Raw genomic sequence first — 72,089 nt, forward strand, 5'->3', positions numbered from 1 at the left:
GAACCTGGGAGGTGGAGGTTGCAGTGAGTTGAGATCACCCCGCTGCACTCTAGCCTGGAAGATGGAGCGAGACTCCATCTCAAAAAAAAAAAAATATATATATATATATATATATATATATATATGAGATATATATATATGAGATATATATATACACACATACAGAGAGAGAGAGGGAGAGAGAGATGTATATATTTATATGTGTGTGTATATATGTGCGTGTGTGTGTGTGTGTATATATATATATTTGGAAAAGAAAGTGACACCAAGTTGGAACCTCCTGGGCATGCAAGCTTTGTTGGAAGATGTGGTCAGCCTCCTTGGGTGAAAGATTCGAAAGGGCCTCCCCTCATGTGCACACATCAGTTGGGGATGTCCGCCAGAGCCCAAGCTGTGTGGCCTTCTCTCTCCATGGGAGCCTCCTTGAGAAGAAGCCACAGGTGTGCATCTGTCCCTGTTCTGGTACCGTGTCAGAGGATGCAGTCTGAAAAAGCAGAACTCAATCTCAGATGCAACACCATCCTTGGGTGAGGGAGGAACTCCAGGGAACAGTGGGCATCAGGACCTTGAAGGAGAAGGACAAAAACGCCACATCCTCAGAAGGAAAGAAGCAAAGATGTATTAAGTGCCTGATTTGTGTCTCGGTCTTTTTAGATACAACATCATATCTCATTTTTCCAACAACCCTATAGAATACATGTTCATATCCCCATTCTACAGATGAGAAAACTGAGGCTCAGAAAGGTGAAGCAATTTACAAAAAGGCATTTAACTACTACAAAAAAGAATAGATAGTAAAACCTACTCACTCAACAAATGCATGCATACTTTGGACATATTGCAGGTTCAGTTCCAGACTACCACAATAAGATGAATATCGCAATAAACCAAGGTACACTCATTTTTTGGCTTCCCAGTGCATAAAAGTTATGCTTACACCATATTCTATCAAGTGTGCAATAACATTATGTTTTAAAAAGCAATGTACATATCTTTATTTAAAAATACTTCATTGCTTCAAAATGCTAATAACCATCTGAGCCTTTAGCAAGTCATAATCTTCTGGCAGCGAAAGATCTTTTCTTGATGTTGAAGACTGCAGAGCCATCAGAGTAGCGGTTTTTGAAGGTTGGGGAAGCTTCTTAAAATGAGATCACAGTGAAGTTCGTTGCATCAATTATTTCTATCATAAAAGATTCTGTAAAATGCAATGCTGTTTGTTAGCATTTCACCCAAGTAGAACTTCTTTCCAAATTGAAGTTGATCCTCTCAAACCCTGCCACATCTTCATTGACTAAGTTTATGTAATATTCAAAATCCTTTGTTGTCCTTTCAACAATGTTCCTAGCATCTTCACCAAGAATATAGATTTCACCTCAAGAAATCACTTTATTTGCTCCTTCATAAAGAAACAAGTCCTCATCAACTCAAGTTCCATCGTGAGACTGTAGCAACTCAGTGCCATCTTCAGGCTCTACTTCTGATTCTAGTTTTCTTGCTATTTCCAACACACCGGAAGTTACTTCCTCCACTAGAGCCTTGAACCTCTCAAAGCTGGCCATGAGGGTTGGAATCAACTTCTTCAAAACTCCTGCTAATATTGATATTTTGACCTCCTCCCATGAATCATGGATATTGCTAATAGCATCTAGAACGGTGAATCCTTTCCTGAGATTTTCAATTTACTATGCCCCGATCCATCAGAGGAATCACTATCTATGGCTTTATGGAATGTACTTCTTAAATAATAAGACTTGAAAGTCAAAATTATTCCTTGATCCATAGACTGCAGAATGCATGTTGTATTTATAGACATGGAAACATTAACCTCCTGGTACATCTGCATCAGAGTTCTTGAGTGACCAGGTGCATTGTCTATGAGCAGTAATATTTTGAAAGAAACCTTTTTCTGAGCTATAGGTCTTAACACTGGGCTTAAAATAGTCAGTAAACCACGCTGTAGACAAATGTGCTATCATCCAGGCTTTGAGGTTCCTTTTATAAAGCACAGGCAGAGTAGATTTAGCATAATCTTTAAGGGCCTTAGGATTTTCAGAATGGTAAATGGAACATTAGCCTCTAACAAGAGAATCAGCTTGTCCTTCAAAGTTTGAAGCTGGACATTGACTTCTCCTCTCTAGCTATGGGAGTCCTTGTTGACATCTTCCAATAGAAGGTTGTTTGTCTATATTGCAAACCTGTTGTTGAGTGTAGCTACCTTCATCATTGATCTTAGCTAGATTTTCTGGAGAACTTGCTGCAGCTTCTCCATCAGCACTTGCTGCTTCACCTTGTACTTTTATGTCATGGAGATGGCTTATTTCCTTAAACCTCGTAAACCACCCTCTGCTAGCTTCAAACTTTTCTTCTTCAGCTTCTTCAACTCTCTGAATCTTCATGGAATTAAAGAGAGTTAGGGCCTTACTCTGAATTAGGTTTTGGCTTAAGGGAATGTTGTGGCTGGTTTGATCTTCCATACAGACCACTCAAACTTTCTCCATACCAGCATATGGCTGTTTCACTCTCTTATCATTCATATGGTCACTGAAGTAGTACTTCTAAATTGCTTTAAGAACTTTTTCTTTGCATTCACAGCTTGTTTAACTGGTGCAAGAGGCCCAGCCTTCAACCTATCTCAGTTTTCAACATACCTTCCCCACAAAGCTTCATAATTTCTAACCTTTGATTTAAAATGAGAGACAAATGACTCTTCCTTTCACTTAAACATTTACAGACCACTGTACGATTATTAATTGATCTAATTTCAATACTGTTGTATTTCAGGGAATAGGGATGCTGGAGGAAAAGGAGAGAGATGGAGGAACTGCTGGTTGGGGACGTCAGAACACACACAACATTTGTCAATTAAGTTCATCATCTCATACGGGCACGGTTCGTGGCACCCAAAACAATTACAATAGTAACTTCAAAGATCACTAAGCACAAATCACCATAATGGATATAATAATAATGAAAACATTGGAAACATTGTGAGAATTACCAAAGTGTGACACAGACACACATGCTGTTGGAAAAATGGCACCAATAGACTTGCTTGATGCAGGGTTGCCACAGACCTTCAATCTGTGAAAAACACAATATCTGCGAAGTGTAATGACATGTGGTATGACTGCATTTATTGGAGGCTTTTGATGTGTCAGGCATTGGGTAAACTGGAATAACAAAAAGACAAAGTTCCTGCTCATGTTGAATTTACATTCCATCTAATTCCATAGATGAAGCTTCTTCCTATAGCATCACTTGGGTAGGAGTTATGTCGTAGAAGGACAAAGATGAATATAAAGTCCTGGCAGGTCTAGAACTCCCTCCCTGACCTCCCCTACTAAAGAGAAGTGTTCCAATTTTTTACCTCTGAAATAGTCCCAGGAAGAACCATACAATATCTTACATATATCAGATCAGAAAACACAGCTTCCCAAGGCAAATGATCTTGGAAAGTTGAGGATGAATTTGTAGCAAATCTAAAGGGGAGGTCACATTGCCAATTGGGTTTTGTATATAGTGGAGCTCAGAGACACCAAAAATAAAATCCCTCGGACTCCAGAAAGAGGATGCTCCATGGGAGCTGTCCATGGTGGACCCCCAGGCCACCTTCCTCCACCTCTACTAGCTCTGATCTCCTGGCTGTGTTCACATTCCCCTACCCCTGACCTAAACAGTGCCCTGATGGGTCTCAACCAACACCTAAGACAGCCACCTGCATTGACCATTGCTTCAACTTTCAGACATTTGTCAGACTCCCTACCACAGTGCTTCGGTCACTCAGTGCTGTAAGCTGAGTATGATCTTCAGGTCTGGGTAATGGTAACTTAAGGGAAGTTTCCAGTCTTATGGAGTGCAGGGCTAAAGACATGGATCAAGGACAATTTTTTCACCCCCTATCCTCTTAATCTTACCTTCCTCTGAACATGCTTTGTGTTGCTCTTTCTCTCTTAAAGTGAGAAATGTAATGAAGGAAGTAAAGTGTAAGCTGGTGTTTTTTCAATATTTGACCCAGCAATCCCATTACTGGGTATATACCCAAAGGATTATAAATCATTCTACTATAAAGACACATGCACACGTATGTTTATTGTGGCACTGTTCACAATAGCAAAGATTTGGAACCAACCCAAATGCCCATCAATATTAGACTGGATAAAGAAAATGTGGCACATATACACTACGGAATACTATGCTGCCATAAAAAAGGATAAGTTCATGTCCTTTGCAGGGACGTGGATGACACTGGAAACCATTATTCTCAGCAAACTAACGGAAGAACAGAAAACCAAACACCGCATATTCTCACTCATGAGTGGGAGTTGAACTATGAGAACACAAGGACACAGGGAGGGGAATATCACACACCAGGGCCTGTCAGGGAGTGGGGGGCTAGGGGAGGGATAGCATTAGGAGAAATACCTAATGTAGGTGACGGGTTGATGGGTACAGGAAACCACCATAGCATGTATATACCTATGTAACAAACATGCACATTCTGCACATACATCCCAGAACTTAAAGTATAACAAAAAACTTATAGTGAGAAAACATTTTACATCACAATCCAATACACACAAACACATGTGTGTACATACACACCCACAAAACTCGCATTACTGGAACAGAAGTTTTACACAGCAACTCTTTACTACTTGCAAGGCACTCTGATATTTTCTGATATCTGGCTATGACTCATGAAGTTGATTCCATGACTCACAGGGTAGCATGGCCCTCGGACTGAATAACATTTTGTCCATGGTAAGGACTTTAACTTACTTCTTAGGGGATGCTGAGCAAATGACTTATGTAAGCCCCGATTTCCTCCTCAGTACAATTCAAAAGTATTATTGCAGGTAGCATAGGGTTTTGTGAAACTGAAAGTAGATATTTCATATAAAACACTTAGCTCAATGCCTGTCATAACATAAGTGGTCAATAAAAATAATCTCCCATCGTTATTATTTTCTTTTCCAACTGGAATCTCACCAATCTAGAGGAGAATGAGACCATGCATTCTCTACTTCTCTTAAGGCAAGTGAGAATTATATTTATGTTTGTACAAGCACCATGGCATCGTCATTATTGACTGACATTGATTTTGCTGTCAATCAAAGACCCTTAAATCTTTTTAAAGCATGGATTGTTCTTTCACCAACCCTCTCACATCCAGTAAGTGTGTCATGAATGTTTTGAACCTAAAGGTTTGCCCCTACATTTATACTAGTCAGATCTCATTCTGTCAGTTTCAGGGTAGCAATTTATTTTGAAAAACAAGGGATTCACCAGGTGACCAAAGCCCTCAGCTTGTATGCTGGGAGTTATACAAATGAACCTGCACACTCTTCTCACCCAGAAAACCCAACAATGATAATTCCTTTCCGAGAGCAACTTGTAGTTTTTCAAGCACTTACGATAATTTTAGAGAGGCCAAGGGAGATGTCATTTTCTCTTTTACAGATGAGAAAACTGTGCTATTTAGTATGACCTGAAAACGTGCAAAGGAAACCTTGTTAATGAGTGGCGGGACCTAGACAAATATTTATGTCTTCTGGACCCTAGACAGTTGTTCTCTTGACACACTGCATACCTCTGCACAGACGGCATCTGAGGCCAAGTCTAGAACAGGTGCTAGTGAATATGGGAGGGACTTACAAGTGGTCGGGGGAATCTTGGCTACATCCAAAATCTAATGGTAGGCTGGGTATGGTGACTGATGCCTGTAATCCCAGCACTTTGGGAGGCCGAGGCGGGGGATCACGAGTTCAGGAGATCGAGACCATCCTGGCCAACATGGTGAAACCCTATCTCTACTAAAATACAAAAAATTAGCTGTGCATGGCAGTGGGTGCCTGTAGTCCCAGCTACTCAGGAGGCTGAGGCAGGGGAATCGCTTGAACCCGGGAGGCGGAGGTTGCAGTGAGCCAAGATTGCGCCACTGCACTCCAGCCTGATGACAGAGCGAGACTCTGGGGGAAAAAAAAAACTATTGGGAGTGGTTTTTGGATTTTCCAAGAATATCTACTTATTCTGGTTAGTACAACATAGCTGCATTTATTGAGTAATCACTTTTTTTGCTTTCCCAAGGGCCCAGGTAATCCCTTTTCCGTGGTCGCCACAGGTAGCTGGTCCCTAGCCCTCCAGTCAACACTGCTTTAATAAGTCCACCTTTGAACTCCAAAGAAGACAAAAGAAGAAAATATCTGTGATTCAAAATACCTGAGATCAACCCTGTGGAAAGGCAAAGTACCATACTGTTAGGAGCATCTGCTTTGGATCAAATGTTGGATCCAATCCTAGCTCTTGTACATATCCAGGCATGGGACCCTAGGTTAGTCACTAACCTTTCTGAGTCTTTGCATCCACGTCTGCAGAGAAGAAACAATCATACTATGTCAGAGGGTCGCTGAGAGTGCTACATGTTATGAAATGTACCAAACACTTATCTTAAGCCCAATGCCCTAGAAACAGAGCCTCAGATGGGATTCTGAGATGGAGGGAGCTCTCAGGAGGAGGGGAGTGAGGGAAGCAGAATAGGACGAAAGAAGGATGAAAAACAAGAAAGTAGTCTCAACCCAAGACTGCCTTCGGTCTGATCCTACAGAAAGCTCTGGAGCCCAAATTGAGCCAGAGATAGTCCCCGGTGGAGGAAAGGGGCCAGCCTATGTCACTCAGTCTCTGGCTGCTGGCTGCCCTCTGTGGCAAGAGTAGAGGAGGTGGTGCCTATTCATCCAAGTGAGGTGTTTCCTATTCAGCCAGGTGAGATTTCCTATTCAACTAGGTGAACTATTTCCCATTCAGCCAGGTGAGGTGTTTCCTATTCAGTCAGGTGGGGTATTTCATATTCTTCCAGGTGAAGCGTTACCTATTCAGCCAGCAAAGGTGACTCCTATATGACCAGATGAGGTGGATCCTATTCAGCCAAGAAAGCAGGGGTGAGCTGTAGCAGCCAACACCCACAGCCACTGGACGACGACGTACAGCCAATGAAGGGGTTCTTGGTGGGGCACCAGTAGCATCCACTACTAAACAGACTCTGGCAAATACAAGAGTCCTTTTGATGGTAGTTATCAATATTATTTGAAATTGTCTTTACAATTCTCAGGCTGAGCCAGTTTCATGTCTTATAGCAAAACCATTACATGTCTTAGGCATCTGTTTTTGGCCCCAAGACCTGAAGCAATAGAGACCCGGTCTGCAGTGCTAACATAATAACAAGAAGAAATTTCCGTCCTCTGATGTGAAAACCAAATGCCCTGAATTGTCCAACATCAGAAAGCCCTAACAGGATGTTTTGACACGTATGGTTCAGGCTTCAGACAACTGCTTCCCGGTGGAAATTGAACTGAGCAAAGAAAAAGGCGAAGTTTAGGAAGTTGAAATGACAGGGCAGATCAGTTTGAAAAGCTTAATGTGTAAAGCTTGCTATGCAGGGTGATTTTGCTGAAATGAAATTTTTTCAAAGCAAATCTTCTTTGCACTTCTGGATCCACACAAAACCGGGGTGTTTTCCCAGAGTCACTAGGAAAACAGCTTTGTGCCATCTGCACCTGTCATGTTGAGGACCAAGACTCTAAAAACCGGCCCAGCAGCTACAAATGCCGCAGACAGGCAAAAGGAGGAGACCCAAGCTCTGTGCTCTCTGCTATCCCAGGTTCACTCAGCCAGCACCTTCTATATGCTGATGATTCCTGTATTTAAGTCCTCAATTAAGACCCCTCCCCTGAATTTCAACCTCAGATATCCAAGGCACACTTCACATCTTCACTCAGATGCCTAAACCCGTGTATTCAAAGTCAGCACAACCAAATGGAAATGGAACTTCTCACCTGTTCCTCCCAGAATTTCCCTCATCTTTGTTTTGGGTAAAGTAGTCAAAGGTCATGAACAGACACTTCTTAGAAGAAGACATACAAGCTGCCAACAAGCTTATGAAAAAAATGCTCAGCATCACTAATCATTAGGGAAACACGAATCAAAACCACAATGAGATACCTCTCACACCAGTCAGAAGGGCTATTATTAAAAAGTCAAGGCCAGGTGCAGTGGCTCACACCCATAATCCTAACGCTTTGGGAGGCCAAGGCAGGCGGATCGCCTGAGGTCAGGAGTTCGAGACCAGCTTGACTAACATGGTGAAACCCCATTTCTACTAAAATTACAAAAACTTAGTGCCTATAATGCCAGCTACTTGGGAGGCTGAGGCAGGAAAATTACTTGAACCTGGGAGGCAGAGGTTGCAGTGAGCTGAGATCGTGCCATTGCACTCCAGCTTGGGCAACAAGAGTGAAACTCTCCAAAAAAAAAAAAAAAAAAAAAGACAGATGCCAGCAAGGTTGCAGAGAAAAGGGAACGCTTACACACTCCTTGTGACAGCATAAATTTGTTCAGCTATTGTGAGAAGCAGTGTGATGTTTTCCCAAAGAACTTAAAACAGGGCTACCATTCACCCTAGTAATCCTGTTACTGGGTATATACCCAAAGGAATATAAAATGTTCTACCATACAGACACATGCACACATATGTTCATCACTGCACTATTCACAATAGCAAAGGCATGGAATAAACCTAAATGCCCATCAACCATACACTGGATAAAGAAAATATGGTACATATACACCATGGAATACTATGCAGCCATAAAAAAGAACAAGATTACATCCTTTGCAGCAACATGGATGGAGTTGGAAGCCATTATTCTAAGCAAACTAACTCAGGAACAGAAAACAAAATACTGCATGTTCTCACTTATAAGTGGGAGCTAAACATTGGGAACACATGAACACAGAGAGGGGAACAGGCCAGGCACGGTGACTCATGCCTGTAATCCTAACACTTTGGGAGGCTGAGATGGGTGGATCACCTGAGGTCAGGGGTTCAAGACCAACCTGACCAACATGGCAAAACCCTTTGTCTTCTAAAAATACAAAAATTAGCCAGGTGTGGTGGTGCATGCCTGTAATCCCAGCTACTCAGGCGGCTGAGGTAGGAGAATCGCTTGAACCTAGGAGTTGGAGGTTGCAGTGAGCCAAGATCATGCCACTGCATTCCAGCCTGGGCAACACAGCAAGACACTGTCTCAAAAAAAAAAACAGACACTGGGGCCTACTTGAGGGTGGAGGGTAGGAGAAGGAAGAGGACTGAAAAACTACCTATAGGGTACTATGCTTATTACTTGGGTAACTAAGTAATCTGTACACCAGACCCCCATGACATGCAATTTACCCATGTAACAAACTTGCACATGTACCCCGAACCTAAAATAGAAGTTTTAAAATGAGTAAATAAACTTTCTGGCTCAGGATTTCTTGGATATAGGTGAAATCTGAGTCCTGTTGGTTCTGAGGTCCAGGGCTTGTTCCTCACCCTAGACCCTTACCTTTGGTAGGGAGCTGAAAACAGAATGGCTAATTTCTTTTCCTTCCTTCCTTCCTTCCTTCTTTCCTTCCTTCCTTCCTTCCTTCCTTCCTTCCTTCCTTCCTTCCTTCCTTCCTTCCTTCCTTCCTTCCTCCCTCCCTCCCTCCCTTCCTTCCCTACCTTCCTTTTTTTTTTTTTTTTGAGACAGAGTCTAGCTCTGTCACCCAGGCTGGAGTGCAGTGGCACAATCTCAGCTCAGTGCAAGCTCCGCCTCCTGGATTCACGCCATTCTCCTGCCTCAGCCTCCCAAGTAGCTGGGACTATAGGCACCTACCACTATGCCTGGCTAATTATTTTTATTATTATTATTTTTTTTTTTTTAGTAGAGACGGGGTTTCACCACATTAGCCAGGATGGTCTCCATCTCTTGACTTCGTGATCTGCCCACTTTGGTCTCCCAATGTGCAGGTGTGAGCCACTGTGCCCGGCCCAGAATGGCTAATTTCTGAATGTTATTTGGCATTGTACTTGATCATAAATAAACATGAAGTGGGAAAAAAAAAAAAAAAAAAACAAAGAACAACAGCATCATCTCCCTCCCTCTCTTGCATAGCACAGACCCAATCTATCAGCCAATTCTGCTTGCTCTACCTTCAAGATATATCCAGAACTGGACCACATCTTGCTGTCCCCTAGACCCACACCATCAGCATCTCTCACCTGGACTTCTGCAACTGCCTTCCCCTCAGGAATTCCTGATACTGCCCCTGCTTCCTTGAGTCTGTTCTCGACACAACCACAGTGATGCTTTTAAACTGTAAGACAGATTATGCCATTAATTCCCTGGCTCAAGACCCCCCAGTGACTTCCCACCTCACCTGGGTGGCAGCCACATTTGTAACAGTGTCGCACAGGGCTCTACCTGATCTTGCCACCTTCTTACCTCTTGGATACCATCATCCACTACTCTCTCCCTTGCTCCCTCTATTCCACACACACTGGGATCCCTGCCCTTCTTTGTCTGTGCCAGGCATGTTCTAGTCACGGAGCTTTCATCCTTGCTGTTCCCTCTGCCAAGGAACGTTCTTTCTCATAGACCAGTGTGGCTAGTTCCCTGAGGTCTTTTCCCAAATGTTGTCTTCCCCACCAGGCATTCCCCTGGCCACTCCACTTAAATTGCAACTCCTGTGCCCCACTGCCAATTCCCCTTTTCTGTTTTATTTATTCTATAGGACTTTTCATCATCTAAAATATTTGTGGACCAGGTGCAATGGCTCGTGCCTGTCATCCCAGCACTTTGGGAGGCCGAGGCGGAATGATCACTTGAGCTCAGGAGTTTGAGGCCAGCCTGAGCAACATAGGGAGACCTTGTCTCTACAGATAAATTGAGCCAGACATGGTGGGGTGTGCCCCTAATCCCAGCTACTTGGGAGGCTGGGGTGGGAGAATAGCTTTAACCAAGAGGTTGAGGCTTCAGTGAGCTGTGATCATGTCAGCCTGGGCTACAGAGCAACACTCTGTCTCAAAAAAAGAAAAAAATCACTTGCTACTCTACCCATTTATTTCAACTGTGGTACTGTCATCCACCTTCCCCACCAGCCTGCAGACTTCATGAAAGCTGAGCTTCACTCTATTTTTGTCCGCTGCTGTATTCCCAGCACCTAAAACAATATCCTGTACGTAGTTGACACTCAATAAATATTTTCTAAATAAATGGACGGATAAATTTACTTAAACAGTTCTTTGTAAATTGATTCCCTTTTTAACATAAGTAAATCCATTTTTAAAGGAAATGTATATCTTGGTTGTAAATGAACCAGCATCAACAGTCATAAAGAGAAGTTATCCAGAAAAAGAAATACAATGAAATGAAAATGCTGTTATTAAATCTAGCTAGATACTGCTGCCAGCCCAATTCTCTAAGCCTGCAGTGTAATCTCTCTTCTCTAAAAGAGGAAATCAGCCAGTGTTTAAAGATGTCCTAACACCAAACTGAGACTGTTCTTAACTAATCAAAAGAGTCGATAAAGAATTGAAAGATAAATAGCTTTCTATGTCTCGGATTCAATGTTAACTGTTCTTGGATCTGTGTATCACCTAAACATTTCCTCTGCCACCCATAAATATTGAGCATCCCACACTTCTGAAAGCAATGAAATAGATATTAATGACTTTCCATTTTCTGAGCATCAGTTCCTCCCACAATATCCCCCATACCTATACAGGGCAACTTAATTTTCTCAATTGCCCAGGTCAAAAACATCATCATCTCCCTCCTTCGCTTACATAGTACGTCTCCAATGTGTCAGCAATTTCTGCTTGCCCTACCTTCAAAATACGCCCCCGAGTCTGACCACATATTATTATGTGCAATATCCCTTTTCTAAGTTAATTGGTGGGGAGGTACTGAGAATGGTTGTACATGGATTCTGCCCTGAAGAAATTCAGTGTGGTTGGGAGATAAAGCGTGCATGTAATTGACATGCACATAATGGAGGGTAGAAAGTTGTAAATTCCACAAGGAAAGCATAGATCATGTGCTGTGGGGCCTGATATGAGATTAATGTTTAGCAAGTATTCATTTACACACATATCTGCACATTTCTCATAAGGAGAGTATGCTTCCTTGCACCCTGATATCAGGGGCTTGGACACAGGTCTTGTTTTATCCAATGAGATGTGAGTGGAAGTGACAGTTTGTGAATTCAGAGCCAAAGCTTTAAGACACATTGCACATTTCTGCTCACCCCTGGGGACCGCCGTCTAACCTCTTTCTCAAGAAGAATGTGGCTCACTTAGCCATTGCCCTTCCAGCCAAAGCCCAAAACATGTGAACTAGAGGTGCTGTCACCAATCTGCAGATGCATGAGCAAAAAATAAATGCTTATTTGCAGATACCAGAGTTTCAGGGCTGTTTGCTATGCAGCATTATTGTACAGAGAGCTGATTAAGATAGAAACTGACAACACCTAGAAGAGAGGATTTGAATGTTTCCAACAGAAAGAAATGATACGTTTGAAGTGACTGATATCCCAAATACCCTGACTTGATCACCACATATCATATACATGTATCAAGATGTAGCATATATCTGATGGATATGTGCAATTATTATGTATCAATTAAAAATAAGATAAAATTCTATACTTTAAAAAGATTGAAAGTGACAGGAAGAAGAGGTGACTTTTACTGGGTATCAGTCAGTGATACTTTCTGATCAGGGAGGTATTGCAGTGGATTTCATGCCACATATACCATGCTTCAAGCAATCTTAGCAGATTGCAAATCTTATCTCAGATAGGGCTATGCCAGGGATGTGAAAGCTCCTCTGAAAACTACTTATGACCTCACAGCTCATAGAGGACAGGAGAATAGAAAGAAGATGAGAAGGCTGAGGGGGACTTTGTCTACATATTTGGTTGTTCGTGTTTGCTGTTTGTGTACTTTTAAAAGAATGTGCTCTTCTTCCTCTGCCTGCCCTTTAAGCATTGGTGTGCCCTGAGGTCCTGGTCTCAGTCATCCTCTGCTCTCGTGCCTCTAATTCTTCCTGGGCAATCTGCCACTGCCCTGATCAGCACCATGATGAACATTCTCATGTGTGTTCCCTGATGGAGCTGGTGTCTGTCTGTCTTAATTCCGGTATCCCCCAAAACAGCTCCTGAGACAGAGATGCAAGTACAGGGAGTTCGAGAGGTTTATTTGAGAAAGCAGAAGGGTGGGCCTGAGGAGAGCAAGGAAGAAACCAAGTCACATGCACACGGATGAGCAGATCAAAGGGCAACTGAGGCTCAATAGACTCTTGAAGGAACCACACAGAATGCTCCTTGGAACTGTCCCACTAGAGAGTGGGAAGGCTGGGGCATTTACCCACTGCCTCGCGTCTGCCTGTGGTTGAGGGTTTCTCCGGGGATGTTAACTTCGCTTCCTGGTTGCACCCGCACTGTGCTGAGGGCCCTCCAACTGAGGCAGGAGAGAGACACAGCAACACGTGCTTGATGCAGAACACTGGCCACAGGTGTGGAACTGTCCACCTTCGTGTGATGAAATCAGATGTCCAAGGGGATGTGAATGGCTCAGTGCACCAAAAGGCTGTGCTACAGATGTGGAAAAAATACATTTCAGCACAGGCCTTTTTTCTGAGCAACTAGAGGTACGGCATACACCTCTGACTCGGCACGTTCCAAACTATGTCATCCCAGCCTCCCCGCTTTCTCCACTTTTTCCAGAATCCCTGAAGGAAGGGAATGGCCCACTCTCCACTCCATTTTTGAAACTTCAAAGATATTATTGATTTCTCCCAGTCCATCATCTATCAGATCAAAATATAAATTCTGAGTCAAAAGCAGGATTTTGCTTGCTCCCAACTCTGACAGTCATCCCTGCCTCATCACCCTGCTCTCTGTTCCCAGCAATCACTCTGAAATGTGCTTGCTTAACTAATTAATGACTGATGCCATGTAATGACTGCCTCCCATACCTAGGTGGTGAGTTCCACAGGGCAGCACCTGCTCTTCCTGGCTCGCTCACCTCTCCAGTACCTGGAACAGTCCCTGGTACAGAGTAGGTACTCTATAGGTGACTGTGGAACAAGCAAGTAGCTCACAGGAAGAGGGTCCCACAAGCTCCTACGGTGATCACCAAGGCAGGGGCTGGTCAGACATGTCTCCGCTCATCGTCTCTGTGTCTGCCCCTTTCTAACTGGCCTCCCCTGAGATAAAGGCATAGATGAAATGTGAAGTCTGAAGAAGCCCCCAGCACAGGGAGGAAGGCTGTGGGGAAGCGAGGTAATCAATTCCGTATAGAACATCCACATTGGACGAGTCTTTTGTGACTCGTCCAGTGTGGATGGGGGAAACTATTATTGTATTTTCTTTAGCTGTAAAACTGTGCGTTTAGGTAAACTGGCAAAGAAGTGACCAACCTGACAGCAACCCTAACTCCCAGCCCTGCCCTGGGGTCCCCACCCACTCCTGAGTCCTCTCTGAAGTTACCGCCTCCCTGCCTCACCCACCAGCTCCTCAAGGACACTCACCATCAATACTGGCCCTGGGGGAATATTTCTCTTGCTGGTGCAGCCAGAATTTCCTCCCTGAGAGAAGAACATAAAGATTAACTAGGTGAGAAAATTTTTCCCTTGGCTCTGAAGCTCGGGACATTTGTCTGATCCAACGCATATTCTCCAGGAGACAGACTAAATTAAAATACTAATGGACTGCTGTATTTAAAATATATTTACCAATGATTAACAGCTCGGTAGGTGATATATGTTTCAATAATTTCTTATTACAACGTGGGGGAACCTCAATAAATATTCTCAGGGCAATTAGCCGGTGTTTATTTAACATTCAGCTGTGTTTTCCCACACACTCAGAAGGGTGTCATTGGTGGCAAGCAGAATGCTCCTCTGTGCAGAGAAGGGGCCAGTCCTGAAGCAGGCACTTGACTCTAAGAATGAGTCCCAGTCTTTGGGAAATAGCCCTTCTGCAGTTGTGTTTGGTTTGGGCCACGGTATTGAGAGTGATTTAGGTGATTGGCATTAAAAATAGAAGAGTATACGTAAAGTTTGCACATGCAGCTTCTCTTGACATTTCTGAAAGCCTAGAAATACTAGTTTTTCTGAAGAGCCACCCTCCGCAGGACCTAAGTAGACTGGCATCTCAAGTCTCTCACAGCCATCCACTGTACCACTTCGTCCATTTAAAGAGCGGCCTGGGCCCTGTAGATACTTAAGTTTGCAGGGCAGCACACTCTGGCCAGTCTTGCATTGAGTCCTCCCAGGGGTTTTGTCCAAATGCTACACAAATACCACAGGCAGAGATGTTGGCAATGGGTGAGGGTAAAGGACTGCCTCGGGACAAAGGAAACCACTGCTCAGACTTCTGAAATGCAAGTTGGACAAGACCACCCAGGCCACCCACTCACCACCCAACCACAGCCTGGAGCCTCACTTCCATTGATCCCCCAAATCAAGAAGTGTATAGGGAACTGGTTGGTGCACAGGCAAGACTGAAAGCCAAGAGTGTCTGGCTCAAAACCCAACGTCCTTAACTACCAAACTGCTGTTGTCTGGGACTGCCGTAGCAAGCATAGTAGTGTCATATCTCATGTCATCATACACACACATGCACACACACACAGTGCACACACACACGTGCACACACACACACACGCACACACACACACACACTAATATCCCAAACCCAGATTTTCATCCAGGGCAGCAATGTGCTTAACTAAAACAATAATTTCTCTGTCTCCTTTACTTACATGACCCAATTCCAACCAGCAGGCTTCAAGTGGAAGTCCCAGGAGAGCATCTTTCTTCCCCATTAAATAGGCAAATCCTTCCCATTAAATAGGCAAAACCCTTGACCTGAATAATGTGAGCACGCTGCCCTGTGCCCCTTCCCAGCCTGATCCCAAGCCTCCAACATGGCACTCCCACTTCCTTTGCCCATCTAAGCTGAGGACCTAGAGGAATATAGAGCTACTAAGTAGGATGAGCTTGGGTCCTTGAAACATTGCATGGAGCCGAGCCCTTGTGCCAGCCCCCATTGGACGCTGACGTGAGCAAGGTATCTTTTTGTTGTATTAAAGCCACTGACATTGGAAAGTGTTTGTTACTGCAATTAGTCTCTGCTGTCAAACATTCACCTCTCTTACCAAAGTGAGAAGAGTAGACAATTTTTGGAGATCTTCTCTTTCTCTATGGCCCTAGTGAGCTGGACCCCTGAGGCAGGATTCCCACATGGGCGAGCCGTCTTCTGTCTGACCCACCAAAAGGAGAGACAAAGAGCTTCCAAGTTAGAAGCACTCATGTCAGAGCAGCCTTCGGGGTGGCCCCAACCCTGGCTGACTCCGGATGGGAGCCCCAGAAGGGAAGCAGAAACACTGGGCCTGGTACTCCTAACCTCAAATTGCAGAGTCCTGATCTCCTTTTTAACCTGAAGGTCTCCTAGGTCTTCTTCCTTTGGGGTCTAATCCCCGACCCCATTCTGCTTCCAGTCAAGGCAGAGGGATTACCACCACATTTTCACAAAAAAGAAGCAAAGCCAATGGCTGCTGTGAGTCCCATGAGCAGTGGGAGCCCTGCTGCAGTCTGGGCTTCTCCGTGTGGGAATGGCTGGGTTTTCTCAACCTCTCCACTCCCAGAGAAATAAATATCTTCTGGTGCATAAATATGCTTTGATGCAGGATGCTCACAGTACTCAGGCCAATGATTTTATCCTAGGAAGACTTTGCCTATTGAGTGGAGAAGGAAGATGCTCTCCAGGGACTTCCACTTGGAACCTGTTGGTCAGAATTGGGCCATGTTGGTGCCCTTACATGCAAAGCAGGCAGAGAGGTTATTGTTTTAGCTGAGCACAATGCTTCCCTGGATAAAGTCTGAGTTTGGGACGTGTGATGCATTTTCATGAACATCAGCATTGGTTCAAGGATGGATCCTTCTAACTTGGGGGCATAACTTCATTTCTTCTTATGCTTATCCCTTGGGGTGAATCCCTTTCAGGACAGATGTCAGGTGATTCCCCTAACCCAGGAACCTGCACCCTCAAGGCTCAGCACTGAGGCCAAGAGAAGGTTCCCAAAGAGCTGGAAATGCCCAACCAGGAGAGCCCAACCTCTTAACTATCCCTAGGTCATCATTCTAACCCAAATGTGACCACCCTTCTCTTACATCCAGGTCAGCTCCCTGGACAGTCTGGACAGTGCCTCAGAGAGGGTGGGAGTCAGAGGAAAACTAGATAAATTCCTCTTCTTAATGCTGCCCAAGAGGCAAAAGATTGAATACGTAGTCCAAGCTATCATCCCAAGGATGAAGGAAGTGTCCTACCCAGGAATTATCCCAGAACATAAATTGAGCCGATGGGAGCAGAACACCACACCCTCAGTTTAGCAGGCTTGTCCAACAGCACAGAGATGCCCCTGTGCACAGCTGCCATCCAAAACTACTTGCCAGGGCTCAGCTCATACTCCATGCCACTCTTCCTACCCTGGCTCTTGGTGAGTGACTCTGTAACCATTTTTTGTTGGTACCCACCCAGATTCCATCCTCAGGAAACAGTGTTCAGTTTGTGGCATCCCCTTACCCTTCAGATTTGATTTTTGGTCTAATTCCCCAATACCTTGCCTGTTTATCAGCAGTTAGTTGCTCTGAAAAAATATCCCGCCAACCAGTACCAATCCTGGGACCTCACAATATCTCCAGAAGAGAGCCCAGAAACCTGCAGATGAAAAGTGTTTTAGGAAGAACTCTCTCAAACTGTGTTTCTCCTCTGCTGTCACACCACCACAACAGTCGTCAACACAGAAGAAGAATACTGTGAGCAAAGACGTAGGGGGGTTCCCCATACACCAAGGAGGTGACACCAGCTGGGTGACCTCCAATTCAGTTCCAAAGTTATCCACCCGGAGACAGCATCAGCAGCATCAGGTCCCACGGATTGAAGGCTCACTCCCAAAGCCTGCTCCCTCCTGCACCCCAGTCTCAAGTCCAGGCCTCCAGAGCTTCTGACCAACTGGCTTCAAGTCGGGATTTCCATGACCCTCTCGTTGGGTTTAATTCATTTGCTAGAGAGGCTCACAGAACTCAGGGAAACAATTATATTTGCTGGTTTACTAAAAAGGATCTTTTAAAAGGATACAAATAAAGCAACCAGATAAAAAGCACATAGGCGAGGCCTGGGAGGGTCCCAAGCACAGGAGTTTCTGGCTCCATAGAGCTGGGGTGCGCCGCTGTCCAGGCACGCAGATGAGTTCCTCTTCACCTCCCTGTCGGCCTCCATGTGTTCAGCTCTCCAGAAACACCCCGAACACTGCCTTTTGGGCCTGGTATGAAGACTTCATTGGTTGTCCATGATTGAAGCATGGACAACTGTGTCGAAATGTGATTGGACAGAAGGGGCATGATCTAACCCAGCAAGGCCTGTCTGTTCACATTCTCCTTGGCTTCTCCATGCAGCATTCCTTCCAAAGTATGGAATAGGACTATCATTGGAATGAGGGTTTTATAACCCACAATCAGATTAGAGTCCAGCCTTGGGCAGGTGAATGGAGCGCAGGGGAAAGTCAGAGAAATTCTATTGCCTGAGGCCTAAATCTCCCCCACATTATAGCAAAGGACTGTAACAAGGGTTATGGGAGTTATGAGCTAGGAACTATGGAGGAAAACCAATAGATAGATGGAGAGAGAGAGATATATAATAGATATATAGAATAAGATAGATAGATAGATGATACATAGGTAATAGATGAATAGATAGATGATAAGTAGATATAGATAGATGATTGATAGATGATAATAAAAAGATGATAGATAGATAATAGGTAGATAGATGATTTGTTGGTAGGTAGATCAATAGATGATAGATAATAGATAGATAGGATAGGATAGATGATAGATAATAGATTGATAGGATAAGATAGATTATTGATAGATGATAGGTAGATAGATAATAGGTGATTGGTAGTAGACAGATAATAAACAGAAAGATAGATAGATAGATAGATAGATAGATAGATAGATAGATAGATAGATGATAGTAAGATGATAGATGGATGATAGACAGATACATCAATTCATCTTACTATCAGAGAAGGCCACCTCCCTAACTGGGTAAAGAATGGATCAATTAACCAAGGTTATCCTGAGGACCTCCAGGGCACCCTGACAAATCAGGTCTCAGAAGAAACAGACATTTCCTTTTCGTGTGTTTGATACAGCACTGTAAAGATTTCTCGTCTGAACTTTGGTCAAAGAACACCCTTGTGGAGACCCTGGACTTCCAAGGTCACTCAAACAACAACACACCAGAGGGACTCACTTCCCCTTGAGACCTCAGCGGAGGCCCCTTTCTGCCACCGCCTCAGGTGGCCTCTTGGGGTGAGGAAACTCCAGGGAACCATGTGTGTTTGGGGGATGGGAGCACAGGCTGAAGGCAGGAGCCCTGGAGTCCCCCCTCCACATGTCTGTTCAAACTGTGGCTTCTGCCGACTGCGGTCCCCCCATGGCCCTGTGGTCACAGCCTCTGTACAGAGGGAAACTCCGGGAGAGACAGAGCTTTGTGCCATCAGCAAGCACAATGTGACACCAGGGAAGAAGCTGGAGACCCAAGCAGAGAAAGAAGGATCCCATGTGAACAGCAGTTGGTCTCCTGCTAGGGTGAGAGTCGAGCTCGAGAAGCAGGCAGGACTTAACTTCCAAAATGAGGAGTTTGGAGCAATAGAAAAAAACATTAATTTGTTTAGCAGCAATAGAAAAATAGAACCAAACCAAACAAAACAAAATGAGAAGTTTTGAGACTTTTTTTTCTGACAGTGCCTGAGGAGTCTTTGAAGGTGTCATCACCATCCTCTTGCCCTATTTTTTTTTTTAAAAAGTGTGTGTGTGTGTGTGTATATATATTTCCAATCCTTCTCTCCCCCAAGAAATGTGATCCCCCAAGCCCTGCCAGAGCCATCCTCAGTCTCTCTCTCTCTCTTTCATCCCTGACTCACAACCGCAGAGTGAGAAGGGCCCTGGAGGGGCTCAAAGTCCTAGGTCCCTCCGGCAGGGCCTGGCTTCATCTGTGTGGTCAGTGTTTCCTGCCCTCTGTCTCCGCAGTGTGGAAGGATCACAGGCTCTGAGCCAGGTAGGTCCAGGTGAATCCCAGCTCGGTGACTTCATGGCCACTCAACACCTCCATTTCCCCATCTTTCAAGTAAGGATAATGATAAGCCCTTAAGATTGTCACAAGGATCCAACAAGAAAATAAATATTTGTAACCAGCAAATATGCATGTAAACTGCCTTGGCATAGGAGGCTCTCAGTAAATATAGACTCTCAACTCTGTCCTATTTCCTGTGGGCATTCTCCCAAAATCCTTAGTCTCACTGTTTCCACCTCTATCCTTCTTCTGTTGCCCCTCTCTGCTGTGAACCACGTTCTGCTTATCTCTGGATCATTCTTTTATTTTCATGTCGCTTCCTTGTCTGTTGTGTTTGCATCTCTCTCTGCCTCTCTTCACTTCACAGTTACTTTCTCTCTAGTTTTGTCTTGGGCCCTAGAAAATGTGCTTACACTTTCTCTCTCCTCTCCTCTCCTCTCCTCTCCTCTCCTCTCCTCTCCTCTCCTCTCCTCCCGTCTCCTATTCTCTCCTCTCCTCTCCTCTCCTCTCCTCCCGTCTCCTCTTCTCTCCTCTCTCCCTCTCCTTGCTCCCTCTCCCCCTCTCTCTCTTCTCCCTCTCTCAACCTTCTCTTTCTTCCTTTTTCTCCCATTTCCTCTCTCTATCCCCCCCCCACCCTTCTGTCTCTCTTCCCCCCTCCTGTCTCCTTCTCTGTCTTTCCACCATCTCCCTATCTCCCTCCTCTCCCTCTCCATCTCTATCTCTTCCCCCTCCCTTTCTTCCTCCCTCTCTCCCCTCTCTCTATCCTCTCCCCACTCCTCCCTCTCTCCCTCCTCTCTCTCTCTCTCTCTCAGTCTCTCTCTCTCTCTCTTTTTTCCTCTCTCCCCCTTTGTCTTCCCACACCCCATCATTCTTCTGCCTCTCTGCCACTGGCTCTCTCCCTGTCTCATCATCTTTGTCTCTGGTTCTGGATTGTCTGTCTTTCTCTAGCTCTTTGCTCTCTGGATTCTGTCTCTCTCTTTCTTTCTCTCCATGTCGCTCCCAACTATGTAGTCTTCAATTCCATCTCCATCTCTTAGTCTCTTTGGAAGTCACCATTTCTCTCCATTCCTGCCCCCCACCACCCTGTACCCCTTCCTCATAACTCAAGATCTCATCTCTGGGAAATGAAAAGGAGGAGCCCAGCAGGATGAGAAATCCAAGCAGAGGGCAGTATTTTACTTATCTGCAGAAGGGCTGTAAATTCCTCTCCTGACGCTCTCCACAGAATAAAACTGGCCTTATTGGTTCTTAGTGGCTGGGGATGAGGAGCTGCAGGACAAGACGGCATAGACCTGGGCAGGCAGGGCTCTCACTCGGGACTGGGGCTGGGGGGAGGGGAGTGCAGGCTGGGGGCCTCTCTAGGTCTCTGCACATCAGATCCACATTCCTCCTTCTCAGCAAATTTTACTTAGCTCAGCTTGGCCACCAATCAACAGTGTCCATGGAGTCTGTGGGACACTAAAACATATCCAGATCAAACTCAGAACCTGTCTTTCTCCAGCTCTTTGCTCTCCATATTCTGTCTCTCTCTGTCCTTCTCGCCATGTGGCTCACAACTGTGTAGTCTTCATCAATCCCATCTTCTGTTGTTAATTAGACTTCAGACCACTCCCTGGGTCTCCCTCCAGTGCAGTGATCTCAAGCACTCATCAGTGCTACTTTTTGCATCTCTAACCCAGTTCCACTGTGTTTTTACCGACCCTTGTTAGCTTTGGTGAGTTTATTTCTCTTCTTGGTCATTTACCCAGGTTCTTGATCACCCCAGTTGCCCTTCTCCTATCATAAAACAATGGGCAACTCCTTCTTACCATTTATCTAACCTCCTTCCCCCTTTTCCTTAAATAAAAGAGTTCTCTTGGGTGGTTTTGCTGAACCAGGATTTGCCCAGGGGTGATAATTTAATTAAAGCACTTACTCTCTCCCAGCTCTGTGCCAGGCATGGTAGACACCTGGGGAAATAAAATAAACTCCCAGTCTGCCCAGAGAGATACAAACTCAACAGCCACAAGCAGAGAGATTGCTGGCTGCCCATAAGTCAGATTTGACAAATGGACATGCTTTATGCAGACTGCCCAGTTAGTGTCAACTTTTAAAAATTAGAAAATTCCACAATAAAATTTTATTTTCAGGGTTCTACGTTAGTGTAGTACAGTTAAAACAGGAAGGGAAGTCTCTATCCCTAAAAAAAAAAAAAAGCGGGGGGGAAACACCAGATGATCTACAAAATCAGAATTTTCTTGAATCTGAGAGCTGAAGTTGCCTGGAATCCAAGTATCTTGAAAACTGAGGAAAGAGAGGCTGCTTCAAGGAGAGTCAGAACAGGAAGTTAGGATGGGGAGTCCGGGCAGGAAGTGAGAATAGGTTCAGACAGGAAGTCAGAATAGGAAGTCCAGGCAGGAAGTCAGAATAGGAAGTCCAAGCGGGGAGTCGGAATAAGAAGTCTAAGCAGGAAGCCAGAATAGGAAGTCCAAGCAGGGAGTCAGAATAAGAAGTCTAGACAAGAAGTTAGAATAGGAAGTCCAGGCAGAAAGTCAGAATAGAAGTCCAAGCAGGGAGTCAGAATAGGAAGTCCAGGCAGAAAAGTCAGAATAGGAAGTCTAGACAAGGAGTCAGAATAGGAAGTCCAGACAGGAAGTCAGAATAGCAAGTCTAGACAGGAAGTCAGAATAGGAAGTCCAGGCAGAAAATCAGAATAGGAAGCCCAGTTTAAGAGGAAGGGGCAGCCACTAAGCCAGTGGGTAATACTCAACTACAATTTAAAGAGCAGCAAATGTGCACATGGCAACCCTTGAGATTCCCTGGAAGCCCCAGACTCAAGGGGAGTTTGGCCTGACTAGCAGACTCTTTCCAGCCAACCTCCACGGAGCTCACAAGAAGGACGAGGCAGAGAGCCAGAGAGAGCTGCCCTCACCTTCAGATATGTGGGCTATAGGGAGAATACCCTAGTGCCTCTGGGAGCCAGGCTTCAAGCCCACCCTCCACACTCCCCACAATCCCACATGAATCCTATATGGCAGATGCACCTAGCCATAACTTAAGCATATCCTGGGAATGACCCTATGGTCTAAGAAGAATGTGTGTTTGGAGTCCCAGGCTAAGGAATCTTGGAGTGGCCAACTTGGATGTTCACTCCTTGTCCATGAAGGACATCTGAACTCCTGGCCCATTCCTTGGAACACAGACCATACAGGGGATCAAGGCCCTTTGTTTTAGATTAAATGGAAGTTGCCAGGTGGAGGGTGCTAGGGGAAGGGTGCTAAGTGGAGATTGCTATATAAACTGTATGCATTTTACAAACAGTAGTAGTTTTCCCTGTCCAGCCCACTGCCGCTGGACCGCCCTGTGTGTAAGTCTCCAATAAACCCTGTCTCATCTGCTGGCTCTGGGTTTCTTCTTTGGCCTCTCAGACACTTTGCCAGCCCTACTGGAGTCAATAGAGGTCTGGCACAGCAGATCCCCCTTTCAAAAGCTCTGGGGGAGTGGAGGGACAGCAAATCCCGATGCCACCTGGGCTCAGGTAAGGACCCATTGTTGCTAGGGAGGATAGAAATGAAAAAAACCCTCTACCCATGAGAGATAAGCAAGAAACGTTGCACTGTCAGTCAGAATCGGGCCACAGCAAGAACCCCAGTTAGAAAACACCCCCAAGATCCTTCTCAAGACTCCAGAGTCATAAGCACTTGCCCCACCCTTAACACACCTCCACACAGCATTTCTCAAATCTGCAACACACCACCTTTACCATACGAATCCTAGGAATACCCGCTTACTTCTGCAACAACCCCAGAATATCAGGGTGACAACCACACATTTGTTTCTCGCTCATGTCACAGTCCGATGGGGATGAAGTACTCTGTTCAAAGTCAAGCCAGTAGAGGGCAGAGCTGGGACCAACCCAGGCAGCCTGGCCTGGGTCTCCTGCATCATCCCATGATGAGCAGTTCCTGGTAAGGTTGCATTGTGCTTGTTTCACTGTGTTTGGGCAGCCAGCTCTACTAGCACGTGGAGCTGCACAGTGGTCTCCCAAATGGATGTGTAGCAGGAGCCTGGGGTGTCCTCGCCCACAGTAAGGCGATGTGCTATTTGTCCTCAAACTTTCCAGCCTCGAGTACAAGTCAAGGCTTTCAGACGCTTGAGAATCACCACGATTTAGGTGAGGGCTTCGATCAGAGGGATTATGCCAATGACCATGTACAGCAGTCTCAGCTTTGGGCAAATTAATGCCTGTGTGTCTCAGATCAGGAGACCAGGGTCCCAGATGGGGAACTGTTAGGGGTTCTATCTCCCTTTCTGAGGAATGCCCACCTCTCCACTGTGTTCTCTCCCTGAGCGATCAAATATTTTTTAGTGGCTAAGTCAATAGGCATGTGAGCCAACCACACAGGAGGTATTCAACACATACTGGAAAAAACATTTACTACTAGAAAAGTAGTAAATAAATGAATAAAGAAGCAAATGGCCAGCATATGGAATGCATAATCTGTCTTCTCTCCTCCATAAGCTTGAGCTCAAGCCCGGCTGAATGTGGCTCCAGCGCCCACCAGATAGAACACTACACAACGCTAGCCCCCAAAACTGTTTCTACAACAGCTTTGCTACCTTGGCACATCTAAAGGGTCTCAGTTAGGAATTCTAACAAAACAAAGAAATCCAAACAATTTGGTAGATATGAGTGACAGGTTAGCAGCTATGGCAATCGTAAGGACAGAGGACGGCAGGCAGAGGAGCATTTCGGGAAGGACTGCCAATTCAGGAGCCAGATGCTTGAGTGCGCATCCCAACTGAGGAAAGTGTATTTGTCCATTTTCACATGGCTATAAAGTACTACCAGAGACTGGGTAATGTATAAACAGGAGGTATAATTGACTCACAGTTTGGCATGGCTGAGGAGGCCTCAGGAAACTTACAGTCATGGCAGAAGGGGAAGCAGGCACCTTCTTCACAAAGGCATCAGGTGAGAGAGAGAGGATACTGCCACTTACAAAACCATCTGATCTCATGAGAACGGCATCGGGAAACCACCCCCATAATCAAATCACCCCCCACCAGGTCCCTCCCTCAACACGTGGGGATTACAATTCGAGATGAGATTTGGGTGGCGATGCAGAGCCAGCCCATATCAACAAGTTACTGACACACTCCGTTCTTCCATTTACTCACCTGTAAAAATGGGGGGAAATAATGGTACCTAGCTCATGGAGCTGCCATGTGGTAGGTGAGTTAATGTTCAAAGTGAGTTATGTGTTGAAAACTGTACCTGGCACAAAAGATTCTGCAGAAATGGTTGGTTTCCGCTATCATTACTGAGTAAATATTTTATGCTAGACACACCGCCTACTGTTACTTCAAGCCATATCTCTCAGAAACCCAATCTATTCTCTGAATCCCAACAATCAGGAAGCCTTATCAAAGATCTGACTTCAGAAATCCTAAATGAGAACAGTCATTTTTTTCTGTTTGTCAGCGAGACACCACTCACTCATCTGATGCCACAAAATGCATCTGCTTTCGGCACATCCCCTGCTTGGGGAAGCCAAGGATATAGTCAGAGACCACAGAAAAAAAACGCTGAGATGCCATCCAGGAAAGGTCAGCCTTGGGGCAGCCTAGACAATCATCTCAGTCTTGGTGGTCCCAGGAAGATGTTTTCTTGGCTTGATTCCAACAGGTGTGCAGGTCCAATATTGGCCCCCTCTGCTGGAAGCCTTAAGTAACAGGTAGACTTCCTGTGTCTTCTAGGACCTCAGAGAGAACTGCCTTAAAAACATTAAGTGATGGCCAAGCATGGTGGCTCGTGCCTGTAATCCCAGCACTTTGGGAAGGCAAGGTGGGAGGACCACTGGAAGCCAGGAGTTTGAGACCAGCCTAGGCAATATAGGGAGACCCCATTTCTACAAAAATAAAACAAAATCTATCAGCCAGCTATGATGGCATGCACCTGTAGTCCCAGCTACTTGGGAGGCTGAGGTGACAGAATCACTTGAGAACAGGAATTCAAGGCTGCGGTGAGCTATGATTGCTCTACTGCCCTCCAGCCTGGGTGACAGACTGAGACCTCTCTTAAAAAAATATATATACACACACACACACACACACACACACATATATACACACACGTATATACATATGCATGTATATACACACACATATATACATATGCATGTATACACACACACATATACACATATGTATGTATATACACACACACATTCACAAATGTATATACATATATATGTATGTATGTACAGTGCTGAGGCCAGTGCCATTTGTAAGTTCCTGGGAAAGTATTCTGGGGTCTCCAGGAGGTCCGTGCCCCTTCTCTATGTACCACAGTGGTCCACTCCCTCACTCCGTGCGCCCTCTCCATCAACCTAGAGCCCTGAGTTGGTTAAACAGCTGTGGCTAAAGATGCAGAGGCCATTTATCCAGGTGCATGGGACTGAGAACCTGAGAGAAGCAAATGTCAGGAAAGATCAGTAAAGCTTTGAACGGATTGGAGAAATGAGGTTTGAGCCTTAGAGCCCATGCTGAACCAACACGCCAGAAACCACGACAGAGAACAGGTGATGAATGTGGCAGTCAGCAACGTGGCAGCCCCAGACAAGAGAACAGAAAAGCTACATCAAGAGAGAAGACATGGAGGCGTGTAAAGAACCCTGGCCTGGGGCACGGTGGCTCACGCCTGTAATCCCAGCACTTTGGGAGACCAATGCGGGAGGATCATGAGGTCAGGAGATCGAGACTATCCTGGCAAACACGGTGAAACCCCGTCTCTACTAAAAATACAAAAAATTAGCCAGGCGCGGTGGCAGGCGCCTGTAGTCCCAGCTACTCAGAAGGCTGAGGGGAGAATGGCGTGAACCCGGGAGGCGGAGCTTGCAGTGAGCCAAGATTGCGCCACTGCACTCCAGCCTGGGCAACAGAGAGAGACTCCATCTCAAAAAACAAAAAAAATAAAAACAAAAACAAACTCTGGCCTGGGAGAAAGAAGGCTTGGGCTCCAGGTGGAGATCACCACTAATTCAGTGGCTCTCTGGGTTGCATAAAAAGCTCATGTTTAGGCTGGGCACAGTGGCTTACGTCTATAATCCCAGCACTTTGGGAGGCCGAGGTGGGCGGATCACTTGAGATCAGGAGTTCTAGACCAACCTGACCAACATGGTGAAATCCTGTCTCTATTAAAAATACAAAAATTATCTGGGCCTAGTGGTGTATGCCTGTAATCCTGGCTACTTGGGAGGCTGAGACAGGAGAATCACGTGAACCCGGGAGGCGGAGGTTGCAGTGAGCCAAGATCATGCCACTACACTCCATCCAGCCTGGGCAACAGACAGAAACTCTGTCTCATAAACAGACAAAAAAAAAAAAGAACTCAGGTCTAGAATCAAAGGTTCAGGTTCAAATCTTGGCTGTACCTCTTACAAGCAATGGGACGTTGGAAAAATTACTTAACCTCTCTGATTTTCAGTTTCCGCATCTGAAAAAAATGGGATTAATAATAGTCACTCATAGGGTTGTTGTGAGGATTAAATAAATCAATACATGTGAAGCACTTAGAAGATGCCAGATGCATTACAAATATTCAATACACATTAGCCAGTGTTACTGAAAACAGCCTACTGTCCCGTTTGGCTGGGTGCAGTGGCTCACGCCTGTAATCCCAGAACTTTGGAAGGCCAAGGAGCATGGATCATTTGAGGTCAGGAGTTAGAGAAAGCCTGGTCAACATGGTGAGACCCTGCCTCTGCTAAAATTACAAAAATTAGTCAGGCAGGGTGGCACATGCCTGTAATTCCAGCTAACTGAGAGGCTGAGGCAGGAGAATTACTTGAATCCAGGAGGTAGAGGTTGCAGTGAGCCGAAATTGCACCACTGCACTCCAGCCTGTGTGAAAGAGCGAGACTCCGTCCAATAAAAAAAGAGAGAGAAGGGCCAGGCATGGTGGCCCTTCCAGTGACAATCCCAGCACTTTGGGAAGCCAAAGTGGAAGAATCACTTGAGCCCAGGAGTTCAAGACCAGCCTGTGCAACACAGCGAGACCCAATCTCTACAAAACAAAATAAAGAAAACAAAAGGACAAAGAGAGAAGGATAGTTCTGGAAGGGAGATAGCAACCAGTGACGGAGTACTCCCATGCCTTTGACTTATGTAGATTCAAGGTAAATATCATAGAACGGCTCCTATTATAATTGCAGGTCACTTTCTTCAGACAGAACTCAACAAAGAAACCATCATCTGTACCAAAGTTAGGTGAAAATTCAGCCGCGTTGGACTCATTGAGGAAAAACACAATGTACACAGAATGATAGCCATTGTACTTCAGGAGCAATTTCATAAACTTTTTCCAAAAATTTGGCTTCTAATATTTTCTCCTTTCATGATGGCTTTGGCACCTAACCTTCACACAGAAAGCCACTGTTTAGGTTTCACTCACCTGTCAACTTTGAAATGCCAACTATTTGGAATGTCATGGGGAGGGTGACTTTAAGGCTCAGTGACAAGGAGTTCTGAGATCAACTGGCAATGTCTGCCATGGGCAGGTGCAGTCAATCTCCAAGGGCTTCCATTTATGGAAGCCTAGGAACTAATGAAACTCACCAGGGGAATGCAGGCCAAAGAGGCAGAAGCAGGCAGCAAACTAAGGGCCTGTTTTTAATTGACAGAGTCCATCAGATAGAGCTGTCTCTGCACTCAGGATCTGGTACCTTGTCTGACAGCCAAGGGGTCCAATGAAGATTGCTTAAGCACAGGGAAAGAAGGTGAGAGTTGTGCCACTAACATGCCGTGACATCTTGATCAAGTCCCTTCTTCTCATGGTATCAGTTTTTTCCCATTGGAAAAATGAGGTTAGACCTTAACAGTTAAGGAAAGGATCCGATATGTATACTGTTATATACGCTTGACCTTGCTTTTGGTGACACAGCAGAATGCAAAACCTCCCTTAAATGGGAGCCAAGTGTCTGCAGGGGATGTGAGAACATGGCACATCACTCTCAGGCCACATGGTGCCTGTTATAGTCCTGAAAGACACAATCTTGAATGCCATAATCCTGAATACTGAAATCCTGAAAGATCAAAATCCCTAACATCTAAACCCAAGGTAGGGTGTGGTGGCTCACACCTGTAATTCTAACACTTTGGGAGGCCGAGATGGAAGAATTGCTTGAGGCCCAGAGTTCAAGACCAGCCTGGACAACATAGCAAGACGTCACCTTTACAAAAACAAAAAATTATTTTTAATAACTAGTCTTGGTGTCATGTTCCTATAGTCTCAGCTAATTGGGAAGCTGAGGTGGGAGGATTGCTCAAGCCCAAAGGTTCGAGGCTGCAGTGAGCTATGATCACACCACTGCACTCCAGCATGGGTGACAGAGGAAGACCCTATCTTAAAAAAAAAAAAAAAAAAAAAAAACCAACCTCAAAAATCACAATCCCAAAGTATGGAAATCCCAAATGTTGAAATCCTGAAAGCTGAATTCTGAGGAAGGAGGGGATTCCCGCATTTTCTATGGACTCTCTGGCAATTGCATCTGCAGTGACCTGTTGCAGTTTCTGATCAACTCATCAAAAGACTTAGGTTGTCCATCATGATATTTCAGTTGACTGAAGGTACAAACCTGGATGCACACAATTACCAGCCATACTGATATTTGGTTATTCATTTTGCTTTCTGACCTACTTCTTTGTGAATACTGTTTGTCTGCTCATGACCATTATACCTGTGCGACGGCATTAGTATACCTGAGTTACTGCTTGCAAAAATATGCACGTTCTTCTTGCTTATTCTGTTGTATAAAGTGGCCTATTGAGTGCTCTGTTGTGTTTTTATATGTTTCTCAAATAAGTCCACTTTATAAAATGTAAATAATTGCATTTTAAATAATTTTTAAATGAATGTATTTTAAATGATTTTTACTTATTTCCAGAATTATGTTTCCAGGATTTTTATCTTTGGGGATTATGGCATGTGGGATTGTGTCTTTCGGGATTATGACCCAAACCCCAGTCTGCGTAGATGTAGTCTTCTATATACGTGTCCAGACTCTAGATTTGAGGATCCAATTACCTATTTGAATTTCTGGGATTTCACAGAGGTATCTACAGTGTGATATGTCCAGAATGAAGTTCTGATTCACAACCTCTGTGACTGCCAAAACCACTGCAATCACATATTAATAAAGGCAATCTCTTCCATCAAGATGACCAGTCCAAAAGCCTTGGGGGCATCTTTGATCCCTCCCTTTTCCTCATTGCCCATCAACGAGCCCTCCTGAGTCTCTCCCCAGCTATATATCCTGGAGCCATACACCTTGCCTCATCTCTGCCACCACCATCCTACCTCAATCCATTATCATCTCTCTCCCAGACACCTGCAGTGGTCTTCTAATTGGTCTCCTTGTCAGAGGCGTTCGAACCAGAGCGACTCCTCTTAAATAGGGACTGGGTAAATAAAATAAGGCTGAAACCTACTGGGCTGCATTCCCAAGATGTTAAGGCATTCTTAGTCACAGGATAGGATAAGAGGTGGGCACAAGATACGGGTCATAAAGACCTTGCTGATAAAGAAGGTTGTGGTAAAGAAGCTGATCCAAGATGGCGATGAGAGTGACCTCTGGTCATCCTCACTGCTCATTATACGCTAATGATAATGCGTTAACTGCTAAAAGACATTCCCACCAGCATCATGACAGTTGACAAATATCGTGGCAAAGTCAGAAAGTTACCCTATATGGTCTAAAAAGGGAAGAAACTTCAGTTCTGGGAATTGCTCACCCCTTTCCCAGAAAACTGATGAATAATCCATCTCTTGTTTAGCATATAATCAAGAAATAACCATAAAAATGATCAACCAGCCTATGAAGTAGCCATTCTCTTATTCCTTTGCTTTCTTAATAAACTTGCTTTCACTTTATGGACTCGCCTCGAATTCTTTCTTGCGTGAGATCCAAGAACCCTCTCTTGGGGTCTTGATTGGGACCCCTTTCTGGTAACATCCTGGTCTTCTCACTTACTTACCTTTCTATAATCAATTCTCCACATAGCATCCAGAGTGCTTTTAGTCATATCCAAGAAATTCAAATTCACTCCTCTATTTAAAATCTTTCAGCAAATTCAGTTCCACTTAGAATAAAATTTAAATCTCTTCCTTTGAACTGCAAAACCACACATGGACTGACCCCAGCCTGCCCCTCCATCCTCATCTTGTCCCAGGTTTCCACAACCCCACAAGCTCCAGCAACATCGATCTTTATGGCGTAAATGAGCTATGGTGGACTAGGATCTTGGTGGCTCCCAGGGGGCCACCAAGCCTGGTATCCATGCCCTTCAGAAGCCTCCTCCTCACATTGATTCTGGGATCGGTCATATGACCTGCTTTGGCCCATGGAACAATGAGATTTTGGTAAATCTAAAGTTTGATAGCTACTTGCATGCTGTGCTTGACCTCATGGAATGTTACCTCTTGGAAACTGTTTACCATGTTATTAAAAAGTTGGCATAGCCAGGCACAGTGGCTCATGCCTGTAATCCCTGCATTTTGGGAAGCCAAGGAGGGAGGATTTCTTGAGCCCAGAAGTTCAAGACCAGTGTGGACAACATAGTGAGATCCCATCTCTACAAAAACAAACAAACAAAAAAAATTAGCTGGGTGTGGTGGTGCACCTCTGTGATCCCAGCTACTAATGAGGTTGAGGTGGGAGGATCACTTGAGCCTAGAGTTCAAGGTTACAGTGAGCCATGATCACTCCACTCCACTCCAACCTTAGCAACAGAGTGAGACCCTGTCTCAAACACACACAAAAAATAAGAAGAACAAGAATAAGCTATTATAGACTCATGGAGGAAGAGAACATGTGGGTAAGACAACCGATGCCAACATCCAGCATCAACAGCCAGACCTGTGACCAAAGCCTTCCTAGATGTCCCAGCCCTGCCCAAGCTCCCAGCTGAACGCAGCTCTGTGAATGGCCTCAGACAAAGCCACATGGGGCAAAAGAATAGCCTAGCTGAGTCCCACTCAAATTAATAGCCCACAGAACCATGAGAAATAACAAATCAGTATTGTTTTAAGCCACCAAATTTTGTTACACAGCAGTTGATAACTAAAGCATAGGCCAAGCTAGACCTTTTGCACTTACAGCTTGTTTTTGCCTGGAATTCTCTGTCCACAAGTCTCCTCTGGTTGACTCCTCATGACACTGGTTCAAACGTCACCTCCCCAGAGAGGCTTTCCCTGATCACACCATCTAAATTAGGAGCCCCACACAAGGCCTCTTAGCATTCTGTGTTAGTAGTGTCTTCAAAACAACTGATTGCTATCTAAAATGATCTTATTTTGCTGACTGACTCTTGGCCTCCAACCTCAGATGGAAGTTCTATGAAGGCAGGAATATTTTGGTCTTGTCCATTGCCATATTCCCAAGGAACATAATAGGGTCTCAAAAGACATATGTTGAGCCAGGCATGGTGGCTCATTCCTGTAATCCCACCACTTTGGGAGACCGAGGCAGGTGGATCACCTGAGGTCAGGAGTTCAAGACCAGCCTGACTAACATGGCAAAACCCCATCTCTACTAAAAGTATAAAAATTAGCTGGGCATGGTGGCACTCACCTGTAATCCCAGCTACTCGGGAGGCTGAGGCAGGAGAATCGCTTGAACCAGGGAGGCAGAGGTTGCAGTGAGCTGAGATCATGCCACTGCACTCCAGCCTGGGCAACAGAGCAAGAGAGAGTGAGACAGATATGTTGAATAAATTAATTTTGTGTGACAGGTCTCAAAGCACCCATTTAAGGTCAGAAAAATGTGTTCTTGCTGATCTCAAGGGGGAACAAGAGTCCCTTTACTTGGGCTAAAATCAGGGAGTTGCCCAGGGCTGCTTTAATAAACAACCTGAACTTAGGGGCCAACGAGAACTTCTGGTTCCAATGGGCTGGTAAACTACTCCCTGGCAGGAGGAATGAAGGAGTGAATTGGGTCCTCACCAGCAGCTGCTATGGATGGGTGGGAACAGATGGCTACGACCTCAGAATCTACCATGAACTTCACTCTTTATCTACAGCACAATACTGCAGTGGCAGAAGGCCCTTTCCTATCTCCAGCCTTCCCAAATCCTTCAGCCTATTGTGTCTTTTTTTTACCATTACGACCCAGCACAAGTGTTGCCACTAATGCTTTCATGCTGTAGAAAGTGTTTCCAAAGCATGCTCCCCAGACCAGCAGCGTCAGCAGCACTGGGGGACTTGATAGGAATGCAAATTCTCAGGCCCCACCCGAGACCTCCATGGGACTCTAGAGGCGGGGGGCCCAGCACTCAGAGTTTTAACAAGCTTTCCAGGAGATTCTTGGGCATGCTAAAGCTTGAGAATCGTTGCTGTAGAAGAATCATGTTAGAATTTGACTCACCTGGGTTCAAACTCCAATTTGGTCTAATTATCAGATGTGAGACTTTGGGGACATGACTTAATCTCTTGGGCCTCAGTCTCTTCATTTGCATGTGAGGATTACGTCTGCATCCTGGTAACTCATCCTCCCTTGACTTGTCTATGACAAATAAAGTCTCTAACAGCACCAGGTACTTCTTTCTCAAAATGATTGAAATTTTACACACACACACACACACACACACACACATACAGACTGCACATATACATATATATCCAACCCATTTTGGATTATTGCTGAATCATTTGGGATTACCACCTTAGTTTCCCCATCTGTAAAATGGGGATGACATTACCAATCACAGTACCTCCCCCATGTGGTGTGGTTCAGAGAATGCCAAGAGCAAATACAAGGAGTAAATACAATTCATTTTGTGATTACTTATTTAACCTCTACTTATTCCCCACTGGATTGTAAACTTTTTGAGTCTTTGCTCCCCAGCAGCCTCCACAGTGTCTAGCTGTGTGCCTGGCACAGGGCAGGTGCATAACAAATACTTGTTAAATGAATGATGAATGAGTGAGTGAAATAATATGCATATTCTATACTCCTTGGATACTCATTGCATTAATCTACTTATATTCTACCAACATTCAACTAGCCCTGCCCTCTGGAACACACTCTTTCCTACGACATCCTTCTGATGAATGCTCCATCTGACCTCTCTTGAAACACATGATGGAACAGTGGCTAAGAAAGTGGACTCTGGATCCAGACAGCTCATGCAGTTCTGTCAATTACAGAACTGCTCATGAGCTTGAGCAAGTGTATCACTCCACTGTGCCTTGTCTCTTTTAAGTATTGATGTAAATTTCATTTCCTCCAGGATGTCTTGCCTGAATCACAAGACCAAGTCAGGTACCTCTCCCTCAGCTTCCTCCATAACAACGCTCATCACACTGGATTGAAACTGTCCAGTTACTCGTCCTTCTTCCACACCAGGCCATGAGCTGTGTCCCAATGCATGCATAAAGGCTGTGCATAGGGTAATTCTGAAGAAAATTGGCTGAACAAATTCTCTGCCTCCCTAACTTATCCCAACCATCCCAGTGGGTCTCAGTTCTATCTGTGCACCTGACACCCCAGCCTCTCCAATATCCAACTGCCTACGCAGCAGCATTGCTTGGCTGTCAGCAGACATCTCAAACTTTGTTTTTGGAGACAAGGTCTCACCCTGTCTCCCAGGCTGGAGTGCAGTGGCACAATCACGGCTCACTGCAGCTTCAATTTCCCTGGGCTCAGGTTATCCTCCCACCTCTGCCTCCTGAATATCTGAGACTACATGTGCATGCCACTGCACCTGGCTAATTTTTGTATTTTTTGTAAAGACAGGGTTTTGCCCTATTGCCCAGGCTGGTCTTGAACTTCTGGACTCAAGCAATGCTCCCGCCTACACCTCCCAAAGTGCTGGGATCACAGGCATGAGCCACAACACCTGGCCAACATCTCAAACTTTAACTTGGCCAAAGCTAAACTCTTTATTTTCTTTGCCAATCTATGTCTTCCCAACCTTGCTAACCAACACCTCCGCTTTACCAGTTTCTCAGACCAAAAATCTTACTCCTCTTTCCCTCATGCCCATCCATCCACCTAATTCACCAACAAATCCCATCAGCTCTATCAGCAAAACATATCCAGGATTCCACCGTTACTACCTGTGACATTACACTGTGGACCAAGCCACTGTCATCTCTTACCCAGAATGCCTCAGCTCCCAACTCCTATTACTGTTTCCACCCTTGGCCTCCAACAGTCTATGACAGCCCAGCAGCCAGAATAATCCAACTACATAACAGCTCTGCTCAAAACACTCCAATGACTCCCAGTTTCACTCAGATTAAAGTCTGACGTTCAACCACAGCTTAACATTTCCTCCATGATGAGCTCTGAGCTCTCTCTCTGACTTCAGCTTCTACCACTTTCCCATTCTTGTGGTTTTCTTGCTGCCACTCAAACCCCCAGGGCCACCCACATTTGGAGCCTTCGCACAGGCTGTTCCTTCCATCTGTAACCCTGTTCCTCAAATATCTGCTTTGCTTCCTTCACTTCCCTTTGGTCTTTGTCTAAATGTTACAAGGACACCCTCTCTTACTGCCCTGTCTAAAATAGCCCTCTAACCCCGTTCCTCACTGTCTGCTCTGCTGTACTTTGGTTTCATAGCATTTATCATCATCTGCCTTGATATTTATTCTTATTTTTTATTGTGTTTACTTATTTATTTAGAGATGGAGTCTCACTCTGTTGCCAGGCTGGAGTGCAGTGGTGCAATCTCGGCCCACTGCAACCTCTGCCTTCTGGGTTCAAGTGATTCTCCTGCCTCAGCCTCCTGAGTAGCTGGGATTACAGGCACACACCACCATGCTCAGCTAATTTTTGTATTTTTAGTAGAGATAGGGTTTCACCATGTTGGTCAGGATGGTCTCAATCTCCTGACCTTGTGATCTGCCTGCCTTGGCCTCCCAAAGTGCTGGGTGGGATTACAGGCGTGAGCCACCACGCCCAGCCTGACATCTATTCTTTATAATCTGTCTCCCCACACTCTACATGCTAAAAAGTAAGCTCTATGAGAATAAGAACATTGTCTATTTGGTCTGCTGCCATGTTCCCAGTGCTGAACATAATTGACGGCACATGCTATGTGTTCAATAAACATTGAATGAAGTAATCTCCTTAGGAGCACGGCATTGGCTGGTCAGTTTACACTGACAGGATGGAAATTCACACAGTTAGAGGGAGCACCACTTAGGCATTGCCAACTCCTTATAAATACCACTTGAGGTCAGGGGCGGTGGCTCACACCTGTAATCCCAGCACTTTGGGAGGCCAAGGCGGACAGATCATGAGGTCAAGAGATCCAGAACATCCTGGCCAACATGGTGAAACCCCGACTCCACTAAAAATACAGAAATTAGCTGGGCATGGTGGTGTGTGCCTGTAATCCCAGCTACTCAGGAGGCTGAGGCAGGAGAATCACTTGAACCCAGGAGGCAGAGGTTGTAGTGAGCCGAGACTGCACCACTGTACTCCAGCCTAGGGCACAGAGACAGACTCCATCTCAAAAAACTAAAAGTAAGAAATAGCACATGGGCACTAACTCCCCACCTCACTGAGCCATATTTAGCTTCTCAGGAGGGTGGGGAACATTTCTCAGAAGATAAATAGAATCCTTATGAGAAGGAGAAAGGCTTGGCATTTCATGGCTTTTCCAAAATATTTTCAATAGCAATTTGAGGGTGGTTTGCTCCTCTGACATTTATCTTCATTTGGCATGGGAAATGGCTGAACGACATGGAGAGGGGGCATCGCTTATGAATGTTGGGTGGTGGCAAAAGAGACCTCTTACACGAATCTATCACAAAGAGCTGCCATGGCCTCTTGGCTCTGTGAAATCTGCCCCCACCTGCTTTGATTGATTCAGCCAGGATGCCCCCGATAGCACAATTCATTTGAAGCATAATTATCCACTGTGTTCTAGATGCTGCTCCCTCATCCCTGGGGAGTTGATGTCAGGAGGTTAGGCTAGTGACAAGTGACAGAGTATGTCTGATCATTGTTCACATGCTGGGAGGAGTGGCCAGCTGGGGTCAGGCCACGGGGACATGGGCGTGTGACTATGGTTGGCATTGTTTGCTGTGTTATCGATGATGCTTCTCCCGCTGCTGGACTCTGCAGTGCAGACTGCTCTCCCAGTCTGTACCTCCCGAAGTGACATCTTCAAGGGTTGTGCTCAAGTCAGCACCTGGATCACAAGCCCACCTGGGGAACAGCAGGTTGCTGTCACAGGTCTTGGGACAAAAGTTCTGTTTGTCCCTCCAGACTCACTCCATCCTTTCCCACCCACTCAATGCCCCAAGAGGAGAGCTTCTATAGTTTACATCAATGAGCCCCCTCACCTTCGAGCTTCAGGTTGGGTTCAACTGATGTGAGATGCTCACCAGAGATCAGAAGGCAGGAGAAGAGAGGTCAGAGTATTTATTCTTACTGCTAGGCCATAGACTGGAGTGGCTACACTTCTTTAACGGAAACCACAGGTCCACGCCGGGTGCTGCAGCTCATGCCTATAATCCCGGTCACTTTGGGAGGTCAAGGCATGGGGATCACTTGAGCTCAGGAGTTGGAGACCAGCCTGGCCAACATGGCAAAACCCCGTCTCTACCAAAAATACAAAAATTAGCCAGGTGTGGTGGTGTGCATCTGTGATTCCCAGCTACTCAGGAAGCTGAAGCAGAAGAATAGCTTTAACCTGGGAGGTGGAGGTCTCACTGAGCTGAGATCATACCACTGCACTCCAGCCTGGGCAACAGAGTAAGACTCTGTCAAAAAAGAAAAGAAAAGAAAGAGAGAGAGAGAGAAAGAGAGAGAGAGAAAGAAAGAAAAGAAAGAGAGAAAGAAAGAAAGAAAGAAAGAAAGAAAGAAAGAAAGAAAGAAAGAAAAGAAAAGAAAAGAAAAGAAAAGAAAAGAAAAGAAAAGAAAAGAAAAGAAAAGAAAAGAAAAGAAAAGAAAAGAAAAGAAAAGACAAGACAAGACCACAAGTCATCTTGGATGACTCTCCATTGCCTGCAGCATCCTTAGGTTTTGCTAAACCTTCCCTCTCTTCCCTCTTCTGGTCTCAGGTCTATGGGTAGTTAATAGCTCACCATCGTTGCTAGTCCCAGAAAACATCATCATCTTGTGTAGGATTCCTTTACCCCCACCCAGGCCCCTGTACATAGTCCCTTCAAGAAACTGTCCTCAATTGTTCCATGCAGTATGTTGCATGTTTCCTGCCAGAACTCTCAATGATACAGGACTTTCAACATCCATGAATGCTGTGCACAAGAATGCATGATGATTCAGCCAGAACAAGACACTTTCCAACAAATATCTACTGAAGTGGTTCATGCCTGTAATCCCAGCATTTTGGGAGGCTGAGGCATGTGGATCACTTGAGCTCAGGAGTTTGAGACCAGCCTGAGTACAATGGCAAAACCCTGTCTCTACTAAAAATACAAAAATGAGCTGGACGTGGTGGCATACACCTGTAGTCCCAGCTACTCAGAAGGCTGAGGTACAATAATCTCTTGAATCTGGGAAGCAGAGGTTGCAGTCAGCCAAGATCACAACACTGCACTCCAGCTTGGATGACAGAGTGAGATTCTTAAAAAAAAAAAAAAAAAAAAAAAAAGGAAGAAAGAAAAATGTCCCAGGCAGAGGAAAGCTGCCTGTGGGTGAGACTGGAAGGTGAAAGTGTGGTCTGTTTGAAAATGTGAAAGTCAGTCAAGCTGCATGTGAGGTGGCAAACAGCCATTCCAGACTCTTGGATTCAAGTTAGAGTAACTGTATTCAAACCAGTTTATATTGAAAGAGGAATTTCGATTCATGCAGATGGGAAGTTCAACATAGCACTGTCTTCAGGCACAGCTGGATCTAAGGCTTCAAGTGAAAATGGGCTCTCTCTGTGTGTTTCTGTCTCTCTCTCTCTCTCTCTCTCTCTCTCTCTATTTCTCTCTCTTCCACTCCCCTTTCTCTCTCTTCTTTCTCCTCTCTCTCTACTCGTCCTCTATCTCCTTTCTATCTCCTCTCCTGTCTCCCCCTGCTGTCTCTCTGTTCTCTCTCTCTCTCTCGCCCCTTCCCTCACCTTTTTGATCTTCCGTTTATGTTTTGGCTTTGGCTGATTCTGGACCTATCATCTCCTTCTGTATATAGGTTGTCTTCATTTGGAAAACGAGGTAGCTACCACATCCTCTCAATTCCAAGACCCTAAAGGCAACATGCCACCTCCCCTTCCTCCTCCTCCTCCTCCTGCAAAAAATAAAAAATTCCAATGAACAGCTGCCATTTTGAGTCATGTGCCCATTCCTGAGCCAACCACCATGACCAGAAGAAGGTGGGGAAATAATTGGCTGTGCTGGGGTCACGAGTATCCCTGTGGTGATTGGGGCAGGGTGTTTTAAGTGGTACCTCACTGGAGCCACATAATTGATATGAGGGTGGGGAAAAGTCCCTCAAAGGAATGTTCTGGATCGATAAAAACCACAGATATCCGTTAAAGCCAGAGGCGAGCCTGGAGAGGTCAGCAGAACTGCTCAGGAGTCCTGGTCCTGTGTCCTGGCTGAGGTTGCCAGCTGATCTCTCCTCCATCCCGCCAATGCTCACACAGCCCCTCGGAGTCAGCCTCCTGTGTGAGCTGTCATGCTCCTCTGTGTCCACATCTCAGTTGTGCTTTGACTTCATGAACCAAACTCTACTGGTCCCCAGCTTCTCATGCTGCCCTGCCCTTGCCTGTGTTCCCGTCCTGGCTCCACCTGCTTGAAACAGCGAGTTGATCTTGGGACCTGGATAAAACCACTGCCTCCTCTCCACTGTGAGGGTGTCACCAAGATCTGGGGTCAGGAGAATCAGGAGGTCAACTCTTCCAAGAACTGCCTATGGGGGCAGGGCCTCAGACATGATCCACGTGTGCAGAAAGACACCAAGTCTTGGAAGGACAGCAAGGGTAGGACAGGGCCCCCAAGCTGGGCATGGGAAACCAAAACAGAAGCCCATACCTTGGGAACAGACCAACTCAAGAGAGGGGATAGACAGGTAAGGGAAGAGGCAAGCTTCAAACAACTAGGAATGGATATGACAGGTCTGAGATTCTGTGGCAGTCTCTTCACTGGGGTTCACATTCTTCTTCCAATGCTTACCTGCTCTGTGGCCTTGGAAGTCACTTACCCTCTCTAAGCCTGCTTTCTTATCTGTAAATATCAGTCTCATGGGAATGCTGAGAGGATTAAACGAGATGATATATGTCAAGCTCCTAGCACAATGACTGACTCAGAGTAGGAGCTCTACAAATTTTGTGGTGTTGGTTAAGATAAAGTTAAGTGTTGGCACAGTGGCTCATGCCTATAATCCCAGCAATTTGGGAGGCTGAGGAGGACAAATTGCTCGAGCTCAGGAGTTCCAGACCACCCTGGGAAAACTGGCGAAACTCAGTCTCTACAAAAATACAAAAAGTAGCCAGGTGTGGTGGCACATGCCTGTAGTCCCAGCTACTCAGGAGGCTGAGGTAAGAGGATCACTTGAGCCCAGGAGAGCAAGGCTGCAGTGAGCCAAGATTGTGCCACTACACTCCAGCCTGGGTGACAGTGCCAGACTCTGTCTTTAAAAAAAAAAAAATTAAAATTAAAATAAGATAAAGCTATGTGCTATAACAAGTAGACCACAAAATCTCAGCAGCCTAGCATAAGGAAAGTTTGTCTCTCACTCAATGTGGTGGTGCTCCTGGTCACATAGGGTTCCATGGAGTCACTCTGGGACCGAGGATCCTTCAGAGCTCTCCTCCTCTAGAATCCTTCCATACCATGAGTGACAGAGAAGGCACCTGCCTTGATCCAGAAGTGAGCCGCACCACTTCTTCTCACATGCCATTGGCCAGGACTGGTCACATGATCCCTTTGGTGCAAGGGAAGCTCGGAAATTGCGTTATTGGCTGGGCAGCCTCTTTTCAGCAACAATTCTCCACTGTAAGAAAGAGAAACATAATTCCTTGGGTGGTCAGCCATCTGCCTCTGACATAATTATTATTGTTTTCTCTTGTTTTCTCTCCTTCCCCAGAAATACTAGTTCTGCAACTGTGTCAGGCATGAGCTTGGGAAATGGGCTTCAGTGTATTCTAAGGCCAAGGGCTGGGGAGAGTTAAAAGCCTTAGATGGGAATGACAAGGAGATGACAGCTGGCCCCAACAGTCTCTTCCCCTGCCACAGAGACGTGCTGGTGATGAACAGGAAGGAGAAGACCCCAACTGACAAGCCCAGCACGTTCCCACCAGGAAACCAATACCAGATGCTGCATTTCCTCATCATTTTCACGGCAACGCCTCCTGAGCTGTAAAACAATTAAGATTAAACAATTCCCAGGTATGGTTAATAGCGTGCTTAAAAATGAAGTCGATTTGACAGTCACTGTCCTCTGATGGAAAATATGGGGGAGACAATTATATCTGTTCATAACTCATTTAAACCTTCTTAATGCTTCTTGATGTGAGGCTCATGCCTCCTGCCGAGGTGGGCTGATCTTCCCTCCCAGGTAGGCAGTCTCCTTCAGAGTCTGGGAACCAAGCTGATGAGACCTCAAATCCCAGCTGTGCTGTGTAGCAGCAGAGGTGGGTCACTTCATCTCTTTGAAGACCTGTTTCACCTGGGAAAGGATATCTACTTCTCAACACTGTCGGAAAGAATCAGATGAAGCCCAGTGCCTTCCGTTAGCGAATAGTATCTATTATTATTTGGCATCATTGGAACACTGAGTCATAGGTTTACATTCTGAGGCCATCTCACTGCTCTGAGTAGGACAGCCCTGTGGTGAAGAACACCGGATCTAGCATCAAACTGACCTGGGTTATAGCTCAGCTCTGACAACAAACAGCTGCGCAACCTTAGGCAAGTAACTCAAGCCCCTTGAGTCTCAGTTTCCTCGTCAGAGTTATGAAACAATAATAGGACCTGGGTCATGCTTTCATTGTGAGAATACTGCATACAGAGCACTTAGCACCATGCCAATAAGCTCTAAACAAATACCAGCCCTCGTTGTTGGTGTTGCTTTTCAAAGGAATAATGAGGCTTTATCCCCCATCCACAGTCTCCCCTCCTACCAGATAACTGTAGTTCTGATTCTTGATCCTTCACTGAAGCTGCTGATTGGCAGGCTTGGGAGGTGGAGTTTGGAGGAAATCTTTATTTAAACCAGTGATGTCCAATCCAATCCAAGTTGCATCTTAGAATCGCTTAGGGAGCTTTATTATTATCTTTTTATTTTTTTATTTTTTTTTGAGACGGAGTCTTGCTCTGTTGCCCAGGCTGGCATACAGTGGTGCAATCTCAGCCCACCACAAGCTCTGCCTCCCGGGTTCATGCCATTCTCTTCCCTCAGCCTCCCAAGTAGCTGGGACTGCAGGCACCCACAACCACGCCCAGCTTTTTTTTTTTTTTTTTTTTTTTTTTTTGTATTTTTAGTAGAGATGGGGTTTCACCATGTTAGCCAGTATGGCCTTGATCTGATCTCATGACCTGCCCGCCTTGGACTCCCAAAGTGCTGGGATTACAGGTGTGAGCCACCATGCCTAGCGTACCTAGGGAGCTTTTTAAAAATCCCTGTATTCAGGATGCAACCCAGACCAACAAAATCAGAATCTCTGGAAGCAGAACCCATGGGTGTTTAAGCCCCCAAGTGTCCCAGTGTGCAGAGTTGAGAACTGCTTAATAAGCATTATTTCATGCTAATTTGCGTATACAACTTATCAACTGCTCCAACAATTGTTGGAGGTAGACATGAACTTCCCCCTTCCGCCCCCATTTAATGTAGGAGGAAACTGACGCATGGAGTGGTGAAGGCACATAAATGGTGTGATTGAAATCACCTTTGCAAAGTTATAACAGTAAGAGGAATAAGACATAGCAGATTCCATCTTGCTTCTAACCCCCAAGCTGTCCTTGTTTATTCCTATGCATAGGCCAAGCTAACTTTGTGAAGAATTTAGTTTATAGTTTAACCTTACAGCAAGGATGAAAATAGCCCTTCCCCAGACCACCCACTGCTTGTTCAGGGACCAAACCACCTTTGTAAAACTAATGAAAAGCCACAAGTCAAGGACCATGGGAGGATTCTGAACTCTGCTAACCCGTAGACATAGTTAAATGATAACCAGCCATTGCACCAGAGGTCACAAGATTCATAACTTCCCCAATCGCTCCTATAGATAACAGAGCTAGTGTAAAACGTAAAATTGGTGTTTGAGGTCCATTTCAGACTCTGCACTCTGATGGACCAGCTGGTGCCACCTAGACTAGTAAACTGACTCAACTAGTTTTGCAATCCCACCCAGGAACGAAAGACAGCAAGAAGACAGCTTCAACCCCTTGTGATTTTATCCCCGACCCAACCAATCAGCATTCCCCATTCCCTAGTCCCACTGCCTGCCAAATTATCCTTAAAAATCCCTAGTCTCTGAATTTTCAAGGAGACAGATTTGAATAATGACTCCCATACTCCTGCTCGGCTGCCTTGTGATAATTAAACTCTTTCTCTACTGCAATAACGCTGTCTCAGTGAATTGGGTTAATCTGTGCAGTGGGCAAGAAGAACCTGTCAGGCAATTACATGATGGTCATCCCTATTCCAATAATGAGGAAACTAAAGGCTACCAGAACTGTCCCCACTCACCACGGAGAGGGAGTTGCATCATGGCATTTGTGGGCGAGTCACAGGGTAGCTGTGTTCTAGGGGCCAGGAGCTTCCCGTGGATGGCAGTGGCTTCAACGGAGGAACTACAAAAAGCTCCAGGGAATTCTTATGCACAGCCTGGGAGGAAAACACAGACAAAGGGACTGGAGATCCACCTTTGCATGGGAAAACCTCAGCCAGGTCCTTCCTGCCTCTGTGCCTTGGGTTTAAAATCTAGCATGTGAAAGGGCAAATGCAGAATGCGGCTCCAGCTTGGATTTTGGAACAGAAAAAAAGAACATTCATGGGAAAATTGGTGAAATCTAAATAAAGTCTGCAGTTTTGTTGATAGTATTGTACTGTGGGGGCCAGCACCCTTGGTCCCCTGAAGGTTCACTGAAAATCACTGACGTGAGGCAGATTGATTAACAGAAAAAAGGCATACACATTTATTTGATGTTGTATTAGTCAGGGTTCTCTAGACAAACAGGACTGATAGGATAGGTGAATATATAAAGGGACGTTTATTAGGAGAATTGACTCCCAGTCTCAAGGTGAAGTCCCACAATAGGCCATCTGCAAGCTGAGGAGCGAGGAAGCCAGTTCGAGTCCCAGATCTCAAAAGTAGGGAAGCTGACAGTGCAGCCTTCAGTCTGTGACCAAAGGCCCGACAGCCCCCAGCAAACCACTGGTGTAGGCCTGAGAGTCCAAAAGCTGAAGATCTTGAACTCTGATGTTCAAGGGCAGGAAGCATTCAGCACGGGAGAAAGATGGAGGCCAGAAGACTCAGCAAGTCAAGTCCTTCCACGTTCCTCTGCCTGCTTTTATTCTAGCTGCCCTCGTAGCTGATTAGATGGTGCCCACCCAGATGGAGGGTGGGTCTGTCTCTCCCAGCCCACTGACTCAGATGTTAATCTCCTTTGGCAACACCCTCATAGATATACTAATGAACAATGCTTTGCATCCCTCAATCCAATCAAGTTGACACTCAATATTAACCATCACATTTGTGTATACACGTGAGCCCTCAGAGTGAAGATCCAAACCCCCGGTCCTGGTGAGATTGTAACAGTGAAAAGGAGGCCTAGCATGGCTAACTCCATGTTACTCCTAACCTCCCCATTTTCCCTACAGTGATATCTTTTAGGCTGACTGCTTGTGCTTATCTCTGCCCATAGGCCAAGCTAACTATGGGAGGAATTTAGTTTATAGTTTAACTTTAAAGCAAGGATGATACTATTCTCTTCCCAAAACTAACCCCCAAGGAGATAAGGAGGGTGTACATACAAGTGTCAATGTTATATTAAAGATGTACAGGAGCATTGTGACCTGACCAAGGACAAAAAAAGTTTCACAACCCCTTGGACCCTGTTGCCACCCAGATGACCTCAAATCCCTCCCTCTTCCCCCTTCCCCTAACATGAAAGGAGGCTGAGATTGGTATTAACTTAAGGTGGTTCTTTAGGGCACTGGTCCACCATCCTTTTGGTTTGCTGACTCTCTGAAAGAAAGTCCCCTTCCTTGCCACAGCACCTTGTCTCAACTTACTGGCTGTTGTGCCGTGAGCAGGATGAGCTTTGGGGTTACAGGACGAAGAAGTTTTATATCATCCTGAAGTAACAGAAAGAAAGTGGGCTTGTCAGAAGCGTGCGAACCAGAGCAACTCCATCTTCTTTAGGAGCTGGGTAAAGTGAGGCTGAAACCTACTGGGCTGCATTTCCAAATGATTAAGGCATTCTAAGTCATAGGATGAGATAGGAGGACATCACAAAACATAGGTCATGAAGACCTTGCTGATAAAACGGTGTGCATCAAAGAAGCCAGACAAAACCCACCAAAACCAAGATGGTGACAACAGTGACCTCTGGGCATCCTCACTGCTACACTCCCACAGCGTCATGACAGTTTACAAATGTCATGGTAATGTCAGGAAGTTACCCTATATGGTCGAAACAGGGGAGGCATGAATAATCCACCCCTTGTTTACTATATCATCAAGAAATAACCATAAAAATGGGCAACCATCAGACTTCGGGGCTGCTCTGTCTATGGAGTAGTCATTCTTTTATTCCTTTACTTTCTTAATAAAGTTGCTTTCAGTTTACTCTACAGACTCGTCCTGAATTTTTCTTGCGTGAGATACAAGAACCCTCTCCTGGAGGGGTCTGGATCAGGACCCCTTTCCTGTAACAGGCTCAGAGCATGGCCCAAAAACAGTCTATGGTGGTAAATCAGGTTCCAGTGGCAAGGCAGGTTATGGAAGGAGAAGTGGAGGAGGCTTGGATGGCAAAGGTAGTCTTGTTATATAGATGAAACCACACAGGTAGCACCCCCCACAGAACATAGATGGTAAATGTTTCTTATTTATTTATTTATTTATTTATTTATTTATTTATTTATTTTGAGATGGAGTCTCACTCTCTCACTCTGTCACCAGGCTAGAGTGCAGCGGCGCGATCTCAGCTCACTGCAACCTCCACCTCCCGGGTTCAAGCGATTTCCCTGCTTCAGCCTCCCGAGTAGCTGGGACTACACGCACCCACCACTATGCCTGGCTAATTTTTTTTTTATATTTTATTTTAGTAGAGACAGGGTTTCACCATGTTGGTCAGGATGGACTCAATCTCCTTACCTCATGATCTACCAGCCTCCGCCTCTCAAAGTGCTGGGATTACAGGTGTGAGCCACCACGCCCGGCCAAAAGTTTCTTCCAGATCTTTAAGGTGTCAGATTCAGTTCCTCCCTCCTAGATCCAAACCAGGAAAGGCCTGGCTACATGAATGGGGACCCTGTACCGATGCACATTTCCACCACAAGGGACAGCTTTGCGCGTCATCTCAGTCTGCTGACCCTGCGTTAATAACCCTCAGCTGCTATACTAAGACCTTTCTTTTGTAATACTTCTGAACACTCAGAACTCCTTCCAAAATGGTGAGAAAATAAGTTTCTGTTGTCAAAGCCACCCAGTCTATGATACTCTGTGCTAATAGCCTGAGCTAAGACATGCTCCTGCCTGTGGGGACTTCTGGAGGAGGAGGAAGAGGAAGATAAAGGGAGGAAAAGAGGGAAGAGGCAAAAAGGGAAAAGGAGATGAGAGCAATGGAAGAGAAAGAAGAGGAGGAGAAAACACAGAAGAAAAGAAAGCGGGGAAACTGGAGCTTCAGTCCCCCCCAGGACTGGCTCCAAAAGTTGTTAAAATATTGAAAACCTCCTATAATAATTTGTTAAACAGTTGCCTCAAATAGTCCCCCTCCCTGGCCAGCCTGTCCTCACTCCAGGCCCCCCAGTTCTTCCCTCAAGAGAGCTCCAGGCTGGGCACAGTGGCTCACACCTATAATCCCAGCACTTTGGGAGGCTGAAGCGGGTGGATCACCCGAGGTTGGGAGTTCGAGACCAGCCTGACCAACACGAAGAAATCCCGTCTCTACTAAAAGTACAAAATTAGCCAGGCATGGTGGTACATGCCTGTAATCCCAGCTATTTGGGAGGTTGAGGCAGGAGAATTGCTTGAACCCAGGAAGTGGAGGTTGCGGTGAGCCGAGATTGCGCCACTGCACTACAGCCTGGGCAATAAGAGTGAAACGGTGAAATGCCTTCTTAAAAAAAGAGAGAGAGAAAGAGAGAGAGAGAGAAAGCTCCAGACCCTGCCCAACCTCATGGCTGTCTTCATCCTATTATGGGCGTATACTGTGCCAGTTATGAATATTGAGACCGTCACACCTGGCCTGACTCATCACCCAGAACTCCTTAGGTTGCAACCTTAGGTTGCCTGACCTTCTTGGTCCTCTGGTTTCTCGTCTCTAAAATCCTGGAGTTCTGAGTGTCCAGAGATTTCACAAAAGTAAAGGTCTTAGTATAGTGGCTGAGGGCTGTTAATGCTGCTGGTGGTGGCTGAGTGCAGTTGTGGCTACCAGGGAACAGGTAATCTGTGCCTCCTGGCTGCTGTGTTGATTTACACTCAGGTTTGTTATAACCAGGAGGAGCTGGGTAAGGGAGCAGCCCCTGGGGCGGGGGAGCTGGATCCTCAATGGCTACATGAATGGACCCGTCCCATCTGAGGCACCATAGTGTCTAGGGGTCTCAGCCTCCGGCAGGGCTCTTCGCGTTGGGGGTTGGGGTCTGGTGATCTGAGGGGAACTAGCTCTGAGTCATAGAGCAGGATGGGGTGCACCAGGAGGATGGGCTGTGGGAGGTTGAGGTCAAAGCTAGAATGAGGAACACCGGCCAAAAAAACTGAGTCAGTGTCCAGGGATGGGAAAAATACCAACAACAATGTTAGGTGAATGTTTAGGGCTAGGGTTCCCCAGACCCTCTAGATTCAACGTCCATCATGTGCCGGCCTCCCTCATGTTATTAACATTTACCAAGCATGTTCTAAGTGCCAGGTGCCGTGTGGCTGTTCTGCCTTCATGTACATCTCAGCCAGTTCTTACAGAAGATCTGGATCTGTAAAATGCGCTTTGACTCATTTTACAGGTGCAGAAAGTTGGGTAGACAGGATAAAGAGTAACTTCTTCAAGACCAAGTAGAGGAGCCGAGATGGAAACCCAAGCCTGTCTGACTCCCCATTCCAAACTGCTCGCTTAAAAATCCTAAAATCTTCCCAGCCTAAGGCTAGCCTGGTTCAGGGTGTGGGCAGGCCTGCCGGGAAGCTGGAAGACCTTCAGTTTGGGCAGCTGGAAAGGGCCAGGCAAGGTGGTGCTGATGGCCCCGGTGTCTATCCTGGCACCTGGAGGTGGACTGCCCACTTCTCCAAGCTCTGGATAACAAGTGGTGGGGGACGGAGGAGAGGGGCAGGTGAGAAATGGCCAGGGGCCACCTGTGGGGTGCTGGCCCCTGGAGACAGGTGGGGTGACAAATGTCATGACACTGTGACAATGTCAACAGTCATTTTGTCTGCCACCCTGAGTTCCAGGCTGCACCATGACTAGCAGGGTTACAGGTGGCATGGCAAGTCAGAAAAATTGCTAAAGATTGAAAATCACAGTGGCTAGAGTCGCAGTGTTCTGAACTCGTTACTTCCCCATCATGGGAGTAAAGAGAAGGCTTGTGCCCAGATCCTGCGCCCAGGATCCACCAAGGGCATCAGCCCTTTCCCTCCCTCCTCCTCCTCCTCCTCCTCCTCATCCACCCGATTGCCTCCAAAACCCTGAAGAGGCCTGAGCCCCTGCCATTCTTTGAGGCTCCTGACATATTAAAAAATAAAAAGGTGCCCAGACAGTCTCACAAGAGTCGTGGCACATCTCGAATGAACATATTAACATTTTAACCCCCTCAGGGGAAAAAAGGCAAAGCAATGTAATTATGGTTTTCATAAGATAATAATGAGAGTTTTAAAATATTACCAGTTGTGTGTTCCCTATGGGCAGTGAGGTCCAGGGATGGGATATAAATTTAAGATTTTAGAAAAAATGACTCTTTCAAACCTGTGAGTGGATCTCTGAATATAATGATGTGCAAATCTTGTTTGGACATGAGGTCAGACATCTAAATTGTATTTCTTTAACAGAATATGTGAGTCTATTCACACATCCACATCAGCATTTATAATATGCCAGAACTATGTGGTAACGTATTAGGCAGGGTACAATGGCTCATGCCTGTAATCTTAGCACTTTGGGAGGCTGAGGCAGGAGGACCACTTGAGCCCCGGAGTTCAAGACCAGCCTGCACAATATAGAGAGATGCTGTTTCTACAAAAAAAAAAAAAAAAAAATACATAAACACAAAATAAAATTAGTAAGGCATAATGCTGTGTGCCTGTAGTCTCAGCTACTCAAGAGACTGAGGTGGGAGGATCATTTGAGCCTCAGAGTTGGAGGCTGCAGTGAGCCGTGATTGTACCACTGCACTAGAGCAAGACTGTGTCTCCGAAATAAATGAATACGTAATTGAAACTTTTTAAAAACCCACTAGATGACATGCGGAAAAAAAAAACAGTAACACATTTACATCTTATAACCATCTTAAGGGTAGGTACTGTCTTCACCCCCATTTTCCAGATAAGAAAGCCAAGGCAGAAAAGGGCTGAATGGCCCTGCCGGGGCTGCAGAGTGGTGGAGCTGGATGTGAACGCAGGGCATCTGGCCGTAGGGTGTGTGTTCCTATCCCTTAAGCTCAGTGCACCTTTCGGCCCTTTGGGACGGCGAGGTATAAGCCACATGGGTCTCCTGTTCTCCCATCTCCACTGCAAATAGAAATAGGCCCTGCAGGTGAAGAACGTGCCTCCACAAAATGCTTGCTTCGTGTTGGCATCTCTATCAGCAGCACACCCTGGAACTCACCCTTACCCCTCCCTCCCCTGCCTCACCCTGGTGAGAGAATATTCCAAGCTGTTCCCAGGGAAGGTCGTTTTCCAGTCACCCCAGTCCCTTAATAGCTCCTGGCTGTTTGTTGTACTTTGAATGCAGCTGCCGTGCTGAGCGAGGACTCTACGAATTCCTGTCCACTCACCAGATGGGCCTTGTGGATGAGAACCAATTTGGTTTGTCACAGCTCCCAACTTGGGGACCCACCCAGACGACCTCCACCCACCTCACTGCCTTCCTTCAGGGACCCAGGTCAAACATCCTCCCCAGAGAGCCCTGCCTCCCTCAGTCATGCCTATTGTGTCATTCTGTTGTTTTCCGCGTAACACGTACTGAAATCTAAAATGTCCCAATGTGGCCAGGCGCGGTGGCTCACAACTGTAATCCCAGCACTTTGGAAGGCCGAGGCGGGCAGATCACTTGAGCTCAGGAGTTCGAGACCATCCTGGCCAACATGGTGAAATCCCCTCTCTACTAAAAACACAAAAATTAGCTGGGTGTGGTGGTGCAGGCCTGTAATCCCAGCTACTCGGGAGGCTGAGGCATGAGAATCGCTTGAACCCAGGAGGTAGGGGTTGCAGTGAGCAGAGATCACGCCATTGCACTCCAGCCTGGGTGACAGAGTGAGACTCTGTTTCAAAAAAAAATTTAAGCCGGGCATGGTGGCTCATGCCTGTAATCCCAGCACTTTGAGAGGCCGAGGCGGGCAGATCACCTGAGGTCGGAAGTTCGAGACCAACCTGACCAACATGGAGAAACCCTGTCTCTACTAAAAAAATACAAAATTAGCCGGGCATGGTGGTGCATGCCTGTAATCCCAGCTACTTGGGAGGCTGAGGCAGGAGAATCGCTTGAGCTGAGGAAGCGGAGGTTACTGTGAGCTGAGATGGCACCATTGCACTCCAGCCTAGGCAACAAGAGTGAAACTCCGTCTCAAAAAAAAAAAAAATTTTTTTAATAAAAAAAGTTTATATGTATTTATTTACCTCCTTAGATATCTATTGTCAGTCTCTGTCCATTCACATTTAAGCTCAAAAAAAATTTTTAATAAAAAAAGCTGCGCTGCAGCCCCTTGTAGGTACTCAGTAAATATTTGTTGAATGAATGAATGCTGAGGTCTCAGTGTCAGTGACATTTCTGGGTAAAACAAGAGGTAGTCATTCTCTGGGTCCACACTCTCCGAAAATGCCACCTCTCCAACAAGTTTTAAGTGACTATGTTGATACAACTGTTGCTAAAACTATGGTGAAAAAACCTTAGGGCAATCACTATGGAAATAAGAATTGGTCTGTTTAACACTGAATTGGAACTTCAGTGGTCAGACCATGAGAAAGGAGGCCAATAAAATCAATCTTTGGATTTTTTGTGTGTGTGGTTTTTTTTTTTTTTTTTTTTTTTGAGATAGAGTTTCGCTCTGTCGCCCAGGCTGGAGTGCAGTGGCACTATCTTGGCTCACTGCAAGCTCTGCCTCCCGGGTTCACACCATTCTCCTCCCTCAGCTTCCCTAATAGCTGGGACTACAGGCACCCGCCACCATGCCCGGCTAATTTTTTGAATTTTCAGTAAAGACAGGGTTTCACTGTGTTAGCCAGGATGGCCTGGTCTTGATCTCCTGACCTCATGATCCAACCGCCTCAGCCTCCCAAAGTGCTGGGATTACAGGCGTGAGACACCGCACCCGGCCTTTGTTTGTTTTTTAGAGACAGGGTCGCACTCTGTTGCCCAGGCTGGAGTGCAGTGGTGTGATCATAGCTCACTGCAGCCTCAAACTCCGGGGCTTAAGCCATTCTCCTGCCTGAACCTCTGAGTGGCTAGGTCTACAGGCACATGCCATGATGCCCAGCTAATTTTTAAACTTTTTGTAGAGACAGAGTCTCGCTATGTTGCCCAGGCTGGTCTCAAACTCCTGGCCTCAAGCCATCCCCCTGCCCTGGCCTCCCAAAGTGCTGGGATTGTAGGCATGAGCCACAGCACCTCGCCAGAATAAACTTCTTGACTTGCTCACTTCCCATCAAATAATAGCCCAGACCCTGGTCTCCTGGCGCTTAACACACCCTTACCCCTCATGCAGGCCCAGGCCAGATATCTGTCCATACACCCAGCTGTCAGAAATGACCAAATAGCTGAGGGAAGGGTGAGCTCTGTTTATGCTGGGCTGAAAGGATGTGGGGAGGAAAGCTTCAATCCCCTGAGTGGCTATTATATGCCAGGCTCTGGCTTAGAAGTCTGTGCCTTCAGCATTTTGGTTTTCATCCCCACAATCATTGTAGTCTCCACGGTACAGATGAGAAAACCAAGCTCAGAGAAGGCTCAGAATTCACCCAACTTGCACAGCGAGACAGGGGAGGACTCTGGCCCTCCTGGTGCCCGGGGCTGCCTCACACTGCAACGGCCAAGGGAGAAGGGGCAGAGCTCCCTTTTTGCTACATGACTGTATTCATTTTGAATCACTGCTATCACAAATTACCACAAATGCCGTGGCCTAAAACAACACAATTGGATTATTTTACAGTTCTCAGGGTCAGAAAGTCTAAAGTCACCTGTGTTCTAAAGAAATTCTGAAGGCACCTGTGTTCCTAGAGGAGGTTCTAGGAGAGAATCTGTTTCCTTGTCTTTCCAGCGTCCACAGGCTGCCTGCCTGAGCTCATGGCCTCTTCCTCCATCTTCAGGAACTGCTGTGTAACATCTTCGGCCTCTCTCTCTCCTCCCCTCACTCTCTCCCTCTCTCCCTCCCTCCCTCTGCTTCTGTCCTCAAATCTCCAACTCTGACTCTCCTTTCTCCCTCTTATGAGGACCCCTGTGATTACATGAGGCCCATCAAATAATCCAGGATAATCTCTTCATCTCAAGATCTTTAATGCAATCACATCTGCAAAGTCTCTTTAGCCTCATAAGGTAACACATTCACAGGTTCCAGGGACTGGGAGATGCACATCTCTGCAAGACCATTATTCTTTCTACCACAACGATTTTGCACATCCATCATCCAATCCCCATCACAGACAGGGAGGTGAAACAAAGGGGTAGATATTGGTCCTACTCTATTAAAAAAAGGATCCATGCCTAAGAGTTGGTCAGATAAAGCATGGACATGGGGGCTGGAGGGGGAGCCTTAAATGACATCCGAGACCATTACAGAGTGCTGGCAACATACAAAGCACTGTTCTACGCTCTCTCTGTCAGCTCAGTGCACTGTCTTTGAAGTAGGTGCTATCGTTATCCCATTCTACAGATGAGTCAACCAAGGCACTTGCGTAAGAACCAAGGAACAGCTGGAGAGTGGTAGAGCTGGGATTTGAACCCAGGCTCAGAGTCTGACCCACTATACCTCGGAGCTGGGACCTCCCACAAAATCAACCCACACCTGCAGACAGTATTTATTTTCACAAAGTGCTTTTTGTGATTCTGCAGCTTCCACTTACTGAGGGCTTATCATGTGCTGGCTGTAGGGCTGTGCTAAGTTCTTTTCATGCATTGTGTCACCTAATCCTCCCCTACAATCCTGGATACTAGGATCCACTCCTCCTTGTACTAATGAGATAATAGAGGATCAGAGGGTGAAATAAACCATAAAGGCTCAGATTCTAAAACCCAGGCTGCTACCACCACAGCTCCCCTGACAAGCAGTGGGTTGACAAGCATCAGGACAGGCCCCAGGCCGGTAGGACTGTAGACCCCCGCCCCACCCCTAGAGGCTGCTTTGCCCTTCAGCAGTCATCCAGGGGGCAGGGGAGGCAGCGTCAATAATGTATGACACCCGAGAGATAAAGCCTGTCCGTAAATGCTGCTGGCAGAGCTCATCAATGGCGCATGGGGGTTTTATGTTTCCCAGCTCGGATGAAGGCAGTTCCTGCCTTGCCTCGGGCCAGCATAAAGATGTGACCTGCAAAGGTTGCATTTATCTCTAGATAGAGCCTCCCCCCAGCTCAGTGGATGGGGCTGGGAGTGCCACAGTAGCATGTAAGCGGTTTCTCCACCGGCACTCCCTACCCACGCTCAGCTAAGCCAGCACAGCCTCATGTCAGTTTCCCATCCTGGGCCCTACACCCCCTGGTGATTTAAAACTCTGAATAGAGGCTCCAGCCTCTGGGATGGAGTCCCATGGCCCTTGTTTGGAGGTCCCTGGAAGACTAGGATTAGGGTCCCCTTCTTTAAAGAACAATGGTCCTAACCCAGACCTTCCTTTATTCCTTCATTCGCCACAAATGCATTGAGCTCCTACTGGTGCCATACATTGCCCTAGGTACTAATGATGAATGGTAACCAAGACGAGGAGCTTCCCTTAGAGAACAGGCCAGAGATGAGATGCACAGCACAAGAATCTTGATGCCAATTTTCAGATGAAGAAATTTAGGAGCAGAGACAGGGCATCCCCGACCAAGGTTACATAGCTGATGAATCACAGAGCTCCTCTCAAAACCAAAGTCCTTGCTCTCTCAGCCCGGGCATCTTTTCTTTTAAAGGTGACTGAGTTGAAACTCCTCCAATGGTTGAGAACCAAGTTTGGACATCAGAAAATGCCTTAAAAATAGATCTCAGGAGGGAATTATATGCGAAGGGAAAATATGAACTCAGCACGGGTCCTGGAGCACGGTAAGCACTCAAAAAGCTGTTTGTGGAAGGAAAAGTAAGAGGAAGGGAAGGAGGGAGGGAGGGAGGAGGCTTAATTTCAGATGTGATCATGTTTTCCCGCTGAAAGAGAGACAGTGAGGCTGACAGTTTTATTGTTCAATTGTTTCGTATGGATTTTGAATAAAAAATAAATTGGCTTCTTTTAAAGAGGACAATCCTGAAAGCTTCGAGGACGGTGGTGAATCATGTGTGACTGCTCTTGGCTTTCTTCCTGCAAGGGGAACTCTGTTTGCAGCCAGCGAGGACTTAGAGCATTTCCAGGGAAGGCAGAGGGGATGAACCTCCTGATACTAGATCTTCAGGCCCGGCCCTGGAGTCCCAGGGGAGGAAAGCTATGCTAGGGGAACTTCTTTACTCTCTCTAGGCTGCTCCTCTGCAAATAACTGCCCTAAACAAAGGATGCCTATTGAGTTGACATCTCCTGTGTCTGATCCTTTCTGAGACCTACTGCCCACTGGGATCCTGGGCCAGTTGCTTCTTCTCATCTATAAAATGGGTATCATAAAACTTCCCTCCCAGGACTGCTGTGAGAATTAAATGAGATGTTTGCATGGAGTGTGCCTGCCTCAAGTTAGATACTCAACATCATAGACACATGATGTAGCGAACGCGAATTCAGTGGTTCTCAGTGGAAAACAATCATCTTTACTAAGAATAAGAAGGAATAAATAAAGCAGGGGAACTCCAGGAGTACTGAAGGAAACTAGCTCACCCTGAAAGTGATGGAAGCTATGGAATTCCCTTCTCAGGAAAAATCCTTCTCATAAAGAGCCATTTATAATGTTTGGGGGGGAAGGAGGTCAAAAGTAAGCCCCAGAAGTGGTCCAGGAGTGGTGGTTCAGGCCTGTAATCCCAGCACTTTGGAAGGCCAGGGCGGGAAGATTGCTTGAGGCTAGAGTTCCATACCAAACTGGACAACATAGCAAGACTCTGTCTCTACAAAAAATTCAAAAAACTAGCCTGGTGCCGTGGCACATGCCTGTAATCCCAGCTACTCAGGAGGATGGGGAAGGATTGCTCGAGCTCAGGAGTTTGAGGCTGCTGTTAGTTATGATTCTGCCACACTCCAGCCTGGGTGACAGAGCAAGAGCCCCATCCCTTAAAAAAGAAAAGTAAGGCCGGGTGCAGTGGCTCACGCCTGTATCCCAGCACTTTGGGAGGCCAAGGCCGGTGGATCACTTGAGCTCAGGAGTTCAAGGCCAGCCTGGCCAACATGGTGAAACCCCGTCTCTACTAAAAATATAAAAATTAGGTGGGTGTGGTGGCGCATGCGTGTAATCCCAGCTGCTGGGGAAGCTGAGGCAGGAGAATCGTTTCAACCTGGGAGACGAAGGTTTCAGTGAGCCAAGATCATGCCACTGCACTCCAGCCTGGGCAACACAGCAAGACTCTGTTTCAGAAAAAAAATAAAGAAAGAAAGAAAAAACAAAAAAAAAGCCCCAAGAGACACCAGGAACTAGAATAGGAGACACAGCACCCAGGATTCTTTTGGTTGTACTTAAACCAACTTAAAAATTGTTTAATAGATTAGGGGTAATTGGCACGTGTAACTTTCAAGTCTAGCTTCAAGCATAACTGTATCCAGATACCAAAGGATGGCATCAAAGACCTGTGTCTCTGTGTTACAGTCACACTCAGGCAACTTCTCCTCTCTCAACGTGGCATCTCCAAGCTTTTTTTCTACCTGCCCAGCTACCGCAATGGGAAGAGAACCTCTTTTCCCACAGGTCCAATACAAATCCCAGCACTGGCTTTCATTGGCCTGACTCGGGTCACATGCCCATCCCTGAACCAATCACTTCAGCTAAGATGGGTGCTTTGTGCTGACTGGTCAAGCACAGGTCACTCCCCATCTCTTGAGACCGGGAGGCAGCATTAGCCTCACCTGAGCCAATAGGATTTAGTGATAAAGCAAATTTCCCAAAGGAAAATCAGGACACTGTTTCAGAAGGTGGAGAAATGGCTGCTGGCAGGCAGTGGTGGCAGAGAGCGACTGCACCTCGATAAAGCTCTCAGCCCCAGACTACAGTGCACAGGATCTGCTTGCCTCCTTGCCTCAGCCTGCTGCTACCAGCTTTCAATTCATTCTCCAGCTCCAGATCCACATGTGGAGGGCCCCAGCCTCTCCTCTATTTCCCATCCACCTGTGGAGGAGATACTCATCATCCTCCCTTTCTGTGCCTTAGAAACAAGCTCCCTCCTCACCCACCAATTAATTCAATTGTGTCACCCTGTCCCTGTTCATCTCGGGTGCTCTGGCTTCATCCCTGCCCAACTCTGGGATTGTTCTTCTTGCCTTTGTCCTCCACTTCTGACACATCCATGTTCCTTGGACTTAATGATGTTTGACCTCAGCATTCCCTCCACCTCTGGCACTTACTGACCACTTTGGGAGATCATTCCCCCAAACATGCACAAAGATGCCACCTTTGCCAAACGCAACACTCTCCCCACCCAGCCCCCAAGGAAGACTGGCCCCTGATGACCAGCGTTGGCTTGGGGTGTTTGGAGGCCCCGGGAAACAGCCTTACTCAGAGCATCAGCTCTGCTCTGAGTCATTGCTTTTCTCTTCTTCCATTTGTCACTGGAAACATCGTCACTCAACTCATTTAAAAAATTTCTGATAAGCTGATGTATTAGTTAGGGTGACACTAGCTGAGGCAACAAATAAATCCCAAAACTTTAGTGGCTTACTATAATAGAAGTTTTGTTTTTCCTCCTATATGTAACAGTCTGATGTGAGTGACCCTGGACACTGGTGACACTGCATTCCAGGGGTCAGTAACCCAGGCTCCTTCCACCATCCCCAGGGACCTCAGACTCCTCCACATCCCATAGGACATGCAGAAAGATGAAATAGACAGCCTGCCCCTTAAAGGTTCTAACCCCAAAGTGACACTATCAGGTCCAATGGTGAATTTGTTGCCAAATGCCAGAGGTTCTGCCTAGGTCCATTTGCTTGCCACACGGAAAGTCGATCACTGAGACAACAAATAGTGCCAGGGAAAAAAGGCTTTAATATGGGTGACACCAGCCAGGAGACAGGAGACCAGTTTCAAATCCACCTCTCCAACTAACTAAAGTTAGGAATTTATATAGGAGCTAGCGGACAGGCAGCAGGTCAGATGAGGGGTCTGGCGTATCATAGTGCCCACATGCAGGAAAACAGAAATTAGGGGGTTGATAAGAAAGAGGAGTTGGTCAACAGGCAGCAGGTGCATCTCATTGTCTGTATGCTGTGATAGGGGAAGTTTCTGTTCCTTGATACTATCTAGGAGGCCTAATAGTCACTTTCCTGAGAAAGGAACTCAGATAAAACAAATGTGAGTTTTCAGGCTTCAGTTCTATGGCGAAATTGAGCTGGTTTCAGATCTAGTTGTACGACCACACCTAGAGCAACGGAGGCTGCGGAATGAAACAGCAATTTCCCATCATTCCACACGATGCAGAGGAAGCACATGTTTGCAAAAAGTAGCTGACTATCTCTGCTGCAGTATCATCATTTTATTATTAGTCACTCACCACAGGCAAATTGCTTTTTAAATTGATTTGTGTTGTGCAGAATCTCCGTGTGTTAACACCTGCTGTTCAGTTTCCCAGTTATGATCATGGTGTGACCCAACAATGTGTAGCCTGCAGCAAATCAGAGCATTGCCAGGCTCCAAAGGGATGAATGCCCTTGGGTTTTGAGTGGTTGGACCCTGAGGCATCCCCACAGACAAAGCGTTTTGGCAATGAAGCTGGGTCAAGAGAGATTTCAATTCTACGTGGCACACAAAAGACTTCATTTGACATTAGTGAGTGTCCAGAACATCCCTTTCAATGGCTCATGAAAATTAAAACTCCAAAACCCAGTCTCCCACTTACAAAGTCTGGTAAAAAGTGTCATTCTGAGTGTACAGATTATATAGGCTACACTGTGGGGATGCAGGAGGAGCACGCCCACATTCAATGATCACACAATGCCAAGCATCTCACAGGCTTCCCCTAAAAGTGTGAGGTCATGGAGATGGCGGTCCTTCTCTAGTCAGACTTTAGACGGTCACCTAGAAAAAGTGGCAGAAGTACACAGAGGTCAGGAAGCCAGGCTCTAGGTTCCCAGATCTATCTCTTGTTCCTTCTTTGACCTTGAACAAATTACCTAGCCATGCTGAGCTTCAGTTTCCTCATCTGAAAAGTTGGAATGATGATGTCAGGTACCTCCTGAGATTGTCGTGGTTATCCAGTGCTTACGAAGGGCTTAGCACAGTGCCTGGCACATAGAGGGTGTTCGGTAAACATTAGCTGTCGTTACCAGGAAGAGTTTCCCTTCTGAAACAGTGTTATCTACTGAGGGCACCACCTGGCTTTGCAACGTGGTGGTTCAGGATCCGTTAAGGGATTCAGTTTTGGAGGACACTGGAAGACTCATTTCTGAACTCCTGAATGGAGAGAGGCCAGGGAGCCAATGGGGCTGACTGAACCCTATTCCGAAGAGTACGCGCCCCTAGCCATGGAAAACGCCAGTCCTGACTGCAATGAAATCAGAGCCAGTCTTTGTGTGAGGACAAGGCAGGGACAACTCCCTTTAGACCTTCAAACTAGATCTTGAGACAGGAAGTCAAACAGCAACGGGAGACATGTGTAACTTACATATCTGTCCCAGAGCTTGCTGGCTTGCTCTCTCTCTCTCACACACACACACACACGCACACGTGCACACATACACATGCAAGCATGCATGCATGTGCGCGTGCGCACACACACACACACACAGAAAGCACTATTGTAGCAATTCCACTCCTGGGAATTTATCCATGGAAAAATCACTGGCACCAGGTGCAGTGGCTCATGCCTGTAATTCTAGCAGTTTGGGAGGCTGAGGTGGACGATCACTTTAGCTCAGGAGTTTGACACCAGCCTGGGCAATATGGTGATACCCCATCTCTACAAAACATACAAAAATTAGCCGGGTGTCGTGGCACATGCCTATAGTCTGAGCTACTTGGGAGACTGAGGCAGGAGAATCACTTGAGCATGGGAAGTGGAGACTGCAGTGAGCCGAGATTGTGCTAGTGCACTCCAGCCTGGGCAACAGAGCAAGACCCTAAAAAAGAAGGAAGGAAGGAAGGAAGGAAGGAAGGAAGGAAGGAAGGAAGGAAGGAAGGAAGGGAGGGAGGGAGGGAGGGAGGGAGGGAGGGAGGGAGGGAGGGAGGGAGGAAGGAAGGAAGGAAGGAAGGAAGGAAGGAAGGAAGGAAGGAAGGAAGAAATTGGCTCACACTTTGGCCCAATAAAGAAAAAGAAAAATTGTTAGATTAGTGTACAAAGATTTCTGAATAAGGGTATTTATAATGATGGAAAACTGGAAGGAATCTGGCTATCCAACAATACAGGATCTATTAAACAATAATGCTAAGCCCATAGTATTATGCACCCATTAAAAAACATGATGCTGATCTCTATTAATGTGGAAAAACATTTCTGACTCAGTATTTAGGGAGAAATCAGATTGAAATAAGGCTCTTGGTTTAAAAAGCATGTATGTAGCATTTACTAGATGTATGTAGCATTTACTAAAAACTATACCAAGGGCTTTGCATATATTACCTTAATTTAATCTTCACAACAACCCTGTGATGCAGAAGCCATGTGACGATAATGCCTCCGAGGGAAGAGGGTGGAACCAGGTCCTCGACGGCCTCTTTGAGCTGTGCGCTACCTGAGAATGCCTGTACGTTTTTGTTACAAACAAAAAGGAAATAAATAAATCCCTATCTCTTTAAGTCAGTGTTAGGTTTCCCTGTTCACTGCAGCCAGACACAATCCTAATTCATACAATTTGTAAGTGGCAAGGATAGGATCTAACCACTCCTACAAAGGTGACAATCTGGGGCTGATAGCACAAAAGGAGACAGGAGAAGACCCGACATTTCTCTGGGCTGCATTGGTCCAGTGCATTCTTCCACAAGCATGCAATGTAGCCACTCCGCCTTGCCCAGCCATAAATACCCTGTTGTTGCCTTCTCTCACTCTAGTTGTGCTACTTGGCCTGTTCCCCCAGACTAGACCCAGGAGTCTTGGGGAAGCCAGGACCCTCCCCAGGGTCATCATTCCTCTCTGAGCTCATGGCTCAGTCAGGTTCATTGCCAGGAAGACACTGCAGCTCTTCTGCTCATTGAAATTCAGTCACGTCAGAGCAGCCCACAGGATTGGAATGCAATTTTCTCATTGAATTATGCTAAATCCTTCAGGGAAGGAGGCAAAATTATTTAAAACCTATAAAAACTAAAGCAACATTCTGGCTCTATATTTTAACTTTCTGATCATTATTTAGAGTTAACCTTTTCTGCCGCTAAATCACAAGCCCATTTTGCTGTATATCAGGCAGTATGGGCCATAAGGCATGGGGGGAAAAAAAAAACACAGCCAGGCAAAGAATAGACCTGGGGGTTGCTCCTTGGCGCAGGCAGATAATAGAAATTGAGGTGGCATTTTGCTCTTAGAAATCAAAAGTATCAGGAGGTGATTCATTGAAGCAGCCAAAGAAATGAGTTGTAGCAGCATTGTTATAAATATTAGACCAATAGATTAGGGATGAGGTGTGTTTCTGTGGAATAATGCACTGACTGGGAAGTGAGAATTCATGAGTCGGGCAGATACAGGATGGAACCTTGTGCCTGGGATCTCAGCAAATTATTTATTCCCTTTGAGCTTAAATCTCTCCATATAGAAAATGAAGAAACAAATAACTCATTCAATTAGGAGGTAAGTACTATTTATTCTCTCTCTCTCTTTTTTTTTTTTTTTTTTTTCTTCCGAGATGGAGTTTCACTGTTGCTGCCCAGGCTGGAATGCAATGGCGTGATCTTGGCTCACTGTAACCTCTGCCTCCCAGGTTCAAGAGATTCTCCTACCTCAGCCTCCTGAGTAGCTGGGATTACAGGCATGTGCCACAATGCCCGGCTAATTTTTGTATTTTTAGTAAAGACAGGGTTTCACCATGTTGGCCAGGCCAGTCTCGAATTCCTGACCTCATGTGATCCACCCGCCTCAGCCTCCCAAAGTGCTGGGAGTACAGGCGTGAGCCACTGCGCCCGGCCTATTCTCATTTTTTAAATGACGAAGGCAATGCATAGGGGAGTTAAGTGACTTACCCCAGCAGTCAGAAATGGCAAAGCTGAGGTCTGACCTAAGGCAGGCAGCTGCAGAAACAAAGTACCTGTGCACGGTAAATAAAGTAATAAATAGAAAGCACTTATGATGGTGTCTGACATGTAGCAGGTACTCAATACATGCTGTATGGATAATTTGTATAAATTGGTATTTATAGTCGTGTAGATGTAATTTTTATAAATATATTTTATCAATAATTTTATCAATAACCAGCCCAATTTCTATTTGTCATTTTTCCAAAGAAGCCTATACTAAATCCCAAAAGCAGGTTGGATGCCCCTGTGATGATAATATAGCACCCTATATTTTTTCTTCCTAGGCATTTAAAGGCAATTAATTATTCTCATGATTAGCTATTTCAAATGCAACTTCCTCTCCAGTAATGTGAGTTTCATGAGGGCAGAGACTGGGCCTCTCTAGCAACTAGCATGGTGCCTGGTATATGAAGTATTTGTTCACTGAACAATAACTAATGATTGTTCACTATTCTAGGCACTGGAAACAAAGTCCCTACCCTCTCGACTCCAGTAAAGGGAAACAGACAGTAAATAAACAAACTAGTAAGCACCTGAGTCCCTGCCCTCTCGACTCCAGTAAAGGGAAACAGACAGTAAATAAACAAACTAGTAAGCACCTGGTAAATCAAATGGTGTCTTTACCAAAGGCTTCAATAACAAGAGTACTATAGACTCACTGGCTTAAACAACAACCATTTATTTCTCATGGTTCTGGAGGCTGGGAAGTCCAACATCAATGTTCCAGGAGATCCAATGTCTGGTGAGGGCTCTCTTCCTAGTTTGCAGAAGACCATCTTTTTCTTGTATTCTCACATGACCAAAAGAAAAATTATCTCTCTTTTGTCTCCTCTTACAAGGTCACTAATCCCATTCAAGGTGTCTTCACCCTCACGACTTAATTACCTCCTATCTCCTAACACAATCACAGTAAGGGTTAGGATTCCAACATTTAAATTTGAGGGGACAAAAACATTCAGTCCATCACAAACGGCATAAGTGTGAACTGTAAATTAGGGGAAGGGAAAGAGATGCTCGGGAGCAGGGAACTATTTTACACAGAGATGGCAGAGAAGTTCTGTTGATAAGATGGCCTGATTAGGCAGACAGATGGGAGAAATGGTGAAATATCTGCAGAAAGAGTTTTGCAGGCAGAGGAAACAGCAAGTTCAAAGGCCCTAAGGCAGAAAAGTGTTTGGCATGTTCGAGGTCAGTGTGGCTGGAAGAGAATAGGTTTGATTTAAGGAGTGGAGGAGACAAGGTCAGAATGGAAACTAGGGAAAGACAATAGATGAATAATTGTATGAAAGAATATTCACAGACAAACATCAGGAGACCTATACAGCGCAAGGATGGTGGGCTTTGGAACACTGAGGAGCTCTGAGCAATTACTATTGAAACAGAGCCTCTGGCCTGAAGAGGAATAGGACATGGCCACAGTCTCCCAATATTCAAAAGGCTGCCAGGGAGGATATAAGCTCACTTCATTTGGGACAATTCCAGGGTTAGGCTGGGATCAATGATGGGTCTAACGTGAAGGCAGATTTCAGTTCAAGAAAGAGACAAATATTCAAAAGTCAAGGCAGCCAGATTTCTGCTTCTGGGAAGATGTGGTAGATACACTTTTCCCTTTTCTTTCCATTAAGTACAGATGAAAACTCTGGATATCATATATAAAACAAATATAAGTAGACTTTGAAAGGTAGGGAAAAGAAGGTGGTCCAGCTGGGAAACTTGGGGCCCAAAGAACAACACAATAGTTAGTTCCCTGGGTGTTTCCGTTTGCTTTTTTTGTTTGTTCGTTTGTTTGTTGTTGCCTTGGATATCTCAGGCTTAAAGTTAAAGAAGATGGAAACCCAGAAAAACCAATAGTCACAGACAAGCATAAGCATTAGCAAAAGCTCGATCTCTCCAGCAAAAGAACCAGAAACAGGGCAGCCTAGGATGAGAGAAAACCTTTAGACAGTAACCACACTATTGCAGCCAAACACAACAGAAAATTAACAAGCAAACAAAAAACATGACTCTACCACCACCCATACCAGCAAAAACCAAGTGGAGAGCCTACACATACATGCTTGCAAAGATGTAACAAGGCACCCAGTTCCAACATTAGCGGGGGATCAGAAAAGTCTGCATAAGGATCCAGGATTTTCATTCTTGCTGGCCAGTTTAATGAAGCTGTCCCTTCCATGATGTCAGTGGAGGCCACTGAGGGAGCCTAGACTTCACTCACACCACACAGTAACCAGGCATCTCTCCCTTTACCTACTGGAATGTTGTCCCAAGAGGTTGAGTGAAAAGTCAAGACATTCACCATTTCTATCAGGAACAAGAACACTCCCACAGTTGTGTCCATAGAGACCACATAGGGAACCAGAATTCCACTTCCATCCAGCAAATACGATGAAATTCCACCCTCCCACTAGGTGTCAACAGAGGCCAAGTGGGGAACCTAAACTTCTGCTTCCGCCTGGTAGTAATGAGGCAGCAACCTCACCTCCGCTGCTGGAGGAGTGTCAGGTAAAGCAAATGAAAACAGAAGGCCTATGTAAGATTCAGAGCCTCTCATATTATATACAATAAAATTGTCTAGGATTCAAAAGAAAGTTATACATCACACCAGGAATCAGGAAGGTCTCAAACTAAATGAAAAAACGACAATCAATAGATGCCAACACCAAGATGACATCGATAATAGAATTATTTGACAAAGATTTTAAAGCAGCCACGATAAAAATGCCTCCATGAGAAATTACAAGCACGAAGGAAACAAATGAAAAAAATAGAAAGCCTATGCAAGGAAATAGAAGATATAAAGAAGAACCAAGTAGAATTTTTAGAACTGAAAAAATGCAATAACCAAAATAAAAAGTTCAGTGGATATTCCCAACTGCAGAATGAAGGGTACAAAGAATTAGTAAACTGGGAGATAGAAACAATAGAAATTATTCATCTGGACAACATAGAGAAAATAGACTGAAAGGAAATTAACAGAGCCTCAGGGACTTGGGGAACTATAACAAAAGATCTAACATCTATGCCTTTGCCGATCTGGAAGGACAAAGGGGAAAGAACGGGTAAAAAACTATTTAAAGAAAAATGACTGAAAACTTCCCAAATTTGACCCACAGGAAAAAAAAAAAGACAAATTTACAGATTCGAAAATCTGACTGAATCCCAAACAAGATAAGTCTTAAAAAATCTATGTGAAGGTATATTACAATTAAAATTCTGAAAACTAAAGCCAAAAAAAAAAATCTTGAAAGCAGCAAGAGGAAAACTATGCCTTATATATAGAGGAAAAACAAATTGAATGATGGTAGATTTCTCACTAAAAACTATGAAGACCAGAAAGAAGTGGCACAGTAATTTTCAAGAGCTGGAACAAAGATTCATCAACCCAGGGAATATGCCCTTCAGGTATAAAGCAGAAATCAAGATATTCGCTGATGAAGAAAAACTAGGGGAATTTGTCAACAGCAGACCTGCCTTAAATGAATGATTAAAGGAAGTTCTCCAAGCAGAAATGGAATAAAGGAATCTTAGAATATTTGAAAGAAAGAGAGCCCACAAGAAGCAAATATTGTAACACTGACATGAATCCAAATGTATGTGCAGGAAATACTGAAGATTGTATTATGTTATAGATTGTATTATAAACAGGGAAGGCAAAAAGATGTTTAAAGGACAGGTTTGGTGGGCACGGTGGCTTACACCTGTAATCCCAGCACTTTGGGAGGCCAAGGCGGGTGGATCACCTGAGCTCAAGAGTTCGAGACCAGCCTGATCAACAAAGTAAAAGCCCATCTCTACTAAAAAATACAAACATTAGATAGGCATGGTGCTGGGCACCTGTAATCCCAGCTACTTGGGAGGCCAAGGCAGAAGAATTGCTTGAACCCAGGAGGCGGAGGTTGCAGTTAGCCAAGATCACACCATTGCACTCCAGCCTGGGCAACAGAGCAAGACTCTGTCCCAAAAACAAACAAACACCAATAAACAAAAAGAAGGACAGGTTTCTATACTTAGACTGGTAAAATTATGATTGTGATAAATTCTGTGTATATAAAGTAATACCTAAAGCAACAACTAAAAATACTACACAAAGATACTCTCAAAAAGACTGTACTTCAATCAAAATGGAATTCTTAATATTATTAAAGTAACCTACAGAAAGGCAGGAAAAAAATATAAGATAGAGTGAAAAATATAAAACAAAACCTAAAATGGCAGACTTAAGCCCTAACATATCAGCAATTAAATTAATGTAAATGGAATAAATATACCAGTTACAATACACAGATTGGAAGGGTGGATTGAAAAATATAACCCAGCTATATGCTGCCTACAAGAAACTTGCTTTCAACATAATGATATAGGTAGCTTGAAAGTAAAAGGTTGGAAAAAGATATATTATACAATCATTAACCAAAAGAAAACAGCAGCGGCTACATTGATTTCAGTCATATAAAGTAAGACTTCAGAACAACAACAACAAAAATTACCAGAGACAGAAAGAGCCATCATATAATGATAAAAGGGCAATCCACCAGAAGACATAGCAATCCTAAATGTGTATATACCAAACAATAGAGTTACAAAATATATGCAACAAAATCTAATAGAACTGAAAGGAAAAATAGACAAATGCACCATCATAGTTGGAGACTTCAACACCCCCTCTCAAGAACTGATAAGAAACAACTAGACAGAAAATTAGCAACATGTAATAGAACTCAAAAACACAATCAACCAATGTGATTTAATTGACATTTGTGGAACATTCCACCTAAACATAAAAGTACATGTTCTTTTCAAACGCCCATTAAAAAAAAACACCCAAATAGACCACATTCTCAATACAGAATATGTTCAAAGAGTTCTATAAAATCAAACTAGGGATCAGTAACAAAAAGAAAACAAAAAAATCTCCAAACATTTGGAAACTAAACAACACACTTCTAAATAACCCATGAATCAAAGAGAGGTTCTCAAAGGAAATCAAATAGTACAATGAACTAAAAGAAAATGAAAACACAGCATCTAAAAATTTGTGGAACACAGTTACAGCAGTGCCTACATTAGAAAAGAAGAAAGGTATCAAATCATTAATCCAGTTTTCTACACCAAGAAACTAAAAAAAAAAAGAAGAAGAAGAGCAAAATAAATTGAGAGAAAGCAGAGGTGGAGAAATAATTGCTATGGTTTGAATGCTTGTGTCCCCTCCAAATCTCATGTTGAAACTTAATCCCCAGGGCAACAGCATCATCAGGTGGGGCCATTAGGAGGTGACTGGGCCATGAGGCAGAGCCTCTATGAATAAAATTAGTGACCTTATAAAAGGGCTGGAGGAAACTAGCTATTAAGTGCTTTTTCGACCTTCCACCATTCCACTGTGTGTGAGCACAGCATTCATCCGCTCCAGAAGACACAGCAAAAAAGCCAATTGGGAAGCGGAGATAGGGCCCTCACCAGCTCACCAGACACCAATCTGCTGGCACTTGAATTGATCTTGGATTTCTAGCCTCCAGAACTGTGAGGGATAAATTTCTGTTTTCTATAAATTACTCAGTCTCAGGTATTTTGTTATAGCAGCCCAAACAGACTAAGGCAATAATGATGAGCAGAAATTTTTAAAATTGAAAGCAGAAACACAATAGAGAAAATCAATGAACCAAAAAGCTGTTCCTTTGAACAAAGATCAGTAATTTTGACAAACCTCTAACAAAACTGATAAAGTAACATGAGAGAGAAGATACAAGTTACAAAGATCAGGAAAGAAAGAGGAATATCATTACAGATCCTGCAAACATCAAAAAGATAATAAGGTAATACTACAAACAACTATACATACACAAGGTTGGCAACTTAGATGAAATGGACCAATTCCTCAAAAAGTAAAACTAGCACAACTCACCCAATATTAAATAGATAATCTGAATAGCTCTATAACTATCAAGAATATTAAATTTGCAATTTTAAAACACCCAAGAAAAAGAGTCTCTATGCACCAATCATTTCAATGGAGAATTCTATCAAATACTTAAAGGAAATTAACACCAATTCTACACAATCTCTTCAAGAACACAGAAGAGAAGAGAACACTTCCTGATTCATTTAAAGAAGTTAATATTAGCTTGGAACCAAAACTGGACAAAGACCACACCAAGAAAACCAGAAAACTTCAAACTAATATTTCTCATGAATATAGAAACTGAAATTTTCAACAAAATATCAGCAGGTAAAGATGAGTGATATATAAAACAAAGCTATACACCATCACCAAGTGTGGTTTATTCCAAGGATGCAAAGTTGAGTCAACATTCAGAAATCAATGAGTATGATCCACCATATTAACAGACTAAAGAAAAATTGCATGGTCATTTCAAATGATATAGTATTTGACAAATACTTGGTAATTTGTTAAATATCAAATAATAAGTGTTAGATAACATTCAACAACCACTCATAAAAACTCTCAGAAACATAGGAATAGAGGGAAATGTCCTCAAAGATAGAGTTTCTTCAAAAAAAAACCTAGAACTAAAATTGTAGTGACAAAATACCAAATACTTTTCTCTTAAGATATTACTCAACGTAGTACTAGCAGTTCTGGCCAGCCCAATAAGGCAAGAAACCAAAATAAATGGCAGAAAGATCAAAAAGAAAGACGTAAAACAGTCCCTATTGGCATATAACATGACTTGATTGTTTACATCAAAAATATCAAGAAATCTACCAAAAAAAACTCCCAGAACTAATAAGTAGATTCAGCAAGTTCATAAGATACAAGAAAAATTTCCAAAGTCAACTATATGTCTATGTAAGTATGTGGACACCACAGTCAAAAATACAATACCATTTGCAATCACTCAACAATGACAGAACTATACTTGGGTATACATCTAACAAAACATGTGTAGGATTTTTATGCTGAAAATTGCAAAACACTGATGAAAAGAGTCAAAGAAGATCTAAATAGATGAAGAGATACACCGTATCTTATTCATGGATTGGAAGATTCAGTGTATAAAGATGCCTACTCTGCCCAAATTGATACACAGGTTTTGTAATTCCTATCAAAATCCCAGAAAGAATTTTTTTTGTAAATATGGTATATACAAGCCTATTTTAAAAGTCTTGTGGAAAAGCATAAGGAATTAGAATAGCTAAAACAATTTTGAAAGAAGAAGAAAGTGAGACCAGTCAGTCTACATGATTTCAAGACTTATTCTGTAGTTCCAGTAATCAAAACTGTGCATTACTGGTGGAGAATTACAAACAGGGATCAACAAAACAGAAGCAAGAACTCATGAATTTGCCCAACTTGTTTCAACAAAGGTACAAAAGCAAGACGATAAGGAAAGATAGCTTTTTCAACAAATAGTGCTAGAGCAATTGAACATTCATAGGTTAAGAAAAAAAAAAGGATCTTGACCTAAGTCACAATTTATACAAAAATGAATTCAGAATGGATCATAGACATCAAGGTAAAATGTAAAGCTATTAAATATGTAAAACAGGAGAAAATCTTCAGGATCTAGAGCTATGCAAAGAGGTCCAAAAGCACAATCCATAAAAGGAAAATTGATAAATTGGTCTTAATAAAATTAAAAACCTTTTCTCTGCAAAAAGCCCTGTTAAGAAGATGAAATGACAAGCTACAGACTGGAAGAAAATATTTGCAAACCACATATCTGACAAAGAACCAGCATCTAGAATGTATAAAGAGCTCTCATCATTCAAGAATAAAAAAGTATGCAATTCAATTACAATATGGACGAAAGACATGAACCATTTCATTGAAGAGGATATGGAAATGGCAACAAGCACTGAAAAGGTGGTCAATATAGTCAACTACTACAGAAATGAAAATTAAACCCACAATGAGATATTACTACACACCTGCATGAACGACTGAAAAGAAAAATGATGACAACACAAAATGTTGGCGAGAATGCAGAAAACCTCAGCTATGCCTACGTAGTCGGTAGGACTGTAAAATGGTACAACCACTGTGGAAAACAGTCTGACATTTTCTTACAAAAGTCAACACATAACTACCGGAGAAGTTTCAGACCTGGAACTTCTCTAGGCATTCATCTCAGAGAAATGAAGACATACATTGACACAAAAACCTGCACAAGAATGTTTGTAACAGCTTTATTTGTAATAACCCAAAACTGAAAATAACCCAGATGTCCTTCAACTGATGAATGGTTAAACTGTGGTACATTCATAACTTGCAAAACTACCTAACAAAAATAAATAAATAAACAAATAACTTTTTTTTTTGAAACAGATTCTCGCTCTCACCTAGGCTGGAGTGCAGTGGCGCAATCTCGGCTCACTGCAACTTTCGCCTCCCAGGTTCGACCAATTCTCCTGCCTCAGCCTCCTGGGTAGCTGGGATTATAGACGCCCACCACCACACCCAGCTAATTTTTGTATTTTTAGTAGAAACGGGGCTTCACCATGTTGACCAGGCTGGTCTCGAACTCCTGACTTCAGGTGATCAGCCCACCTCAGCCTCTCAAAGCACTGGTTACAGATATGAGCCATCGCGCCAGGCCATAAATGAACTGTTGATCCACTCTGTTGAATCTCCCAGATGAATCACCAGAGAACTATGCTGAGTGAAAAAAGCCAACCCAAAAGGTTACATACTGCATGATTATGCATATACATAACATCCTTGAAATGACAAAGTTATAGACATAGAGAACATATTAGTGACTTCCATGAGGTAAGGAGGGAGTGGAGGTGAGAGGGGAGTGGATATGGTATTAAAGGGCAGCATGAGACATCCTTGTGGTGATGATAATATTCTGTGTCTTGACTGTATCAGTGTCAATATCCTCGTTGTGATACTGTACTATGGTTTTGCCACTGGGAAAGTGGGGTAAAGGGGACACAGCATCTTTGTGTTATTTCTCACAACTGTGCATGAATCTACAATTATCTCAAAATGTAAATATTTAATTCAAAAAATGGATGGGCCAGCCGTGGTGCTTTATGCCTGTATCCCAGCAACTTGGGAGGCTGAGATGAGAGGTTCACTTGAGCCCAGGAGTTTAAGGTTGCAGTGACCTATGATCGTACCACAGCACTCCATCCTGGGGAACAGAGTGAGACTCTGTCTCTTTAAAAAAATAGAAAAACTGGCCAGGCACAGTGGCTCACGCCTGTAATCCCAGCACTTTGGGAGGCCGAGGCAGGCAGATCACTTGGGGTCAAGAGTTCAAGACCAGCCTGGCCAACATGGTAAAACCCCATCTCTACTAAAAAAAAAAATATATATATATATATATATATATATATATATATTCAAAAATTTTCTGGGCGTGGTGGCAGGTACCTGTAATCCCAGCTACTGGGGAGGCTAAGCCAGGGGGAGAATCGCTTGAACCTGGGAGGCGGAGGCTACAGTGAGCTGAGATCACGCCACTGCACTCCAGCCTGGGTGACAGACTGAGACTCCATCTCAAAAATAAATTAAATTAAATTTTAAAATTTTAAAAACTGAGAGTAGCCAAACCTTGAACTGGTATAATAAACATCAGAACACAGACACCCAAGCTATGGATAAAACAAAAATCAACTTGGACATTCCCCAGATGCTCCCTCCATCCAGTAGAAAAGAAAAGATACAGTGGAGTGGAAAGAAGAGGTATTCTAGCCCCAAGGGCCATAAACAGTTGTTACAACCTCTCACTTGTCCAGGCAAAATGAAATAAATGACAACGGCAGTAAAGAAGAGTGGACAGCATTTAGAATGTACTGGCCCCCAGGGAAACTGAGTCTCACCTCATCTCATCAGGTGGGGCACTGCAATTCCTCCAGCGAGTTTCAGCAAGGGCATCAGCCACAGCAATGCCTTGTAGACATCCAGGTTTTAAGCATCCCCCCAGAGATAAACAACATTGGCCCACACCTTCAGTAGCCAACTGGATGTAGTTCTGGCTCTTATTAAAACACGTAAGCCAACAGAGCGCGGTGGCTCACACCTGTAATCCCAGCACTTTGGGAGTCCTAGGCGGGTGGGTCACCTGAGGTCAGGAGTTTGAGACCAGCCTGGGCAACATGGTGAAACCCCGTCTCTACTGAAAATATAAAATTAGCCAGGTGTGGTGGGAGTGTCTGTAGTCCCAGCTACTTGGGAGGCTGAGGCAGGAGAATCACTTGAACCCGGGAGGCAGAGTTTGCATTGAGCCGAGATCACGCCACTGCACTCCAGCCTGGACAAGAGCGAAACTCCATCGCAAAAAAAAAATTAAAAATTAAAAAACAAAACACCTAAAGTGCAACTCTAGCCTCAGTAGGCTACGGACTCTCTAAAATATTAT

This window comes from Chlorocebus sabaeus, chromosome 5 (assembly GCF_047675955.1).
Source record: "Chlorocebus sabaeus isolate Y175 chromosome 5, mChlSab1.0.hap1, whole genome shotgun sequence".
Classification (NCBI taxonomy): domain Eukaryota; kingdom Metazoa; phylum Chordata; class Mammalia; order Primates; family Cercopithecidae; genus Chlorocebus; species Chlorocebus sabaeus.